This window comes from Pogona vitticeps, chromosome 1 (genome assembly GCF_051106095.1).
Source record: "Pogona vitticeps strain Pit_001003342236 chromosome 1, PviZW2.1, whole genome shotgun sequence".
Taxonomy (NCBI): Eukaryota; Metazoa; Chordata; class Lepidosauria; order Squamata; family Agamidae; genus Pogona; species Pogona vitticeps.
Genome location: NC_135783.1, coordinates 320,479,225 through 320,551,313, shown reverse-complemented (window position 1 = coordinate 320,551,313; position 72,089 = coordinate 320,479,225). Strand labels below are relative to the sequence as shown.

Here is a 72,089-nt window from a genome sequence, read left to right as displayed (position 1 = left end):
TGATTCCCTCAGGTCTTCAATTTCTATTGAAGTTTTGTTTTGTTTTGTTTTGTTTTGCACCTGTTTCTTCACCCTATACATAATTACATATACTTTTACCATCGACTTCTTATCTACCTTCCCCCCCCCAAAGAAACTAAATTGTTTAGAAAAAATAGTTTTGTTTGCTCTTTTCCTAGTCCTACCATCTCCTGCCTAAGTTGGGGTGTGACAACTGAAGAGCCTGCCAAAACGTGCAGAGATACTTGAAAGAAAAGCTTTGCAGTAGAATCATTCTTTCAGACAACCCCTAGCCTTGACTCTCAGGATCGACCACCTGGAGGTTTAAGATGGCTGGGGGGGGGGGGAGAAACGATAGAAGGCAGCTGCCACAAGAATTAACCAGTAAGAGCCCCAAATGTTTATTTATAGGTTACAAAGAAAACCCCCAGAATATGAAGGAGGAAGACAAGGCTTGTGTGGAAGGCAGCCCGGGACCAACCAATCGCCAGAGGAAGTTCTATCCTTTCACTCGGCACTCTCCCTTCCCTCCCCACTCCCCTCCAGTGGTTCAGCGGGCGATTACTCCGAAGCACCCAGCCGTACCAAAATCAATAAACAATTTCAACGCAGCCCAGGGAACTTTGCCACACTTAATAAAAGTCTCCAGTCACAGTTATGGCTTCATTTCACCTTAACGTCTTCTTTAACTGTCCCTTCTTTTCAAGATCAATTAGAGACATGTGCAAAGAGAATCAAACAAAAACAAAGCACAAGGTCAAATCAGCTGTGGCGATGCGCTCCCTCCTCTCACAACAGTACACATCCAAGCAAGAAATCCAGCACACACACCAGCACTGGCACGTGGGACTTCATATGGGAAGTACCTGGCACAAATGGGGGGGGGGGGAGAGAGAGAGAAGAGAAACAGCAAATAGGGACCAGGCGGCAGGGAATGAATTCTGCCCCTCTGCTGTGTAAAAGAAGAAATGTTGTCGGGTATGGACATGGGACCACCTCCACCAGTCCCAATTCCTTTTTTGCAATTCCTTTGGAAAGGAACAGCCCAACCTATTTGACTCTTTTACTTCTTGGCAACCCTATAGGGTTCGAAATTCTAAAATTAAAAAACAAGGTGCATGTAGAAAAAGCTTTTACATATACATTCGATCATATGCCTCATTCATGGAATTTTACTGGACATCCAGACCAGCAGTGTGAGAAGTTATTTTTGACCATGAGTTCAAAAATCTATCATTCAACACATACCTTTTCTGAGCCATGGCCCACACTTTTCCACTTATAACTGTGCAATGTTTTCCTCTTGCCTTTCTTCCATCTTTTTCTTTGCCCAAAGAAAACTTCCAGCCAGAGGGTTACTTTGTTTACCATGAAAAGCTGTTGCACAACTGCCCTGTTTCCATCCTTAACAAATTTTCTCTGGTAAGAAGAAAGCTAAAAGAACAAAGGGGAAAATATGGGAGGGCTGAAAAGATGTTAGCTAGATCTCCCATAAACATCTATTCATCATCAGGCAGTGTGAGAGCACAGTAAAAACCTCAGGGATAACTAAGGAGCTGGAATAGCTGCAGAGAGTCTCTTCACTATCATGTTAGGAGCTGCCTCTCTGGAGGCATCCTCAGTCAGAAAGTTTTCCAAGCACAAACGGAAAGGAACCTCCACACCTCAGAGAGGTTTAAGCAGTCTTGTTCTCTAAGGCATTAAACTATCCTCATCCCCAATGCAGCTCCAACCATCCCTTCCCATTGGCTGTATGCCTAGCGCTGCCAGAGCTACAGGCCAACAATATCTAGAGGGCTACATTTCCCATCCCTTTCTGTGTTGCAGTTTAGCACCCACAGCTCAGTACTGGATGGTCTGTGAAGACCACACCAATCCAATGTCCTCTCTAAAGGTGAGGGCAGCCTCCCGTCCAAGCATTAACCATGCCTAACCTTGCTTAGCTTCTGAAATCAGTTTGAGGACAGAATAGTATGCATACTATACTGGTAGGATTCTCTCCACATAATTAAACCCTTTCATTTTATTAACTCATACTTTTAGGATGTACACTGTAGCCTTTTCTTGTTTAATCCCAAAACTGCTCCACTTTTCTTCTGAACCTGGTTTCTTGGAGTTTGTGAGAAACTGTAGGCACCCTTCAGTCTTGAGAGACTATGGTAACATGCTCTGAATAGAGGTCTTGGAATAGCGTCTAGTGTGGCTGAGAAGGCCAATTCAAGAGTGACAATCCCTTCCACACTGAAGACAAATACAATCTGTCCTCTGTCCAGCTCCCTGATTTTGCTGGTTTCAGGTCTGCCTCTTTGCCATGGCCTGCTGAACAAGGGTCTCTTCAAACTGGAGAGGCCATGCTCCACCGCCTGCCTTCCAGGCTGAATGCGCAGATGTCAAAGTTTCCCATCTGTTGAGGTCCATTCCTAAGGCCTTCAGATCCCACTTGCAGATATCCTTGTATTGCAGCTGTAGTCTCCCTCTGGGACGCTTTCCCTGCACTAATTCTCCATACAGGAGATCTTTTGGAATCTGACTGTCAGCCATTCTGCCCAACATGCCCAAGCCAAAGTAAATGTCGCTGTTTCAGTAATGTATACATGCTATGTATATATACAGTTCAGTAATGTGAGAAAGTATTTTATTGCAAATTGTGGGAAAGTGCAGTTAACATTTTTTCACTCACTTGCTTAAGCTACTTAGAATAATAATCATTTGCTGTCGAGTCAATTCTGACTTATGGTGGCCCTTTCCAAGGTTTCCTAGGTGGAGAATACACAGAAGCAGTTTACCATTGCCTTCTCGAGGGGGCATCCTGGGACTGTGCAGCTTGCCCAAGGCCACACAGACTGGCTCTTCTTGCAGGAGGCACAGTGGGGAATCAAACTTCCAAACTCTGACTCCACAACCAGATACCTAAACCAGTGAGCTATATTGATAAGCTTTTTTGGGTGATTTACAGTATAAACTTAAGACTCTTAAGTAGTAGTAAAGTACCAATATGAAATCTAAATCCAATGACATAAACCTCAAATCACATCCACTTTGGCTCTGAAAATGACTGGGCTAAATCCAGCAAGTGAGCTTCCTAATAAAACTGAGATATAAACATTTGTCTCCCCAGTCCAATCAATGAATCACACTAGCATAGTCAGGACCACAGCTGACACAATCAGTTATCTAAATTAAGAAGACTGAGATTTAAGTACACTCCATGGACATTTTAGGCAAGTTTTGAAAAGTTACTTGTCTGGATGCAGAGTCCCAGGATCTCCCAGTCAGAATAGCCACAACCTGGCTGGGCAATCTCAGCAACAGTACGAGCTTTGGTTTTTAGCTTGTCCTGTTTCCTTTACATAGAGATGCACCAGTTACAGCTTGGCTGAGGCAGAAAGCTTCAACACCAGAAATGAACACAGTAACTGTTCAGGAAAGTACTTTGGGAATTTCAACTCAGTTCATATATACATCATGCAAGCCAATGAACTTCAGTGCAGGTTATGCAAACCTGCACCAGTGAAGACCTCGTCATTCAAGGTCTCTCCAGGAACATTATGATCACCAATATATTCAAGAAGAAATCAGAAACTAATAGAGTGTTAAATATTTCCAATTGAAACGAGCTTGCATGGTTGGGAGATTGTGTGCTTGAGCAGAGGACTTCGGAAAGAGCAATGATGTTCTTATTTGCAATATTTTACAAATTGTTGAAGACTTCAGGATGGGGCAGAGAGAGAGAGACTTTATTATTTCAATGTAAATGTTTTAAAGATTAACTCTGTCAAGAATTTACCAGGTTATAAGATGTAACCTGCTAAAAGTTGCTGGGGAATTTTCCTTACAGGAAAAACTGTATGGGAAAGATGGTCCAGAAGACACTTTATATTACATGACAAGTGACAACAAAAACAATGGCTTCCCATTGTACCTTATTTCTACTCGTGAAATATAAGTCAAAATTGTTTAGTGTAGTAAACAGCACTAGAGTAGGCCCATTAAATCAATAGTGATTTGTTGAGTCAACCCCTCCATATGTTCTATTGATTTAAATGAGCTTACTCTAACTGCAACTTTTGCTAAAATAAGTCACATAGAGTAGGCCCACAAAACTCCTATTGATTCAATGGGCCTACTCTAGTGCTATTTGCTATGCTATGCAACAAGATTTGGCCATATTCCTATGAAAAAGACAGTGTGGTATATTTTTTAAGGGAAAGGGAGAGGTTTTTTTTCCCACAGATAAACCATATTCTGCTATAAGGTTTTTTTGTTTTGTTTCAATGTTCATATTAAAGGTCTTGGTCTTCCCATTTCTAGACTCAAAAGGCATCCCTCCTTGAAAAGGGCATACATCTACAGAGAAGGTCCTACCATCAGGCCGAATCAAGCATCCATCTCAGGTGACAGAGAAGAGAGCCACGTGCTGCCACGCCATCTGCCCTGGGATCCTTTCTTGTTTGCAGTACAACTTCTGGAAGCTGTAGTGGAAACAAGAAAGGGTTCAAAGCTGACAGAATGGGAGGAGGATGCACCAGGCAGATGCTGTTCTACCCATTTACCCACCTATCAGTCCCTCACTCCCCCTTAAACTGCCAGTGTTATCTGCCTCCTCCCCATTCTTGCAGCAGAAGGCTTGTTCTTATTCAGTCAATGGAAGGATGAAATCACTGTTTGGCCAGCTGCCTTCCTTGTTCTCATCGCCTTCCACTACCTTTTCCTGCTGTGCCCTCTGCAACTTTTGGCAAGAGCAACTAACATTAAGTTTATTCTATGATGACAGACTTTCTTCTTTTTTTCTCCAACCAGAGGTTGGAGGTCATTGTAGCTATTCCAACTTTAGAAGCAACAGCTCAACACAATGACACAGTTTTGCATCCAAGATGGGCACAAACCTCAGTATGGAGGTTTGTGATGACTCATACCCACGGCACTACAGGTGTCACACATTCCCATCTCCCACCTCACCTGTCAGAGAGTGCTCCTCTCCCTCTCCTCTTTGGCTGTTCAATCAGCCCCAGCAGGAGCACAGGGTTCCCTGTCCCACCTCCTTGTCTGAGTGGGCAATCAGCCAAGAAGGTGGGGCAGGGAAGCCCATGCTCCTGCCGGAGACTGGTTGAACTGCTGAAGAGGAGGAGAGTGTGTGCCAGCTGGTGAGTGGGGGATCCAGCTGGACAGGCGGGGGAAAGGGAACATGCGGCACCCTGTGGAGCCGTGCGTGCAATCCTGCATGAACCTCTGAACTGAAATTCATGCACATCTCTAGAACCACTCTCCAGAGTTCTTAAACCAGCAAGTTCTCCTTCCTATATTTTCGTTACCTGGAATGATCAGCAGTTTCAGTCGGTACTTTTCATTCCTTAATTGACTAAAGAATTCTAATTTTCTGCATTCTATGTGTTTTAGACATTCACTTCAAAACTTTGTGTTGGTCCACCTTCTCAGTCCAAGAAATTCATAGCATTCTGTGATGAATCCACATTTCACTTGTTTGTACCATGTTTCCCCGAAAATAAGAGAGGGTATTGTATTAATTTTTGCTCCAAAAATCCTTTAGAGCTTATTTTCAGGGGATGTTTTATATATATTTTTCATGTACAACAATCTACATTTATTCAAATACAGTCATATCATCTTCTTCTGGTTGCCGCACAATGGTGGAAGGCAGAGTTTCACGTAACTGGGGTTTATTTCTTGGGGTAGGGCTTATATTACGAGCATCCTGAAAAATCATACTAGGGCTTATTTTCAGGTTAGGTCTTATTTTCGGGAAAACAGGGTACCTTTTTCATAGTACAGTGGTGCCTCGCATTACGAAAACGTTGTAATGCAAAAAGAAAAAAAACCATTGAAACTCATTAAAACCCGTTTAATGCGTTCCAATGGGCTAAAAACTCACCATCCAGCGAAGATCCTCCATAGGGTGGCCATTTTCGGTGGCTGTCTTGCGAGGAATCTGTCCCGGAAAACAGCGGGGAGCCATTTTATTTACCCAGCGGCCATTTTGAAACCGCCGATCAGCTGTAGGAAAATCATTGTTTTGCGAAGAATCATCACAAAGCGAAAAAAGCCTATTCAGACCATCGTTTTGCGATCACAAAAACGTCGTCATAATGCGGTTTCTTTGTAATGTGGGGCAATCGTAAAGTGGGGCACAACTGTAGTCTGTATTAATGTGCATATTTGCACACCCTACAGTGAACATGAGAATACATGGCATTAAACATGTACACTGTCTTTCAACAAAGGCAGAAAAACAGGCCAAGCTGGGGGTATTTCTGCAATTCCAAGACAACTACATGGTGGATCAAGGAGTCACTCTTCACCCCAAGGGCAAAGCAACACTACAACGTGTCCTTTGTAGTTCATTTTCAAATCATGGGTTTCAAAAGATGGGCAGGTATTTGAATTGACAAAAGGGGAAATAGAAAACAATGCAGTAGATGGGGGTTTTGGTGCCAGAGGAGAAGGTGACTACAGCGGAAACCCCCCAATAAAGCTCAAGATCTCCCCTGGACACTCCAGTCACTGAGGCACTAGGGAAGGGTCAGACTGAGGCCACTGCATGGTGTTTAGATCTTCCTGCAGCTGCTCCACCAGCCATTTCATAGAGCTACATGTCAAGGTAGCCTTTCTGCTTTCTAGAATATTATTTTCATATGTTCCCTCCCACAAACTAAACTCTACTGAGATATTCTTATTCTATTACGATTGATAATCTGATGTCCAAGAAACTAGGTGATTGGAAAGGAGTAAAGAAGAAACATCAGAGAACGTGTAACACACCTAAGCAAATGGCTGAATCTGGTCAACTTCACCTAGTAATAACATGCAAGGCATTGACACAAGAATATTCAGATAAAAATCTATTAAAACATCTTCTGTTTCATTTTCTATGCACACTCATTACATCTCTGTAACACAATTATTAGAGTGGCATTCAATGCAACTGCTCCCAATTCTATTATCCTGGTGATGTTCACATCTCTTGTTATTGTCCTCCACATCATTCCCATTCAACCAATGAAAGCATCAGAGTTCTCTTTAGCAGAGCACCTGGACAGGACACATGGGGCTCTTCAGTTGGTCTTTGCAATTGTTACTGCATTTAATTTTAAGTTCCTACAGGATGAAGACGCATTAGAGAATTTTTATTGAAGAGAGAGGATGAATAGAATGCTGCCCATCCATGATTAACTTCTTTCCTTCTATATTCTTTAATGTCAACTAAACTAAAGATTGTCTCAGTCAATGGAAATAGCCAAGATTCTTCTGTCAAATATCTTGAGTATTGTGTCCAGTTCTGGACACCACACTTCTAGAAGGATGCTAACAAACTGGAACAAGTTCAAAGAAGGGCGAGAAGGATGATGAGGGGGCTGGAAACCAAGTTTTATGAGGAAAGACTTAAAAAATTGGCATATTTAGCCTTAGGAAAAGAAGACTGAGGGGTGATATGATAGCACTTCTTAAATATTTGAAAGGCTGTCATACAAAGGAGGGGCAAAATCTGCTCTCAACCATCCCAGGGTGCAGGACACACAACAATGGGCTCAAGTTAAAGGAAGCCAGATTTTGGTTGAGTATCAGGAAAAACTTCCTAACTGTTAGAGCAGTATGACTGTGGAACCTTGGGAGTTGGTGAGTGCTGCAACACTGGAGGCATTCAAGAAAACCTTGGATAATCCCTGGCAGATATGCTTTGATTGCATTCCTGTCTTGAGCAAGAATTTCCTGTGGGAAAGAGAGCAAGGTGGGTTGGGAGGAAGAAATAAGTAAACACACACTACCCATTAAACATTTCAGTCTCAAGGACATGTGGAGAAATCAGAACAAAATGCCTTAGAGCAGAAGTTGGAAAGTGGTGATAAAAACATGTTAGTGAAGGCAGAGAATGATGGATGTATAAATATCTACATATTTGATGGAGAAACACTGGAGAATGGTACCTCTGGAAAATTGAATTAATTGAGCAAAGACAGAATAATAGAGACAAAATACAGTACATATTGTTTGTTTGTTTGTTTGTTTATTCATTCATTCATTCATTTGATTTTATATCCTAGTTTTCCACTTTAAAAAATGTGTTCCAGTAGGCTAACACTACATATATAATAACAAATTATAATTAAAACATTAACATTCAAATAAAACCTTTCCAGTAAAATCTATCAACAGGAAAGGAAATGATAGCAGGTTAAAATGATTTTGTAGCAAATCAGCCTTCATGCTTGGAACCTGTTTGAATAAAAATGTCTTTGTTTTCTGGAAGGGCCCTAAAGCTGGAGCTAACTAGGTTTCTCTTGGCAGGGAATTCCACAGTTTGAGAGTATCTACTAAGAAGGGCCTTTTGTTGTTCCTGATAAATGTGCTGTGGATATTGGTAGGACAGAGAAAAGGGCTCCTTCCATGGATCTGAAAACCAAAGAACATTCATAAAGAAGAATTTTATAATTTCATTTAAGGTGGTTCACAAAATGAATTTTAAAAAGAAAGATAATTGTGTGCTGTCAAGTCAACTCTGACTTGTGGCAGCCCTTTTTAGGGTTTCCTAGGTAGAGAATACTCTGAAGTGGTCTACCATTCCTTTCTTCTGGGGGGCGCCCTGGGACTGTGCAGCTTGCCCAGGGCCACTCAGGCTGGCTCTTCTCCCTGGTGACACAGTGGGGGATTGAACTTCCAACCTCTTACTCCTCAGGCAAGTACCTAACTCACTGAGCTATCCAGCCAGGTGCTATAATATAAATATGAAATTAAAATATATTAAACTACTTGCTTAATATAAAATCTTCCCCCAACAAAGACATTGTATGGCCTGTTAAATCCATCTTTTATGCAGAATATACCAGGAACTTCCCTGAAGACAAAGGTCCTTCCCTCCCTTCCCTCCTTGCCTCCCAAGGGCGCAAATCTAGCCTCCTGAGGAAAGTTCCACAGATCCAGAGCAGTCGCGGAGAAGGCCTTTCTATGTTCACCCCAGATGAGCCTGTGAGGATAGTGGGACTGAGAGAAGGTCTTCTCTTGAACCTTCAAGGAAGCTGGCCTCAGCCAGCAGAGGACTTTCAAAGATTATCACGAGCACATTTGAACCATATCCAGAAATGAAACTAGGGAGGTCATTGCTATGCACGCCATATAACCCGCCAGTTCAGTAGCCTGGCCACAACCTTCTGGATTAATGGAAGTTTCCAAATCCTACAATAAATTTGTTTGAAATGTGGTGCGGGAGGAGAGGTTTGTGGATACCCCGGACTGCCAGAAAGATGAACAAAGGGATCCTAGATCATATTAAGCCTGAACTCTTTCTGGAGGCAAAAATATTGAAACTGAGGCTGTCATATTGGTTGGTGTGGGTTTTTTGGGTTCTTTGGCCATGTTCTGAAGGTTGTTCTTCCTAATGTTTCGCCAGTCTCTGTGGCCAGCATCTTCCGAGGACAGGAGTCGCACTGTCCTGTCATACTTTGGGCACATCATGGGAAGGCAAGATCCTCTGGGAAAGACCATAATGCTGGGAAAGGTGGAAGGCAGCAGGAAAAGAGGAGGATCAAATATGAAACAAACTGACTTTCTAAAGGAACCATAGGCTTGAGTTTACAAAAGCTGAGCAGGCCAGTTCAGGAGAAGTCATTTTGGAGATCATTCATCCATAGGGATGTCATGAGTCAGAGGTGACTTAGTGGCACATAACACCAATAGAACAGCTGAGAGATTTTTTTTTTAGTTGATCATTCAAAAACACTTCACAGCAAATATTTCCACAAATAAAATGGCAGTTCAGTTCAAACCAATGCTGTACAGGAAGACAACTGCTTTGTCAGGTAACAGTTAAGAAGCACATACAGAATTCCACTCCCATCAGCAGCTTCCTTATAAGTGGAGCAGCAACCTTGACCAGTCACTTCAGAGCCCAGTTATATCCATAATGATACTGTCTCCACCTTTCCCTTCCCCTTCAGCATGAAAGATGAGTGGCTGCATGGAACAAGTCTCTGAGCTGTGATGGGAATCCGTCTCGCTTGGCTGCAAAAAATATATATATCCTGGTCCTTCTGTGATGAATCCTTTCATTATTCATCTGCAATTGCCCTGCTGTTCCTATTGCTTCCTGCTTTCTCTGCCATTCTCTTTTTTATATATATAAATAAAAATGAAGAAAAGGTTAATGACAAATGCTGACAATGACTGCCTTTAAAGAACCCAACCAGAAGGCAGGGAGAAGAGAGAGCAAGGAAGGGACGGATGGGAAACACAGGCAGGAAGGATAAGAAGAGGAAAAGGCAGGTTGGTGAAAGACAACGGTTGATCTCTCTCTCGTGGGCTACAGGAAAAAGGAGAGGAACAGGATGTCTGTCATGAAAGCAAGAGTTCGCTCTCTAATCAGTTGTGGATTTCTTTTCAAAGCCTGATGCAAGTGAACAAGTTGCCTGCTCCTGCCTGGCCTTTAAATGCAAGTGAGGAGTGATTACTCTCATTCACACAAGCAGGGGGCGCCTTTCTCGGTAGACGAGGAGCATACCTGCTATTGAACAGTGGTGAAAATACACCTGTCATATCAGCTACTGTATTTGATTCCAAGGAAAGAAAACAGAGATAGCTGTATGAAACTGACCAAATTCTTCGTGCTCTTTCCCAGCACTCACAAGGGATGATAGAATTACGAGTGGATGACTGGTTTATTTCTGTTCCCCCATTTTTCTATGCTAAAGTTTACTTCATCCCAAACTCTGAAAAAAAATTGTTTTAGAGTTCCTATTAACACTTTTGCACACTCTTAAATGCATTTTCCACAACATGGATTTTTGTGTTACCGCTCTGCCTAACAGCAATTTCTACAACAATCTTCCTAAAAGAACACATTTCTGAGTGTAATTTTTGCTACTAATATACATGTCTATTGTACTTTGCATGTATCATGAGAAGAAAAACTCATCGGAAGAGAAATCAGTGCTAGTAAAAGTAGAAGGCAGGAGGAATAGAGGAAGGCCAATAGTGAGAAAGATTTGCTCAGTAAAGGAACCCACAGCAGAGTTTGCAAAGCCAATAGCAGGGCTGCTAATTACAGGTCCCTTTAGAGGTCATTGCAAATCACAGACCACCTAGTAAGCCTTGTGGAGTATACTTGCCATCCAGAGCTTGAGAGATTGTTGTCCCAAATTGTACATGGTTAACTTTAGAAGTTAAGAATAATATGTATTCTAACTATTTACCTGTTTTACCTTCCATTTCCTTAGAAATGCATACCTCAATGATTAGACTTGCAAATTAAGCCTATGTTTACTTTTCGGTGATCAGTCACAAAAACAAAACACAATAAATGCTATATATATAGGTAAGCAAAGAAAATATCCCACACTATGGCAGACACTTGTCACCAGGTGAGGTAGCATCTCTTCTAAAATCAGGCTAAATGTATTGTCTATTTTGACCCCAGAATCTTCATGAATGGCTTATTCATGTTCCCTGTCCTCTGAGCACAAGATCACACACTTCTTATTTATGTCAGAATTGGGACCCTAGGCAGCTTACAGATCAATTTAAAATGGTAACATTAAAATACAAAATTAAATTTTAATGGCAAACATTAAAATAAAAGTAAATTCAGTTGTATGATTAAAGTACAGCTAAGATTAAGTTTCTTTAAAATCAATTAAAATAGTAGTACAGCACATTTGCAGGGAAGCCAGAGGCTCTTAACTGTCAAATCCCTGCTTAAATCAAAAAGCTCTTCGTCTGCCACTAAAAGAAGAGCAAGGAGGGAGCAAAGCTGGCCTGTTTTGGGAAGGGGTCCCAGAGCATGGCCATGGGCAGTGAGAAAGCCTTTTCTTAAGTCTCCACCAAAAAAGTTTCTCAAGTTGGTAGGACGATAGGAAGGGCCCCTCCTGCAGATCTAAAACCCTGAGCTGCTTTGTATGAGAGGATACAGTCAATCAGATAACCTAGACCTGAGCCATGTGGACTGTTTTGGACCAGCTGAAGTTTCCAAACACTCTTTCAAAGGCAACCCCAGGAAGAGCAAATTGCAGCAGTCCAGACAGGGTATAACCAAAGCTGGACAACTGCAACACAGACATTTCCAGGAACAGACACAATTGGTACACCAGCTTTAACTCTGCAAATGCACTCCTGGCCCCTACAGAGACCAGACCATCCAGGCTCAGGGATAAATCCAGAAACACATCTAAACTGCAAACCTGATTTTTTTTTTTTAAAGAGGGGATTGTAACCCCATACAGCACTGGTTGAAACTTACTTCACTGACCTGCCTTTAGATTGACCAGGAGCACATTTATCTGGTCTGGATTAGGTCTCAATTTATTCACCCTCATCCAGTCCATTACTGTCTCCAGATTCTAGTTTAGCATTGGAACAGCTTCCTCAGATTTAAATGGAATGGAGAGCTAGAGTGACCAAAAGAAAGATATAGTTGCATGGTCAAACCTGTCATTCTTAGTGATGTGGGTACTTATAATGCTACGTCCAGTGTATGTGGGCAAGCCAGAGCTTGCTCTCAAGTAGTGCTTATCATACACAAATTCAAAGATATGCGGCCAAATTGTGAAATTTATTCTGCTTTTGTTTAAAAAATATGGTTAAAGGGCCTTTGTCAAGACACATACCAAAAAGTCTCTTCATCTTCAGGAAGACAAATGTTCCAGGAACTCTGCCTCAGGATCCCAAACATCTTGGCAGAGCTAATTGCTCTCACTGGCTCGATCCCCGAGTCCCAGAACTTTCAATGAAAGAGAAAAAAAATTGTTTTCCGGATAGCTTTTGACCAATCCGTCTGTGGAACACATTTTATAAGTTGGAGCATCCCTCTGCAGGGGGAAAAGCTCTGCCCCCCGACACTAGGCCCCAATCTGTTCCACTAGATGAAGAAACATGACAAGCTTTTTTACTCAAAGGGCTCTCCAGTAAGTTACATTGATTATTCCAAGTTAATGCTTCTCCCCATCCACAAAATAGAAAAGACGAAAGGGAATAGAAAGAGGCAGTATCCACTGCCAGAGGAGGATATCCATTTATTTTTATTTGTACTTCTCCACTCAGGGTTAGCTCTCCTCACAGCTGCAAATAAAATGGCCATCAACTGGTTTGTGCTAACCTTCAACTAGAAGCAATCTATTCTTTCCTTTCAAAATAATTTAATCACTTAACAGCTCTAACCACACTTGATGTAGAATAGCTACAAACTCCAAGCATATTCAGCAGATACAATTGGCTCCTCATGGCACAGTGGTTAAATTGCTGTATTGCAGCCAAAACTGTGCTCACAACCGGGGGTTCAGCTCGGCCTTCTATCCTTTTGAGGTTGGTAAAATGAGTACGCAGCTTGGGGGGAGGGGGCAATGTGTAGCCTGCATAATCAACTTGTAAACTACCCAAAAAGTGCTTGAAGCACTATGGGGCGGTACAGTGGACCCTCAACCTACGGAATTAATCCGTATTGGAACAGTGTCTGTAGGTCGAAAAGTCCGTAGGTTGAAAATGCATTTTCCATGGGAATGCACTGAAAACCCTGTAATCCGTAACCTGCCCAAGGAAACCCCCCCCCAATTAAGATAAATAAAAAATTAAACCTTACCTTTCCAAAGCCTTATGGGGGGTCCCCCGCACTGCCATCGCTGCTCCAAGGGCTTCGGCGCCGCTGCCCGAAGGCCTCTCGGAGGTCACCCACCCCTGCCGACGTAGGCTTTCTCAGGGTGGACGGGGCCTACCAGGGGAGGGCTTCCTGCGGCAGGCCCAGTCTGCTGCTTGGAAAAGCCTGGTAGACCGGGCCTACCAGGGGAGGGCTTCCCCCAGGCTTTCCCGGAATGTAGACCGGGCCTATGGAGGAAGCTCTCCCCTGGTAGGCCCACTCCACCCTGGGAAAGCCCGTGTCAGTGGCGGGGGGACCCTCCGGAGGCCTTCCCCACCACCATGGGAGGCCTCTCGGAGGTCCCCCAATGCCGCTGATCCTGCTCCAGAGGCACTATCAGTGGCGGGGGGACCTCTGAGAGGCCTCAGATGGGGGCAGGGAAAGCCTCCGGAAGTCCCCAGCCGCCGCTGCTGGGAGCCGAGCCACCCTGGGTGATCCTGGCCATGCTCAGACTCCTGGACTGCCACCACCACCCAGCTCCCAGCAGTGGCAGTGGTGGCAGGGGAAGCCCAGGAGTCCAAGCATGGCCGGGATGACACGGTGAGGCTCGGCTCCCAGCAGCGGCAGCAGCGGGGGATCTCCAGAGGCCTTCCAGGGCTTCTCTGTTGCCATGGGAGGCCTCTCAGAGGTCCCACCACCACCGATCGTGCTTCGGAGATGCCTCCCATGGCGGTGGAGAAGCCATGGAAGGCATCCGGAGGCAGATTGACGGAGGCAGATTGACGGCCTACGGACTGGAATGGGGAGGCGGGGAAAGTGCCAAATTTGAATTTGGCACTTTCCGTGCTTCCTCCTTCTGGTCCGTAGGTTGATTCTCCGGCCGCAAGTCAATTGGAAAACTTGCAACTGGAGAAGTACGTACATCGAAAAGTATGCAAGTGGAGCCATTCGTAAATCGAGAATCCACTGTATATAAGCAGCACTTTTTTATTATTTTTTGCTGGTGGCTAAAATGTCCCATCTGCACCAGCCACTTCGGAGCCATCTGCTGTCTGATTTCTCACAATGCCTCAATGAGGTCAGAAAACAGAGACTAGGCTTACTGAAGCCAGCCATAGGATGATTACCCAAGGATTTTGATGCTGGTCCCAGTTTTTTAATAAACCAGCAAATTAAGCAACCACCCATTTTTGAGACATGTATATATCTGTATATATCTGTATATATTTTTATATATCTGGCTATTACAGGGTGAAAAGCAGCCCTTTGCGGTTTTTTCGGGGTGGGATTTGTTTCTGTTTTTGTTTGTTAGTTTTTTGTTAAAGCACATTTTCATATTAAAAATGAGGTGGAATGGAATTTTAGAAGTTCTGCAAAATCCAGGGTTAGTCAAATGTAGATCCAGGGGAGGCATACCCAATCCTGACTTACCCTGGACTGATATGACACCAGAATCAAGATTTAATACATGCTTGGCAAAGATGAGGGACTGAAACTTAGCTAACTCCAGTACACACAGACCTTCTTGTGGATTCTCTCTAGAAACTCTAAGATTGATAGTTGGTGTACAGTCATTCAGGGACAGAGAGCAAAAACACTGCTGAATTAAACCAATGACTATAGAATAACTGAGCTAAATGTACAGGTATAATAATTTGTAGGTATAACTAGAAGTATATTTTTTCATAAATCCATCATACACAGCTGTTGTGTAGCTCCCTTTACCTCCAATAAATAGGGCTTCTGCTACACCCTGTTCAGCTGAATTTAGGATGCATAATAGTGCCTGTAGTGCTCCATTTCACAGTAGGAATATAAAATACACAAAGAGCAATCCTTGTGCTGTTTCCAGAACACATCACTGTATCTTTCACCTCTGAAACTCCCCTTCTTGTTTCCAGGACTTGCTTGCCGTACAAAACAGAGGGAATGTTAAAGCCATTTCAAATTCCTTGAGTAATTAGCAGTTCTTCACCCTGTACTCGTGAAATTAATGACATTCAGTTCCCATTTTGTCTTTAACAAGCATTTACTTGCATATTAAATTTTTATCATATCAATGCATGACAGCTTTGTTCAATGAGGTACCAGTGGCCACACAGATGTTCTCCGTTTGCATTCCGGACATCTAGAAGGTACAAGGTTGTGGAAGGATGAACTTCTCAAGTTCGAAGACATGTGAATTCACTTTCAAAGGGGGATTATGATGAACCAGTCCTGAATTCCAATGGCAGATTGTGTTCATGAGGCAGAACCTATACAAAACTTCCATCTAACACCTAAGCCAGTAACATCCGGACTCAGCAGTTTAATGTGTATGTACACCAGTGTACTTGCAGTTTTACAGTACATTATGACAGGTCACTCATGGCACTGTTCTGATGTAATGAGTTGAGTCTCTAGGAAATTCTCTCTCTCTTCCACCTTAATCCCAAATACTGTGGCTTGTTTGACAAGTTTTCCATGAGCTTCAAACAGAGAAACTATGGCTTGGTTTTACATCCTAATTTGCAAGATCAATCAAACCAATTTCTCAGCTGGGTCCTCATAAGGTAACAGTGCCTCAACAAACCAAGAAACAGTGAGGACAGAAATGACAAAGTGGATGTCAGCATGCAGGCAATTCAGTTTGTTGGATCAGAGTGAGTACCATCTGAACAAGGACATTTTATCACACTAATTCTTGCTTAACCTTTGTACACTATACTGAAGAATTCTGGTCTGATTTTGTGTAAGCATAGCAACATTTTACAAAATCTGTAAGTTCTGCTTTAAAAAAGCTAAAAACTTTCAAGAATACCCCAGCTTCATTTCCATATGTGCTGGACTGACCAAAACCACAGGATTGCTGAAGAACAAAAAGTACTATGAGCAGTAACATCAATCATTTATAAGCATCCAGACATTGAGAGCTGGTATAATCACTGCCTAAATGGACAAAAACGTGAGCCAGTCATTCTGTCAACCATACAACTTAGTAACTGCAATCAGATCACATGCATTCAGAGCCCAAGCATACATAGGTTTGGGGTACAGAATGCTAATATACGTAACTGCTTCATATCCAAATTGAGAGATTTGTGTTGTGAAAGGCTGTGAAATGCTGTACTCAAAATCGTTAGGCTATACATAAACTATGCTAACTCCTCTACTGAGCCCTATAGTGTCAAACAGCTGGACCAGAAGTGTCACTTGGCCAACTGAATATTTCACCCTGCTCAGATTTAGCACTACTGTCACAGGGGAAAGCTGCCATCTGGATGCATGAGTATGTGCAGCAAATAAAACAAATTCACATCATGGTTAGCAGGAAACCTTTATTTAACATACAAATGAAGCTATTATTTTCTAAAATAAGATTCCAGAATCACAACATATCATCTGTCACTTGTCCTCAAAGGAGCCTGTAAAGGTCTCAAGACTCCAAGATCTGCAGAGTCAGATTTACCTGCAAATGACTTGCATACAGAGATCAGAAGCCTTGCAGAGATTATACTGAGGAAAAATCCCTCTGGAAGAGAAGCACCAGCTGTGTTACTAGACTTGCTAAAGGATTCCTAGTCACTGAAACACAGGAAATGTCCCTGCTTCTCACAGCTGTCATTTAACAAGCTTCCAGAGGCATTAGTTCTATCAGCAGCTCCCTGGATTTCAGAGAATGATCTTAGATTAAGCTCTCATACAGGGTTCCAGTTCTCACTACCATGGCAAAACTATCTCTGGGTAGTTACAATTCCTTATCTGATGAATTCTCCTTACAAACAAATCTGTTCACACAGAGAATTAGGATTCTAGTGTGACTCTCTCCCCTACATGGCAGCTAGTTTTCCATATGCAGGGATATTTCTTTTGTTATGAATAGGCACAGTATCGTGAGAGCTGCCAACTTGCACCTGGGAAGTGGAAACAGATCAATATAGGTTTACCATCCTTGTGAGAAGTATATCTCTGCGCAAGGATGTAAACCAACCTTATTATCTATGAAAGCAAAATGGCTACCTGAATTCATGTATTATCTTCAACTTGAGATATATACAGATTACTGCAAACACTGGTGGATGAAATACTGCAACAAAACACGAAATATCACAAAGCTCAACTGTAGTGCCTACAAATTGTGACTTCCTATGAAAAAGGGCATTTTGTCACCATGAAACAAGATTTGTCTAAGAAATGACAGTCAAAATATGGAATTCTGCCATACAAAGAACATTATAAAAAATCAAATAGAAAATAACCTAGTCATCAATTTTTCAAAACAATGACTCAAGAAAATGTTACCCTCCATTCTCCTAATTTTTAATACAAAGAAATTATCTTTCAGAATGTATCTTTGTAAATTTAAATACATATTAGGAAGAAGTTCCTGATGGTATAAGCTGTCAGACAATAGGATGAACTGTGGGCACTGCACTTTTCTTTCACTGGAGGCTTCCAGAGGCTAGGTGACTAACTTACTGGGTTGCTCTAGCTGTGGATTCCCTGCACTAGCAGAAGCCTGAACTAAGTTACCATTGCTACCTTTCCATTTCTCTGTTTCTAGAAACCAAATCCTGTAAACTGGTTGGCTCTCCCAGACAGGTTGCTTTCATTTAGAAAAGATCTTGCAACTCTATATATGAAGAGGCCTGGGACTAAGGTAAGAAGTATATCTTGGCTGAGAACATCTACACAGACTTAGTCAGGGTATTTGGCACATGTTGTGCATCTTTTATGTTCTGGACAGACAAAATTGTCAGCATAGGCCATGACTCATTGACACAATATCGAGAGAATGCTGTAACAGTGTGGACAGCATCCACGGCAACCTTCCCAGTATTGCTAGAGGACAAAGAGCATCTCCTTTCCACATTTTCTGCACTTCCACTTTAAGTTCTGAAGTGCCATAACCAGGAATGGCTGGGTAATTACAACTGGGAGTAGTCACTGTGCATCTGGTTCCTCAATAAGCAATGGCAGGCTGTCTGCCAGGAGGTGGGGGATGCCAGGGACCACTTCTGATGCTATTCCTCCATACGTGGAGCTGTTTAAAACCATATGATGATGGTTGCCTTATATGGCAAGCCATTTGTAGACAATGTAAGTTCTCCACATGGATTTTCCAGATATCATTGGCAAATAGGTTACTAATTATGGCAGCAAAAACAAGCTATCAAATGGATGCCAATGTATAAGACTGTTTAGCATAAGCATTTGGGGTCATCCTGTGCATGTCAGTTGTTAACATGCCACTCTGAGACAACAGTAAGATGCCACAATAAAAACCAACCTGATGTTCAGGATTATTCTCAGATCTCTTTCTACATAGCAATTACACTGGGCAAAGTGTGGTCCTATCTGGCACAAAGATAGATACCCTGACTAACTGCCACCGAAGCCCCCCACAGTGTCAGAGGGAAAGTGTTGAAAAGCAAGAAAGCAAAACTAACAACCTAAGAAAACTCCTGCTGATCCAAACCAAAGAGTAATTACCTTATTCTTCATGGTGCCTCAACCAAATGCCTCTGGGAAACCTAAAAGTAAGACATGAAATCAATACCCCTCGCTTGCAACTGCTCCCCTGCAACTTGTACTGAACAGTATCCTTCCTGCCTCTCAACCTGAAGATTACACATAGCTTTTATGGTCAGTAACCACTGGCAGATGTTCCCACCCCAGATCATTTGTCTAATCCCCTTCTAAAGCAGTCTAAATTGGTAGCCACCACCAAATGAACTACTGGATAGCTCAGTGGTTTAGGCATTTCGGGTTCGATTCTCCACTGTGCCTCTTGACAGAAGCTGGACTCGATGATCCATAGGGTATCTTCCCGCTCAGCAGTTCTAAGATTATTATTATAAATATGTTGACAGCTAATTCCATAAATTACACACTGTATTAAGTAGTAATGTGTTTTTTCTGCTCTAATATTTCCGCCAATCTGTTTCACTGAGTGGAACCAAGAATTACACAAAAGGAAAATATTTTCCCAGCCACTTTTCCCATTGTTGTTATGTGCTATCATCCCTTCTCGCATATGACCTTTCAAAGGTCCCACATTGACAGCCGTGCTTAGGCCTTGAAAAGTGTAAGCAATTTTGTGCAGCAGCTTCCTTTATTGAGTCAATCCATTTCAAGTTAGATATTCCTCTTTTTCTACTATACTTTCTCCATACTGTGCATAATTTCATAATAGACTTTGAATAATTATGATCATGATGCTCTTGGCAAGTTGATTCCAACTTACAGTAATTTTCCAAGGGTAAAAATACTTTTAGGTATAAAATACTCAGAAGTGGTTTACGAGTTCCTCCTTCTGGTGGCACACTAAAACAATGCAGCTTTCCCATCAGCCACACACACCCCAAGTGATCTTGGCTGGCTGCTCTCCTGGGAAGCACAGTGTGAATTTGAACCATGTGCCTCTACATAGCAGTGCTTCAAACCCCCCGAGCTATATAAAGCTCAGTAGCAAATCGTGAGTGTGTTCAAATCTAATCAAGCAAAGGGGTATTTTAACAGATTATCCACCTTTCACAAATGTAGCTTACACAGCTCACAAACAAGCACTGCTGTGTATCCCCATTCATAGCATCTATTCATATCCACTGAAGTGGCCAGATACATCCCTTACATAGGGTCACCAACTATCAGATGTAACTAGCTACTTATAATTAGATCTGAACCAGAAAACTGAAGGACTTAGCATCTACCATCATCCTGCATCTAACTCCTAAAAATTGTTTTTTTTAAAAAACTTTAATACAATATAATCAATTACACTTGGATGATTTCAGGATGTTTTGGATCATACTTGTTACAAAAATTAGAATACAACAAGTATTGAAATACATAAAGGTAAATCCTCGAGACCATGATTTTGAGGACTAGGGAGCACGACACTGAAATGCAGCCACAAAGTAATTCAGAGAATACAAAGTTTATACTAATTTGGAATTTCTTCTACATATATATCCTGGGTCCCGTGGGTTTCACTGTTAGCGATCACAGATATATTGAAGCCTGACAACTGTTGCAGGTTCTATTTAGATCCTAAACACATGTCTACTCAGTAGCATTACCTATGCTGCCTATGACCTCCATCACTCTGTATAAGAGTCTTTGCAAAAAGAAAAAGAAGTAAAAATATTAGAGAAGCCGGAATTAAAAATATTGCCACATATAAAGGTACAAACAAACATCTGTGCCTGCTTCTAGATTATGTGAAGCTACTAGATACTAGTTTTCATAACACGTTATGGCCATCATATGGTGAATTAGTTATTTCAGGTTAAAACATTAACTTAAACATTGAGGAAACATTGCAAACAAAGCATGGGACCAGTGAAATTGCAACTCATATCGCCCCTTTCTAATGAATGCTCCAACAACTACCAAATCTGTATGATGGAAATATGTTTAAAAAAATAAGTAGAAACTGTCTGATAAGATTTTCAGGATACGGGCTAATGCAAGGGGCATTTGGTGGGCAACAAATGGGAGGTTCTCATTAATTTTGATGGGGATTTGCACAGGAGACAATCAAGATGCAAAAGTGAATATACTGGCTCTCTTCCTGGTTTCTTAAATCTTAATATTCAAATAATCAGAGGCAAAAGACTACATATCGCTCCAAAATACCCCTCAGAGCCATTTTTTAAAAATCCATTTTCGTTTTCAAGAAATGAGAGAAGAGTGCTCTCTAGGGACATGATTCTTTTCTTATGACAAGGTCTGCCTACCCACACCTTGCTTTACTAGAATATCCATTTGTTTCCTTTTATTATTATTATTTTAAATACAATGAACCCACAATTAGTACTGTTTCATGTGGAGGACCTACTGAAGCTCCTGAAGAGGTCCAGGGGTAGAAAAATGGCCCCTAGAGCTTGCACACACCTGAAATAAACCCTTATCTTGGGTGTCTTTTGTACAGAATTAAGAAAAATTGTCATTCCTAACCAATTTCAGAATAAGTGTACTTACAAAGATCTGTGTCTATGGCTGGGATACAGAGTTGGCATCAATGATTCTGATACAGGCAAGGCATCATTAATGTGAATAGAGAAGCATACATACTTGCTCTATATTTTCTGATAAACTCATGTTATCACACATGACAAACTCCATCAGCCCGACCAGTGCTGGTCTTTAGGATTATTGACCATTAAAACATGTTTGTATACAGTTAATACATTTGTTATGCCCAGATCACATCCTCCATTTTATGAGTTAAGGCAAAAGAGATCAACACATTATAAAACCAGACAAAATATACTATGTGCATCTGATCAACACCAGCTTGCATCCAGAGCCAGGATACCTTATGCATTGAAAAGCTGTGGTGCCATTCACTCTGGCCCTGTACCTGGTGCGTGCACAACTGATGAAATCCAATGAAAGATATAATTCTGGACACAATCTCAGATTCGTGTTGCAAAAAGGAAACCTCAAGGGAAACGTCAAACATGAATTTAAAAAAAAAGCATGAAAAGGCATGTATTTAAAATAGTGCTGAAACTGAAATGCAAAATAGTTGCCTAGATTCCTGACTTTTCTTGCTGGTAACAAGCAATTTCGACTAGAAAACAGATAGCAAAGTTGCAAGGACAAAGCACTACACCACATTCATACTTTCCTTCTCTCATGTTCCTTACCTACACACACCCAATTAGAAAGTGCAAGGAAAAAGCCATTCCCCACACATACTGCCAAGGAGATACATTTTTGTAAATATATTAAAGCAGGGGTCAGGAAACTTTACCTTTTACCCCCCCCCCAAAAAAAGTTTATATATGCCGACATTACCCCACCCCCTCCCAGCACTGCCCCTCCGCTCTCGTCGTCTGGAGGTAATGAGGATGGCCGAGCTGCCACGACCGTCCTCATTACCCCAGGATTTTCATTTTTACCCCATTTGGGGAAATTTACCCCTGTTCCCTGACCACTGTATTAAAGGAAGGATCCCAGCCTGAAAGCAAGAGAATAAGTTTAGCACTCACAGGTATTATGATTTCCACAGAATACCTCCCAGTACACCCACATGGTCCCAGCACTACCAAGTGCTTTTTCCCCTATTAATAATATGCACAGAAGGTGTATGGTAGGAATTGCACATTCAAGGCCACAGGCAGGTCATGAAGAGTGCAAGGTTAGCAACCTGCTGAAAGGGCAGGGAGAGCCCGGAAAAGCAAGTTAAATCTAGCGAAAGCAACATGGTGGAGTGCTGTGCAAGCACACTGGAGAGCTCTTGTCTGGCTTCTAATGGAGGGATGGGGGGAGGAGTTTCTACACCATTGTTGCAGCAGGGAGGGTCTGTAAGAGCTCCACCCACTGCTCACAGCGGTCATCACCTGGCTGCTGGGGAACTTTCCAACAGTGAAGAGGGCAGAAGAGGGCAGACCTGTAGTATTGTTGGTGCATCTACATCTCCCTTTCTCTCCCTAACAACCAGTCTGGTTGCTTGCATCACTGCTACTTTGTACAATGCAGCCCAGAGGTCCACCATGGGCTGCTGCAGCATAAAGGGAAGGGAAGCGGTGCCCCAGGCCCAGGTACAAAGCTGGCCTTATCAATGGGGACACATAAAAGAATGAGGTGATCCAGAAGGATCAGGCAAGTGGAGGCGAAGGATAGTAGTGTCCACACACTCCCACAATGGGCTGTGAGCCTGCACATGTGCAAGGTTCTTTTTCTTGCACACACACAGTAGGTATGCATGACAGCTATTTTTGTTGTGACACTTATGACACTTAACATTTCAAGGTGAGCCCACAGAATGACCCGTAGAATGAATAGCTGCTCCTGTATAAAGACTTCTTTGAAAACACATACTTTAAAGGGCTGTAACAGGAGCAACAAATGGACTTCAGATAATGCCTTACAGCAGCTGCCAAAACAGACCAAGTACAGCTAGCAGTCTATTTCATTGTCATTCGCATAAAGAGTACCATGACAGCCCAATCTGTGAATTTATGGTTCCACTGGCTTGTGTGGTAGGAGACACCCAAAAGCAAGGCAGACAGGAGAAGAGCTCTAACTTAAAACAGGAAGATACACCAGTGACTCAGGAAGAGGAAGACACTCTTAGAAAGATAATATACAAAGAACAGTCTGGAAGGGATATAATAATTGTGTGCCATCAAGTCAATTCTGACATATGGCAACCTTTTTCAGGGTTTTCTAGGGAAAGAATACTCAGAAGTGGTTTATCATTCCATTTTGCCTATCTGTCCAAAATGTTGTCCATCAAGGAGCCTTTAGAAATGTTCTCAATATAAAAGTTAAATCATCTAGTACATACGAAGTGACCTCCACCCCAATGAACTTCCACTTCAATCAGGGAGCCTAGTTGACTCATTTTCAGTTCTTATGCTTGTCAGAGGCACAGTCTCAGCCTCTCCAATGCAAAGCCATGAGAATTCCTCCTGTTGAATACAGAACTCTGCTAAAGCTTGTATGTCGAAAGGATGAAGAGCTTTACAATAAAGACAGGCATCTATAGTAATCAATAACACTTTGCACGCACACACACTCAGCAACTGCTGGGTATGAAAATCAGAGTGCACAATAGATATTTCCACAGCAAAACACTGGAAGTATGGAAAACTCAGTGCAGATTACACATTTTTACATGGATTTACAGACATGACTTGCAGGACGTGTGAAGTGAACAGAGCATTCTGAAATGTTACATTTTAAACACTGGAAACACCATGTTTTTTGATGAAGCTTCTGATGCTCTCAGCAGTCCAACATACAAAAAGCCCCGTCAAAGAGTTGCCTGCATCCAGTGCCATCAAGGACCTTCTTTTTTAAAGAGCTGCCTGGGTGATAGTGAAGCTTTGTATCTCCGACACATGGAATCTGCACATCCAGTCAGTTCTGGTGCCTCTGAGAGTGTGCCACAGGTAGGCCAGGGTCTGATGTATTCCTGTGGATGGATAAAGCTGCTGGAATACCACAAAAAGGGAAGAGAAATACAATGAACAGACATATTAAAGGAAGATACCAAACTACAATTTTACATATCAAGTTTTATGTGCCAAGCAGCATCACACATCTTCTTTTGTCATTATTGCATACTCCACTCACTTGTTTTTAGCCCAGCTTATGGGGGTCTCAAAGGCTAGGACAGCAAGAATCCTTCAAAGCATTGTATCATGATTTCTGTCTGATTTCTGAAATGCTGTCCAGAAAGCCAACAGATGTCCTGCCTTCTAACCAGTGTGCTGCTAGGAAGGAAAAGAGCTCTTTTCAGATTGTCACAACAGAAGTACACAAACATCATTAAGAAATCTCCCTTTTACCCTGACTGGAAAGGGGTGGGGGTGGGGAGCTACAACTAGGTGAATGCACAATGTAGGTAATTCCAGAGTTTCTAAAAATCACTCCTAATTTCACCACGAAAGATGTCTAACATATAAACCTAGTCTCTCTGTTATTTTAGGTTGAAAAAGGCACCTGAACATATTAATTAGCCATCAGATTATTCTGTGCTAGCCAATTTCTAGTTCCTGCTTTGTTTGCCAATGTATATGGGATAGTGAACACCGATTACTCAGCATCAAAAAAGAATTTGAGCATAGTGCTAGGGTAACTAATATCCTACAGACATGGAGAAATCTGCATCAGCTTCCTTTTCCCCCCACACATTACTCTTCTCCAAAAACCCATCTTTCAAAAGATTCATACCCTGCCTCCACATATGTGCAGTGCGTGAAAAGAAAAGTCTCAGTTATGAAGGAGCAAGTCAATTTTAGATACAAAGGTGCAATCCAGTCTCATCCCCATAGACAACCTGTAGGCACTGCTAAGGAAATTTCCTGTTACTTAGGCCAGTGGTTCTTAACCTTTTTGAAAGAAACGCCCCCTTGAGCCATTGAGGAAGTTATCATCACCCCCCTCTTATTTCTTATTATATCTTATTTATTTATTTATTTATTTATTTATTTGTTTGTTTGTTTGTTTGTTTGTTTGTTTGTTTGTTTGTTTGTTTGTTTGTTTGTTTGTTTGTTTGTTTAAGACACTTAAATCCAATGACCCCTGAAAACAAAATTCAATTCCAAGAAAATGAAATGCCCCCAAAAAGTAACATTTAATGATTTAGTTGCAAGCGAATTTTAAGACTCAAAAAGAAATATAAAAAGGGCATAAAATGCAGGAACTAAAAATTTCAAGACGAAAACTCTGAAACTAAATTAAGATTGGAAGAAAATATATATTCATGCACATTGTAAAAAGGCTGCAGCCATCTTCACAGGTTTGGCTTGCTCCAGCGCCCCCCTACCGCCCCCCTTTTGCTCCAGCGCCCCCACACCGCCCCTTTTCGTTCTACCGCCCCCCTGAAAAATGAAATCGCCCCCTGGGGGGCATTATCGCCCAGGTTAAGAACCACCGACTTAGGCAGTTTGAATACTCAACTTATTGGCTACCAATATCATAAGAAAGAATCAGTAATACATTTTGTTTAGCCAATTTAGTCAGTGGTTGAAAGAAACTGAGCAGGTCCAGAACATGTGTCTCTCAGACCACGTAGTTGGATCAATAGTGAATGCTGCTCCAGCTCCAACAAGGCTCAAATGCTGTTTCAGGGCCTTCAAATTTTAGGGAAACCACAGGAGTATAGGCCACAGTTAAACTGAAAGGAAACCTAAAACTGGTTTTCAGGAAGACCTCCCGGGTGGGGTGGGGGTTTCCTGGTCTAGTCTGAAACTAGATTCTTTCTGTCTGCTTATTTGCCAAATAAATGTCCTGGGTTATGACTGCTGCCCACCAAGAGAGAACTTGCAAGCTCTGTCAATACAAGGTTATGTGTGAATGTTCTAACCAATTCATATGTATGATAGCTCTCACTCAAGCACTTTAGAAGCTCATGTCAGTACAACATATGGGAAACTCCGTTTGTGTGAAGCCATGTCTCCAGGTGATAAAGTGCTCTATAGACACTACTTCAAATAAGCAGCACCTCCATGCAAGCCAAGTCATAGTCCAACCGATTCCTCTAGCCCAGAGGGGGCAAACCTTTGGTATTCTGGGGATGTGCTGGAGGTTCTCAGAAGTTCCGGCCACCATTGCTAGGTGACAGATTATGGGAGCTAAATTCCAAAGCATCTACAGGTCCATTCCCACCATGGGTAGGACATGGCCCACATATGAGTAGTACATCATAGACTACTAGTATGGAACCACAGAATACTAGCTCCAGAACAACCCAAAGCAAGGAGCCATGAACTCGCCAGTGTTCTGTTCAGGTTTCCCAAAAAAAGAGAGATCCCAGAAGGCTGCTTTCATCCCCACCACTGAGCGGGTGCATGAATCTTCAGGAGCCTGACTACTACCATTGAAATTCAGTCAAAATTCAACAAAACTTAGGTGGGGAGAGGGAGGGGGTCTACGACAGCGGAAGATTTGTTGCTGCATGTTTAAGAAAGAAGCTAAATTCATCACAATGACAGGGGAGAGTGTTGGCAGAGATTTGAGCTATTTATTCTTTTAGGAAAATCCTATAAAGAATGACATGCGGAAGCCTCTATCTGCAGTCTTGTTCATCACGTTGGTGAGGAGTCCGATAACAGATGTATGCAGGAGCGTGATTTAGTGCCGGGAGCTGGCCCCTGATGTGTATTAATACAGTGGCAAAGCGGAACGAGCCTCTCTTCATCACTCATCTCTATAAAAGAGGTGGAATCCGAGATGGCCCGATGTTAGGCAGAGCAAGCCCATTTGTTCTGCTGACTGATGGAGCCAGCTCAGGCTGTGTCCTTCACCTCTGTGGGGCACTTGGGTTGCATAAAAGGAGTTCACTGAAGCAGGACCTGGTCAACAAGTGAGATGAGAGCAATTGGGCTCAGTCAGAGATCTACGCAGGAGGAACAGCTTTGCCCGGTAGGGGCATCCTTGCCTGTACAAACTCTCTAATCTCAAGCCTGGGCTTGAATTTTGATTCACACCAATCTTTCATTGGAGACACAAAAATTTGTCACATGGAGTTACATCTCTAGTGAAAGAAAATTGGGGCCCACAAGCTAGTATGGGAGGAAATATCCAAGTCAGTGATGATTGAAAGCATCCCAGGGGGTGGGGGTGGGGAGACCGAGGATGTGCCTGTCCCATGAATCACACAAAAAAGTATGAGGCATGTTGCTTTCTTGGAATACTAGCACTGACACTCTCCTTTCCTGCCCTCCCTCTTTCTGCTTCTCTCTCTCTTTTTTTAAAGGACTGGGCTATTTCTATCTCCCTAACTCCCCATACAAGTTCAGGATCCAGAACACACTTTCAGGATTTTGCACTCTATAAAGATCTTAATCTTTTGTAACAACTTGTATTCTGTTTTTGTTATCTGGTGAGATTCTTTGCAGTGCTCTAACATTAAGCCTAAGCCACTTTAGTGGGTTTTAATTATCTCTTCACACCCTTTTGAAAAAAATTAGATGCAAAAGGAAAAGCATTTTATTGATCATTCAGCTAAATGTGAGGGAGAAAGTCTGCCTCGTTCAAATTCAAAGAATGCTTGAAAATATTAATGCTAATAAGAGTTTGTATATCCTGTTTCAATAATCAATCTAAATGGACACTGCAGCCAAGAAATCAGAAGAAGATTGAGATGTGGAAGAACAATATGAAAGAATTAGAAAAGATCAAGTGTAAGGATCTTGACACTGGAAACCAAGACCACCCACACTCTTGTATTCCTGCATCTTGTATGGAAGTTGGGTAGAGAAAAAATTGATTTGTTTGAAATGTGGTGCTGGAGAAGAGCTTTGCGGAGAAACTGGCCTGGCAGAAAAATGAACAAGTGGGTTCTAGATCAAATCAAGCCTGAACTATCTCTGGAAGCAAAAATGTTGAAACTGAGGGCACATCATTTGAAGGCAGGATTCTCTGGAAAAGATAACCGTGCTGGGAAAGGTGTAAGGCAGCAGGAAAAGAGGAAGACCAAATATGAAATGGGCTTACTCCCTAAAGGAAACAAGAGATTTGAGTCTGCAGGAGCTGGGCAGGGCTGTTAAGGAGAGGACATTTTGGAGATCACTCATTCACATAGGGTCGACATTAGTTGGAAGCAATTTGATGGCACATAACAAGAACAAAACTTGGTGCATATAGCTAACAAAGAAGTGAAACAGATGATTTGGTGTGTGGGGGGAACCACTAAGAAAGCACTCTCTCTAATCTCCATGTAATGTACCAATCTTAATGGAGGGATACTGATGGACATCCCCAGAGATCCTAATAATAAGAGAGGTATATCTGGGAAGAGGCACTCCTTAACTATCTATGTTGCAAGCAGTTCAGGCCTTTAAAAGTCATTATCAAACACTGAACTCAGACCAAAAGTGTAATTGCAGCCAACGCAATTGTTAAAGAACTTGTATCTTACAAGTTTCAAACACTTGCTAATGAAAGCTGTCCCCAGGCATTGTTGGCCATTCATTTGAGCTAGGACTTCAGTGAAAAGCGATATACCTGCACCTGCTACCTCAAGGAACTAAATACAAATCCTTTCTCAATATATAAGCATATGGGAATACAGTGGTGCCTTGCTTAATGAGCGCCCCGTTTAATGATGAATCCGCATAGCGATGAGGTTTTTGCGATCGCAAAAGCGATCACATTGCGATGGCCAAAAATCACTTTGCGATGATCGGTAAGCATTTCGCTTACCGATTTTTGCATAGTGATGTTTTAGAAAACAGCTGATCGGCAGTTCCAAAATGGCCGCCGAAAAAATCGCCACCTGCAGTGTTTTCGCGCCCTTTCCTCACTTACCAGGCAGCGAAAATGGCGGCCAGATGGAGGATTTCCACATAGCGGTGAGTTTTTTCCCCATAGGAATGCATTAAATGTGTTTTAATGCATTCCTATGGGGTTTTTCCCCGCATAGCGATGAATCCGGATAGCGACGATTTTTTCGGCACGGATTATTGTCGCTATGCAGGGCACCACTGGATACTGTAACTCAAAGCAGGTTGTCAAACTCAAAATTCCCATCCAGATTGCAGTCATGCAACAGAAAACCTCCAACTGCTGATTATTTGGCAACTTGGTTACTGGCCAATGTTGTTCAACCCATTTTTTAAAGAGTGAAAACCACACATAAACCTGATTTATTTCTTCTTTTCTAAAACTGTTTTTTTAACTTGACAAAGAATGGATATGGGTACATACTCCTCCTTTAATACTATTTTCTAATTGCTTTGAACTTTGCTTGGCCCCAGGAATGGGACAGTGGTTAAAGCCATCACCAGCATACTTTGATTACAATAATTCCAGAAGGTCATTTAGATCTGGCTCACAGTTAAAAGACACAATTTCTGAGGATCTGAGATCTTTACCAATAGCTATACCAAGTCTGATAAATTACACGAACAATTCTATATAGTACTGGAGTTATTAGAGTAGACTTCTACAAATTCTCTCCATCTGCTTCCAAATGTTTTGTATTTGCGAAGGCTTTCACGGCCGGGATCTAATGGTTGTTGTGGGTTTTTCGAGCTCTTTGGCAATGTCTTCAGAGGACAGTACTCTGTGCTCTGGGTGCTGTCCTCTGAAGATGCCGGCCACAGAGACTGGCGAAACGTTAGGAAGAACAACCTTCAGAACACAGCCAAAGAGCCCGAAAAACCCACAACAATCGTTTTGTTTTATGATAACCAGCATTCTTTATATTTAAAGCCTTGAACGGAAGAACCCAACAGAACAATTACTTAATCCAAACCATTCAATGGGTTGCCTGGGAAAATGTCTTTGGCCTCTGCCTGAACACAGTTCAGTGTGGTATGAAACCTATTTCTTTACATTGGAATGCGGAAGACAAATCTCACTGTGCTGAGCTTTGGAGCAGGTAGGAGTGACACGCACAGTTTTGGCCTGCTTCAAGCTCTACACAAGATATTTGCATTGGTTTAGTCCTTTGGTTTACAGAGAGTACTATGCTGAGCAGAAAAATCAGTGGTGACTTTGGCCTGACTTAGTAGACAGAGGTATAAATTGGAGGACCTTTATGTTAATAGAATGAGAAAAGCACAGTGGTGCCTCAACTTACGAACGACCCGACTATGACTATTTTGAGTTACGACCAGCTCTGGCCACAAAAATTTGCTTCAACTTGCGGTTGGAACTTCCAGTTATTATTTTAAAAAGGGAGGGGAAAAGGGCGGGAAATTCAAATTGCTAACTGTTGGTAGGCGAAGAGGCTGCTTCTTTGTTAGCTCTTTCGCCCCAAAGGTTAGAGTGACTGCAAGCGGAGGAGGCTTCAGACTGCCTGGTAAGGTGCTGCTTTTTGCTTTTTTAAAACTGTTCTGGGTGGGTTTGGGCTGAGAGTGTGTGTTATGTTTCTGTGCTGTGTTGTTTTGTTTTCTTGTGATTTTTTTGTAGCCCCAGCATGGGCTTGCTCCATTGTTTATTTTAGGTGGGTTTTTCTTAAGCCCCAGTACCTTCAGAGCTTGCTCCATTTATTTTTCGCTTTTATTTTTTTAAAGCCCCAGCACCTTTGGGGCTTGTTCTGTTTATTTTTGGGTGCTTTTTTATTTTTTGCAGCCCTAGTGCACTCTTATGGGGCTTGCAGTGTTTTATTTTAATTTTATTGGGGGAGGGGTGTATTTTTTTTTCTAGCCAGAACGGACTAATCGCATTTCAATTGGAAATGGTGCTTCGACTTACGGCCATTTTGAGTTACGTCCATTTCCTGGAACAGATTATGGTCGTAAGTCAAGGCACCACTGTAATTGATTTATGGAGACAGAGAGGAAGCCTAAAAGACATAAAAAAGCATGCTGCTTCTATACCACCCCATAGCTCTTCAAGCACTTTCTGGTGGTTTAGAAGTTGATTATGAAGGTTACACATTCCCCCTCCCCCCGCAAGCTGGGTACTCATTTTACCAACCTCGGGAAAAAAGAAGGCTGAATCAACCTTGAGGCGGCTACCTGGGATTGAACCCCTGGTTGTGAGCACAGTTTTGGCTGCAATACAGCAGTTTAACCACTGCGCCACGAGGAACCAATCCTATCTGCTGAATATGCTTGGAGTTTGTAGCTATTCTATAACAAGTGTGGTTAGAGCTGTTAAGTGATTAAATTATTTTGAAAGGAAAGAATAGATTGCTTCTAGCTGAAGGCTAGCACAAACCGGTTGATGGCCATTTTGTCTGCCGCTGTGAGGAGAGCTAACCCTGAGTGGAGAAGTACCAAAAAAAATTTTTTTACCAACCTCGGAAGGATAGAAGGCTGAGTTAACCTTGAGCCGGCTACCTGGGACTGAACCCCCGGTCATGAGCACCATTTTGACTGCAGTACAGCAGTTTAACCACTCCCCCACGAGGCTCCTGAAAATGTGCTAGGGATTTTCCCTTCCTCAGTTTATTCGGATTGAATTTCCACCACAGGGTGCCAAAAAACAGAAGGAATGCATACGATTTTAAAGGTTCAGATGATTTTTGCAATGTGCACCAAGAACTACAGCAAGTAGCCCCTACCTATGTTCTAGTGCCACTAACACTGCCAGGTTTCTTAGCGCATGACAGAACATCATAAAATCTTCCTGTGACATTCTGCCATGGTAAAATGGTCAATACATTTTCCTACTAATTCATAGCAAGGAAAGGTCGAATCTCTCCTTCCCTTTTATCTTTGCTCAAGAACAGTGTGCATATCAAGCAAGCACACTAACATGCCTGAACAGGCAGGTTGCTTGTGCCATGCAGCTCTGTCCCTCAACACCTGTCATTCCCCAACTCCACCACATCTGTTGTATGTTGCCTAAGGGTAAGGGCGGGATTGTCAAATGCACAATTCAAGGCTTCCACCATCTGAAATGATTTTGTACACTCAAGTAAAGCTATTAGTACCTGCCAGGAATGACTTGGCTATCTGGATATGCATTTTGAACAAAATCCAAGCTTGCCCTAAAGCACAGCTTGACAACTGAACGGAGCGATATAAGCAGGAAACACACTAAACAGCACACAAGCTGGATGTCAAGGGACAGAAAAGAGAAAATACATAGACTAGAACAGAACAAAAACGTTAAAGCTGGCACTGGTGCTGCCACACCAAGGAGATAGTTATTTGGGACCTTTTAATTTATGTGCTGTCTTCATTATCGATTAAAAGCTATATCTCAGTTCTTCCAAAACACTTCCTACCCAACGGCAGCAATTTCATATTTCTTTGTTAAAATAAATGCCTTTCTTCTAGAGCGGCGGATTCTTCAGATACCATAACCTTTAAATATTAAACATTTTTAAAATTAAATATGCCTAGCACAACTGTAGTTTTTTAACTTGATTTTTAGGGGATAGTGGTGTATGCTAGCTTGGAACTATGTCATGCTTAGTTCAAAGAGTCTAGACTCCTGAGTGTGCACCGAACTATTTGCAGCTGTGGGGAGCCCCCCTGTTAGAAGGCTTGGCCTGTCTTGGATAAAGGATATGAATCAAATTAGATCATGATTATTTTCCAGAAAGACTACTCCTATGGTGATAAAAATAACATTTAAGTAAGCAACCTACAAATTTATCAGCTTGCATGCATCTATTTCTGCTAGTTGACAATGTTCTGTTATCTTAGTGATGATTACATTGTATTATTATTACTATCATTATCATCATCACTGGAATAAACATTGCATAACAGAGGCATCTCAAAAAAGCTACATTCTTAACTTTCCAATATACTCTGTCTGTGCTTGTGAACGCACGGACACATTTACAGTGGTGCCTCGCATAGCGATTGCTTCGCTTTATGACGAAATCGCTTTGCGACGCATTTTTTGCTATTGCAAAAGCAATCGCTTTGCGATGTTTCCTATGGGAGAATTTCGCTTTGCGTTTCGGGCACCAATCATCGCAAAGCGATGATTTTTTAACAGCTGATCGGCGGTTTCAAAATGGCTGCCGGGTAAACAAAATGGCTGCCCGCTGTTTTTTAGGACGGATTCCTCGCTTACCAGGCAGCGAAAATGGTCGCACTATGGAGGATCTTCGCAGAATGGTGAGTTTTAAGCCCATAGGAACTCATCGAAGGGGTTTCAATGCGTTTCTATGGGCTGTTTAATATCACATAGTGACATTTTCGTTCTGCAGCGATTTTTGCAGAACGAATTAACGTTGCTATGCGAGGCACCACTGTATATCAAGAATTACTCGTTACATTTCCTTAAGTCACTATGTTGCCAGTATTCCCAAACTGCACCTTTGGTTTATGAAACTCAAGCAAACAAAAGAAGAAATGTTTAGCAAACCTTTAACAAACACAAATCAGACATTCTTTCCCTTACTGACTGTCTATCTGTTTGGGAGGGGCTTTTAAATAGATTGTTGTGTCTTGTTGCTTTTAAATGTGTTTCCGGTATTGATTTTAATTCACCATTTTTAATATAATATTTGTTTAATTCTTTTTTAAAATATTTGTATATTTGTTGTTTTTAATTCTTAAATATTGTCTTTTTATTGATGTTAGCTAACTAGGGTTCTTTTTAAGGAGAAAGGTGGGGCAAAATATTTTAAACAAACAAACAAACAAACAACTGTATTGGCAGACTCCTCTCATGTCCTGGAAAGTAGTATTCTCCCGCTATGGGATGAAAATACTAGGTGAACAAGCCTACCTTCAAAACACAAGATACTTTCCCTCAGTGAGCAAGATGTTCTTTGCCTGAAGAGCCTCTCTCACACTGAGGAAATCTATACTGTACTGCCTCAAGACCTCGGAGACTGATGCATCGAAGAAGTCATATCCAGGTACAGTGGGGTCTCGACTTACAAACGGCTCGACATACGAACGTTTCGACTTACGAACCGCTCTCATAGGAATATATGGACTCGACTTACGAACTTAGATTCGAGTTACGAACTCTTTTTTCCCCCTTTTTTTAAAGCTAAATCATCTTAGGTTAAAAGAAAAAAAAAGAAAATATATATCCCCCTCTAGTGGCAGAAGGCGGAATAGCAGCTTCCCATTGGTTCCTATGGACGAAACGAGCAGATACGGATTAAATGGTTTTCAATGCATTCCTATGGGAAATGCAGATTCGACTTAAGAACTTTTCGACCTGAGAACTGCCTTCCAATACGGATTAAGTTCGTAAGTCGAGACCCCACTGTATTCCTTTCTTTTAAAAAAACAGAAAGTTTTCTAAGGGGGCCCATGCTGGTGGCCTGAATGTACAATCCTATGGTTAAAAACAGAAGACACTCTCCCCTCCCCTTGCCGAGATATGGTGTTAAGATAAATTCAGTTCCGTGTGGACAAGAATAAATTATATGCAGTAAGCCATGTCTGCACTTATGCTTGTTCTCCCTACCACAGAAGACACAAAGAAGACTTAACAAAAAACTATCCCTGGCCCTCAGAAACCACGCTGCCTGCAGACACTGCTGGCTTTCAAACCCACTGCCACTGCTAAAAAAGGCAGCATTTTGATTTTCCTCACCTCATATTAAATCTGGGCATGGGCCATTACAAGTGAGTAATTCATATCACTCTACTTTAGAGATTCACTTTTAGATACCTTAGAGGGAAACAGTGAAAATAAAAGGTCTCAATTTTAAAATTCTGATTTCCTTGTACATCACAAGCATTCATCCTTCCAGAACAGCAGCACCCAAATTATTAACCATTTATTGGCTGAAAACTTGCTCTTTAACATAGGAAAGTCAGACTAGAGCAGGGTCACAGAATCAGTGGGGATTTGGTGATTTCAACTCCTCTGTAAGTTCCACTGATTCAAATGGGCCTACTCCAATTGTGACTTACTATACTAAAGTTGCAAATAGATTAGGCCTGTTTGAATTAAGGAACAAAGGAGCTAACTCACCCAATCCCTACAGATTCAATAGGCCTACTCTAGTGCAACTTACTACATTAACAACAGGTTTGAGCTATAATGTGACTTAGTCAACATACCTGAAGTTGGACTGGAAAGGGAGGCTGTTGCCATAACTGGCTTCCTCTTCCTCTTAATGTCCCTTGAGCACGGAGGTCCCAGATGTATACTAGTCTGCCTAAAAATGGAATAAAACTGTATTGGTTAGAGGGGAAAAGCATTTACAAGTAACTACCACCCTAATAGTTTCTTTCTTTAAAAACAAAAACAAAACACCAGCCAAGCAATGTTTAATTATTTTCACCAAGCCTAATTAACAGTTTATTCTTTCTCATGTGAATTCTGCCACAAGGCAGTGATGCTGGGCCATTTAGATACTGTACAAAATGACCAGCAAAAAAATTGTAAGAATAGAATAAATTACAGACTATCTGCATAGAACATAAATGACTTGGAGACCATTTTTACAGCTCGTGGACTATTTTAGGAAGGTATTCTGTAAAAACTCATGTATGCTTCCCATAATGTGTATGCACAGACACTATGTTCTGATTCCAGTAAAATTGAAAAACTAGTTATCTTTAGCTATAGGTTATAATGGTTAATCACAGTTAATGTACATAAGTGGGATTAAGGGAAGACTTCAACCCAAGAAGAGAGGAGGTGGATGAAGTCTTATGGTTTAACTATGATCAACCAAGGATCAAACAGTTGACAGCATGTCCATTCATCTCAGTAAGATAAGACATGTATCTCCTGCTGTTCTGTAAAACTAAAGCAAGTTGACCAACACAGAGAAATCATCATAGCACAATGTTGCTTCAGACATCAGATCCACTAATGATTCAGGCCATACTCTGGCATCAGGTAAATGCATGACTCAGATCACTGAAGAACCCCTTACTCATTGATGAATTTGTGACCTTCTCTTCAAATACACGAATGTCGCTTTATGTCTTTGTACATACAATCACTCAATTGAACAGAAATCAAGTGGTTTCACAACCTGCTTTCTTCGTCTCTAAACGGAAAGGAGATTTGCAATGCAAATAGAAAAAAAGGCATGACTACAGGTTTTGGATCAAGTTCATAAATGGTATATACACAGCAAGAATAACAGATGTTCACGCTGGATTCTGAAAAAGGGGCACCAGAAATTGTATTGGAAATATACCGACTACTGAAGCATAACAAAGAATTTCAGAAGAAAATTAGCTTGTGCTTTGTAGATTACGGTGCAACCTTGATTGTGTAGATTATGAAATGCTATCATTCTAAAAGCAATGGGAATGCCACAACATTTGATTTTTCTGATTTACAATCTATTATCTGGACAAGGGCATGCAGTTAGAAACAGAATGGTTTCAAATTGGGAAAGACGCCATATAAAGGTACAGTGGTGCCTCGCATTACGATGTTAATTCGCTCCAGCGAAATTGCTGTAGAACGAAAACATCATAAAGCGACATTAAAAAGCCCATAGAAGCGCATTAAACCCTGATTAATGCGTTCCTATGGGCTTAAAACTCACCGTCCAGCGAAGATCCTCCATAGCGCGGCCATTTTTGCTGCCTGTGCAGTGAGGAATCCGTCCCAGAAAAGAGCGGGGAGCCATTTTTTTTAATCCGGCGGCCATTTTGAAATCGCCGATCAGCTGTAGGAAAATCGTCGTTTTGCAAGAATCGGTTCCCGAAGCAGGGAACCAATCATCGCAAAACTCCCCCATAGGAAACATTGTTTTGCAATCGCTTTTGCGATTGCAAAAACTTCGTCGTAATGCAATTTCGTCGTAAAACGGAGCGCTTGTCTTGCGAGGCACCACTGTATATTTTATCTCCCTATTTGCTCAATCTGCATGCATACCATATCATATGGAAAAACAGATTAAATCCAGATACCAAAAGAGTGAAAATTGGTGGAATATACATCCATCATTTAAGATATTCAGACAACAACATATTACTGGCAGAATAACCTGAAATGTTTACCAAAGATTGTGAAGAAAGAAAGTATAAAAGCAGGAGTGTAGCTGATTCTTTAAAACAATCTTTAAAAGACAAAAATAATGACTATAGAAGAGTTACATAATTTTCCCAGTCACAATTAAGAAATCAAAATTGGCAAAGTTTTTTAAACCTTGATTCAATCATAAATCCAAATATTGAGATTTTTTTCATCTTATATGACACTACAACATGAAAGACTTAACATCTTTTATATTTAGTTTAAACTTTTTATATTTATATAACATATATATACGGAACTCATTTATATATACTGTATACTGTTTTCCCCGAAAATAAGATCTAACCTGAAAATAAGCACTTGTATGATTTTTCAGGGTGCTCGTAATATAAGCCCTACCCCAAAAATAAGCCCTAGTTACATGAAACTCCACCTTCCACCATTGTGCAGCAACCAAAAGAAGATGACATGACTGTATCTGAATAAATGTAGAGTATATTGTTGTACATGAAAAAACTATATATATAATATCCCCTGAAAATAAGCCCTAATGCATTTTTGGAGCAAAAAATTATCATAAGACCTTGTCTTATTTTCGGGGAAACATGGTACATATACATACAGTGGACCCTCTACTTAAGGAATTAATCCGTATTGGAATGGTGGCTGCAAGTCGAAAAGTCTGTAAATCGAATCTCCATTGACCTACAATGCATTGAAAACCGATTAATCCCATAACCAGCGGTTTTTATTCTATTTTTGTTCCATTTTGGGGTTTTTCTGGTCTGTAAGTCGATTCTCCGGCTGCAAGTCAAATCTAAATTTTGCAGCCAGAGGAGTCTGTAACTCGAAAAGTCTGTAAGTCGAGCCGTCTGTAAGTCGAGGGTCCACTGTATATATACATATATACATACACATATATACATATATATGTGTGTGTTTTGTGTGTGTGTGTGTGCAACTTTCAATCAGTGATCAGCATCAGCATCTAACTATCATTCTCATTTTCGGGTGCCTCACATCCCATACTGCATGAAGAAGTTTATCCCTGAGAATTAACACTGGGATATTTATTCCCCATGAAATATCCCAGAAGTTAATGCATTACTGTACTGGACAGGAGGACCACAATGCCCGAACTAAAACTGGAGGAAACAGATAACATTCAAACCAAGAAATAGCAGTCACAGATACTGCCTGTTACGGCACTCCCTCAGTTTGTTCACCCTATACCTTCCCTGTGAATCAGCCTGCAGAAACCCAAGTTCCGTGGTACACATATCTATCTGGTCACTCTCTAAGTCATGACTTGCACAATACAGTGCTGCCATTGAATCTTGACTGATCTAAGCCAATTTTTACATACTTGTCTACTAAACATTAGGACTCATGCACTGGCTTTGACAGTATATCATAGGGGCTGGGAGGGGAATAAAGGCTCCTTCCATATACTCTCCAAGTATACGTGATGCAAAACAAGATATAACACAAGAAAAATTCTCTACATTGAACAGACATTCTTCTTCAAATGACCTTCAGACTAACTGCTGTATTAAGCATTCATAATAAGAAGAGATCTGTTAAGAAACGGGGGGGGGGGGGCTTGTGATGCAGTGGTGTAACTGCAATACTGCAGTAAAGACTCTGCTCACAATCTGAGTTTGATCCTCCAGGTTGACTCAATCTTCTATCCTTCTGAGTATCCAGCTTGCTGGGAGGGGGGCAATGTGCAGTCCGCATAATTAATAATTATCTACTGCCCAGAGAATGCCTTAACCTCTATGGGATGGTATATGAGCAGCATACACTTTGAAACATAGCCCTTTTTATTACAGTATCAAAATTAGAAATTTCGCAAGCAATTGAATTTTCAAAGGACATGAGCTATCAGTCACACATTGCATAAAACCCCCCACACTGTTAATGCTCTTTCCTTGCCCCCAATTCTTAAAGCAAGTGCCTGAAGATTGCATTAATGCAAAGCTCTATTGTAGGGAAAAGCACTCATTAATCTGTTAACTTCCAAAAAATTGTTAGTGCATTTTCAGGTAGAAGGAAATGTTAATACATCTCCTTCTAAGAGTATTGGTACCAGGGCAGTATTCAACTCAGCTGCTGGTGTTTCACTTTGAGTCCCCCATAAATTCAGATTGCATAAAAGATGCATTTTCTAAGCCTTGAGGTATCACCTAGGGCTATTTCTGATGCCTTCAAAGGTCAAAATTAATAGCAAGAACAGAGATCCTCCTTCTCTTTGAAAAAACACCAGCCAGCTGGGCACCTAAGTCTGATCTGCACATCACAGGTAGAAATCACTACAAGTTGCTCATCCTATCAGCTGTACTAAACACAGGATCTTTGCATGCAAATTTTAACCCATTACCTACCAAAGAGAATCCCCTGGATATCAAAAGATGCCCATTTCAATATATGTATATCAAAGACACATGTTCCCAGACTGGCCTATTCAGAGCTTAGTTCGGGGGAGCTAGACCTGTCACCTGCTTTCCTGATACTCCTTACTGTATTCACTATCAGCCATGCTTCTTAAGAGAACACCTCATGGAACTTAGATTTATCTCAGAGGTAAATCTTACGAGAGGGCTTTAATTCTATTTCCTACTGTATTCAAATGCCCAGAATCACGAATGTGTGTGTAATCTAACTGCAGCCATCCATGTCATTAATTCCACCCTTCCAGCACAAAAATTGGATTATCCTTAATGAACCAGTAGGGGGAAATAGGTGAATACCATTATTTCAATGGACACTCCAACTAGTGTCCTTCTGTAGACTTAATTGACCATCACATGCTAGAAAGATATTTCTACAGTTCCCAGGCTGGCAAAATCTCCCCTACCTTACCAAACATTGTCTTCAACGTATAAACTACTTATATATGGATACTGGCTGATGCTATACTATGTTGTAGTTCCCTCTGATTACAGTGTGAAACATTCGCCCTTATCTTCAGCTATTTTGGATTCAATAGATCTCTTGCTGAACTTCAACTCTTTCCACAAAGACAAAGCAAGGAAAGGAACCTGGCAGAGTCACAACTCTGTTTGAGAAACAGCATATTGTCACCACAAATAATCAAACATTATGTGTTGCCCAGTAGAGGGGAATAAGAATGTTCCAAGCACCCATAAGAAATGCCGAGGGGAGAACTGTTCTACAGTACTTCCAGGTAATCTACGAGACAGTGGAAAGGTGTAAAACAATCTTGTTGCTTGCTATGTGGCTGTAGCTTACAACGCTGAGGTAAAAATTATAGAGAGTTCTCAATGCCAACTTCTTAATACTTTCCTCTACAGTCAAAACAGAAGCTATGACAGACATGGCATGATTAGTAAATGCTTTGTGCTCTTAAAGAGCAGCAATTACAGGCATGTGAAAAGAAGGGAAGCAGTCCCTAGGATGCTCTTCCTCACATGCCTCCCGAGAGGCAGCAGGCCATTAAAATTCCATGATGAAGAATCAAAAACAGCCTGGGAACAGCCAGGAGGCAATACAGCAAATTAATACACCAACCATCCCTGGGGAGGACAGCAAAAAAGCCCCCCAAAAACACTTTTCCCTTTGCAAAATAAAATTATACTACCAATGATAACAGAGTCACCGCACACACACACACATACAGTTTTCTAATGATCGGTGGAATTCCCAGTGCTGCTTCTGACGCTTTGAGAGAAGACTTGACACATCACAGACAGAAAGCAAGCAAGAAAGCGAGTCTTGGTATACTGCAATTTATACAGTCTTTCAACTGCATCTTCCAAGGAACCCTCCACACAGAGCTTTCTCCTTGACACTGACGAGCCCCTCCTTGCACATTTGTGGCTCCACACTCAACAATCTGGCTAGCGGCTCTGTTTAAATGAAGCAGTGGGTTACAAGACAGTCACTATGCTACCAAAATGAATTGTACCAGAAACCACTAGGGAGGCAAAGAAAACAGAGACTAAGATAGGCACAGGCTCCGGGAGGGGGGACATGGAATTTGCCTGATAACAATGCTTTCATTGCATAACACAGGCAATGCTTATAAGAACTGGCGGTGTGAGAAGTAGGGAAACAAACTGCACAGCATAGTGCTGGATAGCCAAACTATGCCCCGAGATACTGTGCTTCTGAAGGTTGTTTTATTCTATTGTACCCTAAATTATGATATATTCTGAAAATTCCACACTCAATTAGTTTGGATTTGTTAGCAGGCTCCATTTGTGAACATGTATGCTTCAACTGGGGACAGAGTAGAGATTTTGACATTTCTACCCCTAAACAGATTTACCAAAAGATAAAATAAAATAAAATGAGAAAAACAAAATTACAGGAACAGACACACACATACACAATGTATTGACACAAAGACTTGTCATTCATTCATTCATTCATTCATTCATTCATTCATTCATTCATTCATATCTTGCCTTTCCACTACAAGATAATGCTCAGAGTAGACTGAAAAATACCACAATGCTTTCAAAACATCTCAGAAGCGTTATGCACTACCCACAGGAAGGCACATGTCTATTTGCAAGGTTAGCTGGAGTCCTATACAAGTCATAGGTGGGAACCTTGTATCCTGTCTCTAGTTTTGACATTCTCCTGATCTTGCATATTCCTTACTAAGGTTCCAGATTAAATACCAAAAGAACCTTCATAAAAATCTCAAGTTCTGTTTTGAAACAGAGACTTCTGATCCTACGGCAACTATTCATGAAAATATTATTCAGGAACTTTTACACTTTCTAATTGTAACAAATGGGCGCCTTTCCAACCTGGGCTGTCAAAATTCACTGTAGCTTTTTCATCACCATCAAGGGAAACTTAGCATATTCCTTGTACTCCCATCCATTTATCCCGTGAGATTCAGAATCTTCAACGATAGAGTTTGGAAGTGAAGCACTTAGTTTGCCACAGTCCTATATATGTCAACAGTTTTTCCACCAAGTTACACAAAAGGACATACACACCGTATCACACTTTTGACTCAGTAGTATACTAAGTGTGCAATGAAGACTGATTAATGTCATCAAGTCTTGTGTAACATTCAGAAAGGGAAGCTTTAGGAGACAGAAATACAAATCATGAAGAAGTTGAGAAGAGACATTTGAATGATGTGTGTTTATTTCAAAACCTGTAATTATTGCATAATTCAAGTTAACTGTATCTGGTAAAAGTGAAAAGAATGTTAACAGCCTCACAGGTGTTTATGAAGCAAAAAGAGAAAAAAGCCAAATCCTAACCTTCTGTAGATGAAGAACAAAGCTTTCTTTGCAATTGTAAGTTCTCATTGGAGCCCTTTCTGGGCTGGCATGCAACTTACACATTTAGAAATAAATTTTATAAAGAATTCAGGACAAACTAAGCTAATCAAACCTGAGTGCTCACTGGAAGGACAGATCCTGAAGCAGAGGCTCCAGGACTTTGGCCATCTCATGAGAAGAGAAGACTCCATGGAAAAGACTCGGATGTTGGGAAAGAGGCAAGAGGAGAAGGGGACGACAGAGGACGAGATGGTTGGACAGTGGCATCGAAGCTACCAACATGAATTTGACATTACTTCGGGAAGCAGTGGAAGACTGGAGGGCCTGGCATGCTCTGGTCCATGGGGTCATGAAGAATCAGACACGACAACGACTAAACAACAACAAAGCTAACTTACTCTGTCCAATAGCTGAAAGCTAGAGATTATGAAAGAAGTTTTCTACAGAGATGAGATAACATGCTGCTACTCAAAGTTTTAAAAAAATGAACTATCACAACCACCAAATTTTTACCCTTCCCTGCTAATTTTCCCAATGGAACAAGACTATATGAAAACAAGTAGATTAAGTACTTTAAGGGAAAAATGTCTTCTTACAATCTGGAAGAAATGTGTTGGTTAGTATCTTCTTCAATGCTGATTTTTATACCCTTTTTTTCTCTTAAGATGTCATTTTAAAGGGTAATTTAATTGTTGGTTTATTCTGTTGTTGTTGTTTTGTTGTTTTTTGGGGGGTTTTTTGGTTTTGGAGTTGTTAATCTTATAATTTATTATATATATATTTTTTTACTTTACGGTTATTAGCTGCCCGGGGGAAAGGCAGATAGAAATGTTTTAATCAAAACTAAACATGAAGCCGTTTCTTCCAGACACACAGGCCCCCAAAGCCAGCAGCCAAATCTCTGCCAACATACTATTCTGATTCACAGTAGTTGCAGGTGCTCCCAGAGAATCTCCCTGCAGCTGGAAAAGTGATGGGTTACTCCAACAGTTGAAAAGTCATCTGAGAAACTCTTTGGAACATCTGTGAATCTTGAAGAAACAATAGAGTATGCCACAACTAGAATGTGGAAACAACAAACTACCCACCTCTTAAAATACATGGAACTCCAAGAAAATCTAGCCTCTGGTCACCTGGAGAACTGGGTTACCTGGAAGTCATGTAATAGGCTATGGACTAGAGTTGGCAGAACCAAGATGAGAAAAAGAGATTTTTGTACTGACAAAGTTCTTCATAAGTGCAGAGAAAAATAAGCAATGTCATGCCTACGTCAGTGCGCTCTATGCTGCTCAACATGAAGTAGTTCCCCCAAATGCTCTTGATATTGCCCATTATTTGGCAAAAATCATCAGAAGTATTTATTAATTGTACTGTGATGCATCTGACATGAACAAAGCAAGCAAAAAGACCTAAAGAACTTTTTTAAAAAATAGCCACAACAATTGCCTTGTGTTTTGGATGAAAAGTGATTAAGGAGTCAAGCTCTGGGACTTCCCCTTATTTGATATCCCTATGTGACGATGTTAATTGGAAGAGGATCTGCTAAAGACCATATTAATTTCTGACATTGGTATTGTCAACATTCAGGCTGTCCTTTGCTCTGTACGGCTTGGGTTCTTTTTTCCTGCTGGCAACATAGGCATGATACTGAAAGACAATAATTAACTATTTCCTGGTATTTTGAATTGTAGATACAGAAGGAATATTTCACATTCATAATTGAAAGAGTTGTTTTTGAAGGAGTGAAGAGTAATACACTAAAGAAATGCTGCTTCTAAACAGATTTCTGCTGCACACTAAAAGTCTTCCTTTTTCAGAAGGGCTTTTGGACTTGAATGATTTTTGTACCCTACTTTTTTTAAGGTGTCATTTTAAAGGGTAATTTAATTGTCGGTTTTATAATGTTATTTTTTGTTTTGGAGTTGTTTATCTTATAATTTATTTTATATTATTTTTTTACTTTACAGTTATTAGCTGCCTGGGGGAAAGGCAGGTAGAAATGTTTTAAACAAAACTAAACATGAAGCCTTTTCTTCCTGACAGACATGCCCCCAAAGCCAGCAGATAATGCTATAATCATTCCCTATAATGAAAAGAGAATGTAACAGTTACCTGGCTGTGCAGTGTGCTGGGGAGCACCTTCGGTGGGAGGCATCAGCAAGAACATCCAAAGAATACAGAGGAGATAATGGATTTAACTAGAAATGCAAAAGAAAAACTTGGTTAACAGTGGATCAAGCAACATTCTCTGCACAAAGATGGTTGTGCAGGATCCCTGGAAACTTCTGTAGTATATATAGCAGTAAATCAGTATCAGATCCCACATCACACTGCTCGCACCTCTGAAGAACACAAACCATGTGGACTAGAAATACACCTAACTCCACACATCCCATGAGCTGAGAAACAATTTCTTTTATTTTTTCCAGGTAAGTAACAAAACCTCTACACTCTAGAGATTATGTCTGTTCTGATTAGTATAAAGCTACCTATGTATCGTGATTATAGCTCATCTCTACTACAGAATCTCACTATCAACTTCATCACCTTGGGAACGATTTGCCTAGGTGTCACTGACATCAAATGAAGAAAAAAACACAGAAACAAAGTATTCCTAAAAAGATGTGTGTAACCAAAGTGATCAGTTTCATCAGTACATTAAGCAATTTCCCAAATCCAGTTATCATAACAACCCATATATAGAAAATGAATTACTTGTACAAATAAATTTTATCACAACTGGATTGATTTTTTTTTTGAAGGTAATGGAACAGCACTTGGAGTCCTTAGAAAAAAAATAAGCGCTATTAAAATATTAAGTAGGCCATGTGATACAGTCCTCCTGAGACAGGACCACATGGTGTGGATTAAATGGCTGAATGCTCCTGCACATTAAAATCTTTCTCTGTGTGCAAAGCTAACATCTCAGTGAGCCTGAACAGTTCTCCATGATCTGTGAGTTTAGCATGTACACATGAAGATGCATGGAAAAACATCTCAACATTACATTTTTCACACACCTATGATGGCCCAATTCCAGGATAACTGTACCATGTACCCTGCTGAATAAATGAATTAGTTCAGTTCTCAGATTCTTTTTTCCTTTATAAAATCTGGCAACAAAAAGCATAAACTATAGTAATGGGAAAAAACACTATGTTTTACCCTGCTTCCAAATTCTAACTTCTTAAGCAGTAATGTTGACAGAATTCAGGTTGATGGACTAACTCTGTACCATAATAAACACCACAGATATTTAGCAGCCTAAATTTTGAAAGATAATTTTTCAGTCATGAAATGATCCTGTTTATAAATCCCAAGGAACTTGGAATATTAAGAACTAGTATGGAACTGTTCAGAACTAGTTCAGAAAGATTCAACATTATGGTTACAGTCTCTGTGTAATGAGATTCACTTTCAACTGGATTACAGAGTTGTCAGCAAAAGTTGTCACCATAGTTCCAGACTACTGAATGCCCTCCCAAGGGAGATTTATCTGGCACCAATGTTGATGACGTTTCAGCACCAGGTGAAAACCTTCCTGTTCCAGAAGGGTTTTTAATTGAAATAATATCAACTGGGCAATTTTTAGAGGATTGTATTTTAATTGTATTTTAAGTGTTTTTATCTTTTTATTGAAATCAAATTGTTGTAAGCTGCCCAGAGACCTTTGGGTAGTGTGGGCAGCATATAAATAAAATAAAATAAAATAAAATAAAATAAAATAAAATAAAATAAATAAATAAATAAATAAATACACACAATCCTTCATTTGTACGTGGTGTTTCAAACCCAGGAGGAGGGTACCATATGACCTGCTGCTAAAAAGCAGCAGCAGCATAAACTGTAGTGCAAGATGTCAAGTTTCACTGTTCACTGACACTTGTAGATCCTAACTTCATAAATAGAGTGACTCTTATCATTTACTTCTAACACAATTTGCTATAATTTTCTATTCAATTTGAATAGGTAAAGGTAAAGGTTCTCCTTGACATTTAGTCCAGTCGTGTCTGACTCTAGGGTGTGGTGCTCATCCCCCGTCTCCAAGCCATAGAGCTAGTGCTTGTCCGTAGACAGTTTCTGCAGCCACGTGGCCAGCACGACTAGACACGGAACGCCATTACCTACCCACCATGGTGGTACCTATTTATTGACTCACATCTACATGCTTTCAAACTGCTAGGTTGGCAGGAGCTGGGACAAGCAACGGGAGCTCACTCAGTTGTGTGGATTCGATCTTACAACTGCTGGTCTTCTGCCCTTGCAGCACAGAGGCTTCTGCGCTTTAACCCGCTGTACAACAACATCCATTTCAACTGGATTACAGGGTTGTTACTAAAAGTTGTTTGAATAGGTGGGGAATAAAAGAATGCACACTTCTATGGACTTTATTAGTTGCTCCTCCTCAGTATATAAAGAAGCAAACATGTTAACGTTCTGGAAGACTCACAGTAGCATCCATGTTTCTGAATTACTCTACCTAAGGCATGATGAAATACAAATCGACACAGTGGGGGGGCAAGATGTTACCATCAATCTAATGATAGTACCCAAGTGTACTAAATATAAGTTTAAGACGAGAGGAATTAATCTGAGTGTCAGTATAAAGTTTTGGAGTTTAAAAGGTCAACTATTTCCCCATTGGACCAAATGCTTCATTTCATTTTTTCAGTTGTTGTTGAACTAAATCTCTCTGCACACTCCAGAGTTAGTTCGATAATCTTTTACACTGCTGTGCTTCAGCAAAAGGTACAATGTTAATGGCACTCCCTTCTTCATAGCAGGAATCAGGTCCACAGCAAAGCAAAATCTAAACAGCCCAGGAATATCAGTTCTCTAGTCTGGCTTTTCCTTTGTTCTTCTTTCTCTCTTACAAATATAGTCAAGATGATAACAGCATGGCTGAACACCAGAGTCAAAGCAGCTACAAGTACATGTAGTAAAGTTTCTTTAGAAAAGCAAGGAAAGACGGAAGAGGCTCTGGAAATTGTTTTGGTTTTCAATATTACTCAAAAAGAAAGCTGAATTCATAAAACCAGGCAAATAAGTATTTAAATAATCAGAAAAAGGCACAGAAATTGCAGGAGAAGGCCAAAGGCCTAGGAATCTGTTTAGCATGAGAAAACACTGTGTCCTGCTACAGTACAGCAAAGATCAAAGAACAGGTCTGCCTTGCCTACTGCATACAAGCAGCAATGTAAAAGTAAACCAATAATCTGTTCTTGCTCAAGAAATATAAATCAAGTGAGAATATATAAAGAAAGCAATGTAAAGCCAGCTTACCTGGTTGCGATCTCTCATTCCCACTGATGGCAACCAGAAACTAGAAATAAATGGCAAAATTGATTAAATTAGAGGAAGCATGAGAGAACTGGAAGAAAAAAGGAAGTAGGGAAAACAGGTGCAAAGACAAGAAAAGAGGATTAGACACAAGCATTCTGATGACAGGTTTAAGATAAAAGAACTAGTCTAAGTATCAATGGATGTGTTTGTGTGTTATGTGTGGTCAAGTCAAGAACTGACTTATAATGACCCTAACAGGACTTTGAAGGTAAGGGAAGCCACGTGACCTTTAAAAGTTACAGTGAAGCAGTGCTATCATATTTAAAAAAGTAAATTTGACCACAACTACCAACTCTAGAGTAGCCCTCTGAGATGAAGGTTTACGTGCCAGAAGAGAAATATTTCAGAAATATGTTTACAAGGAAATCAAATTAGTTACAACTATGACTGCCATCGCTCGCCACCATAGCCCAGCAACTCTGGTATTTTCAATTCTGAAGTATCTTTTATTGGGATACACTGGCTGTCAGCAATTTTGTAAATGTGTACCATGAAAGAACAATGAAGAAGATGCCAGTAAACAACACTGCAACAGCTATTTTTCAGGACAATGGAAGAGGCAAGGAAATGGAGAAAAGGAAACATATTACCCCCTTTTAAAGGTGCTAGTGCTCTGGAAAATGGGAAGGATTCCCTTCTGGAAGGCCCATAAGTTAAGAAGTTTCACTACAAGCCTCCCACTTCCCAGACACTCAAACTTCATTAGTAGCACATGCTTACTCTTTTTGGCAAGAATCACCAATGATGTGGCTAATCCTCTCAGTGCCCATAGCATTAATGATGGTCTCCTGAAACACAAAGGAGAAAGACTGAATCTGAAGCTACAAATGATAGTGGATGATCAATTTATTTAAATAAGACGCAGCTTCAACTGAATACAAATGAAAGGTTGGGCAGAATTCAAATTTTAAGAGGAAAAGTGCACACAAGTGAGGAACGATCACCTCCCCCAACTTACCCCTTGTAGCAAAGGAGGCCAGCAAATCCACAAGTAGAAACTGGACATTTTCTGCTCTCGCCTCTGTATTGTGGAGCAAGTTACCACTGGCAATTCACCAAGTAGCACCCTTTCTTATCTTCAGAAAGATGCTTAAAATTGAACTCTTCAAGACAGCTTTTAATAGTCTTACATCTGAAACCCCACATGCACTTGTCATAGCATTCACCATATTTTTCTAGGTTTAGGTGATTAGGATGCTAGTCTGGGGTTTAAAATTTAATTTAATTATCTTCATTTCAGCAGAGGACACTATGCCACTTGTTGCTTATTACTATGTTTGCTCATTTGTTGCTTATCATTATATTATATTATATTATATTATATTATATTATATTATATTATATTATATTATATTATATTATATTATATTATATTATATTATATTATAATAAGAATGGTACATATCTTTCAGACCAAAGGCCAAATTCAAAGGTGGGACCAAAAATAAAAGTATCCTTTGGATTAAAGCACTTATGTCTATAAAGTTTAAGAGACGATTGCAACTCGTCAGAATGGGAAAACAAACACGTACAAAAGGTAATAAACTACAAAATGCCAGTTTTATGGGGAAGACAGGGTGCCCATCTTGGAGGGGAAAACAAACCTCAAGAGGGCCAATGTGGGGACCCAGAAAGGCCAGATTTGACTCCAGGGCCTAAGATTCTCCATCACTGCTGTGTAGTTTGAACTCATTTCACATTCACTCTAGAGTCTAGTAGTGGACTAAGTCTGGCTGGTAGAGCGTTCAAAAAGAAATCAGAATTTAGACATACGAGCCTTCCACCAATGCATGCTATCTAAGCTTCTGGTACTCCAAAAATAAGGCAGCACAGAGGTATGTGACACTTGCAAGTCCATGTCCACAGAGTACAGGATTATTTTCATTAACTTCTGGACTTCTGGAATTGTGGAATGCGGCTTCTGTAAGATGTTATGGTAACTCCCACGTTGACTTGAAAAGAACAACAGAATGTATACTGCCTCTTCCTATACAATCTCTCTCTTTAATTTTTCTGATTTATATGGTGGAATTATCCAGAAAGGCCAAAATATTACTTAGCTATCTACCCTACCTGCTTGTTTATTTTTATTTATTTATTTCATTTCTATCCCGCCTATCTGGTCAGATTCGACCACTCTAGGCGGCTTACAATCAGCAACAGTAAATATTAAAAACATTACAAATAAACGAAGATAAAGATCATAAGAGTATAGAAGGAAAGAATCGTCAGGAATTAACTGTTGGGATTAACTGTTGGGAAGGCCTGCTTATACATGAGTGTTTTTAGTTGTTTCTTAAAAGTGCCCAGCGAGGGGGCCACACGAATCTCAGGAGGTAAGTTGTTCCATAGGCGAGGAGCCACCGCTGAGAAGGCCCGATTTCTGGTCTTTTCCTTCCGGGCCTCTCTCGGCGTTAGGCTCCTCAGCCTCACCTCCTGGCTCGCGCGAGTGACACGGGTAGATCTTGGTGGGAGAAGGCGTTCCGCTAGATATTGAGGTCCTAAACCGTTTAGGGCTTTATAAGTAAGCATCAATACTTTGAAGTCGATGCGGAATTGGATGGGCAGCCAATGCAATGTGGCCAGAGTGGGTGAGATATGTTGGTATCTTCTCACTCCACTGAGTAGTCTGGCCGCAGCATTCTGCACCACCTGAAGTTTCCGCAGCAGCCTCAAAGGTAGCCCCTTGTTAAAGCCAGCAGTCTCAGCATGGTCAACAGAACATGAAAGTCAAAACAGATTTCCTTTAAATACTACTTGGAGTTAACTAAGAACAGGAAAACTTATTCCTAGACAAAATCCAAAACATTTATCTCAACAATTGAAAACGTGGACTGCAATCAATCCTATATATCTGGGAGTAAATTCTATTGAATTCAACAGGGCTTACCTCTGAGTAAGCGTGTACAGAACTGCAATGTTATAAAGTAAAGAAGGTTACAGGCCCTCTTGCAACATGTTGAATCAGTTTCTGTCTTTGCTAGAAAGCAAATTACTGTTCATACAACCTCTGTTTATTCTTTATATTTAATATGGTGCTGTCCTTGAGCCAAGTATAGTCATGCTGTCAGTATCTAGCAGCCTTTTTTTCTTAACTTCAGAGAAGGCTGTATACCTGAACAGGAGAGTGGGAGCAAGGGCAGTCAACGTTCTCCCTTTGTTTTCAGCTAAAAGCAAACCTATAAACAACCTACTTAATGTTTTGGTATGGCTTATCGAAGTTACCAACATGAATTTGACCCAACTCTGGGAGGCAGTGGAAGACAGGAGAGCCCCACGTGCTCTGGTCCATAGAGTCATGAAGAGTCAGACACGGCTTAACGACTAAAAACAATGGCTTATTCACATTCTTACTGAAAATAATAGCAAATTACTTGATCGATGCCACATTTACGGTTGAACTACACAACAACGACATGCAGCCTCTTATTAAACTATGTCAACATTCCTCATCTATTGTACTGTATTTTTCCATGTGTACAACTCCCCAATATAGACAACCCCCTAATTTAGCCCCTTGCTGGAGGTGAGGAGCAGTCAATGGGCAGCTGCGAGGGGCAGCCCAGCGCTGCTGCTCCTCCGCCTCCTGCTGCTGCCGTCTCAGCCACTCAATCGCCTCCTCCAGTGCAACTGCCAGGGCTCACCTCCAGCTCAAGTTGCCGTCTTGTCCCCTGCCCAAAGGGAGCCTGTGAGTGGTACTGGAGGAGGCAATTGGGACGGCAGCAGCAGTCAATGGGCAGCAACAAGAGGTGGCCGAGCGCAGCTGTTCCTTTGCCTCTGTCTCCACCTCCTACTGCTGCTGCTGCCTCCGCCACCAGATCGCCACCTTCAGTGCCACTCACGGGCTCCCTCCAGGCAGGGGACAAGGCGGCGACATGAGCTGTAGGTGAGCCCTTGCAGTCGCACTGGAGGAGGCGATCAGACGGCGGTGGCAATCAATAGGCAGCCACGAGAAGCAGTCTAGCACGGCTGCTCCTTTGCCTCCGCCTCCTTCCATGTACAAACCAACCCTCAATTTTTCCTCTAATCATTTTAGGAAAAAGTGTAGTTTTAGTCAAAGAAAAATGTAGTAATTTAACAGCAGTTCTAACCCTTCCTCGTCCTGCTACAATTCCAGTGACCCCCAGCTCACTACTGTATAACAATTAGCCTTGAAAAAGAGATCCTACACCAGTTTGGTCTATATAAAATTCATTAGAAGGAGGAATATAAGGATATTTTTTTAAATGATCTTTTATTTAATGACATTTCACCAGCTGTCTAGATTAACGAGAAACCCTGGACTATCCGTGCTAAAAGGAAAGGTCCCATGTGGAAAACTGCAAACTCAATCTTTATTTTTTTACGTCCACCCCACTGAAGGTCCAAGCATAAGAAATCTAATGACTCACTCATATCAGTCCTTTTATCTGCAAAATAACCCCAAACAATTAATCATCTCGAGCATCTTGCAGCTATTTCTGGTATAATTTTGTGTGACTTTGGGCAGGTTCTGCTAACTCATTAGCCACTCTTTCACTTGAATAGACCAGAGAAGGCTAGGATACCTGAGACAGAAAGACATGGCACATTCCTAGGGAAAAAAAAACCCCAGTGTTTCAAAATTAAGCTCAATGTATTACAGTATGTATTGCTACATATATGTGTGGGGCTCTGCACCAATTGCAACACAGAACAGATTTCCACAATACTGACAACAGAATTTGATCACAGGAACATCGGTGGGCTTCTGCCAAGGAATCCAGAACACTCTCCGAGACAAGGTTTGTAGGAAAGCAGCAGGGGTGAGAGATGGGCTATTTGTTACACCAGATAAATTATTAACTTAAAATGCCATAATGTTTAAATTTACCGTTTATTACTGTGTAAATTACAAGCTGTACTTTGGGTAATTAGCAGCTCGCTGGCGGGGAGCTTTGAACGAAACTCATTATTTATTATTACAATTTAGAAGAGGGAGGTGAGGGGAAACAGTGACCTCCATTGCAAATGACATAGATCCCTTTAAGGTGATGAAGATGAATTAAACAAGTAAATATTATTCTTCTCATTTTGGTTCATTAGAGGCACTTCCAAAATGTGTGCAGCCCTGGGCCCTTAGCAATGGCTTCGCAGTTCATGCCCAAGACACTACTGACCTTAAATTAAGCGATATTTCAAGTTTTTAAATCAGCAAGAGAAGGAGAACTAAGGGGCGTAAAGGATCTAACAAAGACAGAGAAGACAAGAAAAAATGCCATTCTCCATGCACCACATTGCTTAAATGGTTGTGAAGATTCCCAAAATTGTAGAGTTGGAGGAGACACCAGAGAGAGCCAAACGTTTGCCAAACGTCTGATTCTATGAATGACTGTTCAAATGTACCAACAACTTTTTTGTAGGAGAAATTTGTTGCCCTAATGCAACCCTTGCAGAAACTGTCAGGGACACGCAAGCTTGCAACAGAGGCTCCAAGAGTGCTATGTAGAGCTGCTCACTTCTACTCAAATAAGATTTGCTTTTTTTTAATGAGGTTCATGTGAGCAAAATACGTCTCACAAACTTTCCTGCAGTCTATCCTTTCCCTCATATTTCCTTATTAAGGCTTAGAAAGCAGAGCGGATAAAAATTGATTTTTTTTATTTCAAAAAATTGAATTGATTTAAATCACAATTTAGATAAAGAAAATTATTTTTAAAAATTCAAATCATCAAAAAAATCTGAGTTTTAAAACATTAAATCCACCTTGCTGGAAAACCAAGATTTCAGAACTCCAACTTCACTGAATAAAAATACACCAAAAGAGACAAGAAAACCTAAAACTCATGCGCTGAAGTCGACAACCATATCTTTCAGCATTTCAATGCAATGCAGCAATAACTCCTTCACTACATCAGTGGTATCCCAAGTTTTACAGGGGCTTATTCCATCCTCCAACAAAAGTCCGAATAGTCAAAGCTATGGTTTTTCCTGTAGTGATGTATGGAAGTGAGAGCTGGACCATAAAGAAAGCTGACCACCAAAGAATTGATGCTTTTGAACTGTGGTGCTGGAGGAGGCTCTTGAGAGTCCCCTGGACTGCAAAGAGAACAAACCTATCCATTCTAAAGGAAATCAAACCAGAGTGCTCACTGGAAGGACAGATCCTGAAGCTGAGGCTCCAGTACTTTGGCCATTTCATGAGAAGACTCCTTGGAAAAGACCTTGATGTTGGGAAAGTGTGACGGTAAGAGGAGAAGGGGACAACAGAGGATGAAATGCCTGGACAGTGTCATCGAAGCAACCAAGATGAATTTGACACAACTCTGGGAGGCAGTGGAAGATAGGAGGGCCTGGCGTGCTCTGGTCCATGGGGTCACAAAGAGTCGGACACGACTAAACGACTAGATGACGATTCCATCCTCCATACTAAGTAATGGTAATGCTTTCCTCAATCTTGGGATGCCCTTTCTTTTACCAAAAGCATTGGGCTTCAGCACCCTCTTATACTCGGCTAACCTCTTTTGTCTGTTGTTATATTGTTATGCTGTCAAGCTGCATCTGACTTATAGTAATGCTGACAGAGTTTTCAAGTATGAGAGTGGTTTCATCAGCATCACCTCCCAGTGAGTTCCCATGGCCAAGTGGAAATTTCAGTCCAGGTCCCAGCTATTAATTTCATCCACTACAGTACACTGACTCCCCCCACCATCTTATTGTACTTTTCAATAAAATGTTTTGTCTGATGACACCCACCACCAGCAAATTAGCTTTACCATGACTAGTTGCATATACATAGCTGAAGAGTTTTTACAGGAGCTAACAGTCAAACCATAGTTAAATGAATGATCTACAGCAAGTGTGCTTCTTGCAGTTACAGACCAAATCACAACCCTTTAAAAAGAAATACCTTGCTAACCAGTCTCCTACGGCCCTTCCTGAGGCAGCGAGGAGCAACACTGGGAAGGCGGTTCAAGCGGGCATGAAATCCTGAAGAAGAAAAAAGGAGAACATTGAAGACAGAAGAATGAGAGAGACCATAAAACACAGCATGGTAGAATATATAAGAAGAATCTATACTGCATTCCAACAACCAAGTTTATTTATTTTACTTATATTTTGTGGAGCTCGGGCATCTTGCTGAACTCTCCAGTAGCCTTTCAGAGAGAGAAATGAAATACAGCGGTGCCTCGCATAGCGAGGTTAATCCGTTCCGGATTAACCCTCGCTATGCGAAATCGTCGCTAAACGGGTAGGGAAAATGTATTGAAACGCATTAAACTTAGTTTAATGCGCTCCAATACCTTTCTTACTTACCCGTTCAGTGAGGATTCCAATTGCCGGCAGCCATTTTCGCGCCTTCGCTAAGTGAGCGCACGGCGTGAAAACGGCTGCCGGCAGCCATTTTCGGGCTTCCGGCTGCCATTTTGGAGCCGCCGAACAGCTGTTCGGCGGCTCCAAAATGGCCGCCGCAATACCCGATCTTCGCAATGCGGGTTTTCCCCATTGCGACGATCGGGTATGTTTCCGTATAGCGATCCCGAAAAAGGGATCGCTATACGGAAACATCGCTATACGGTGCACTCGTTAAGCGAGGCACCACTGTACTGTAACTTTATCTAACTTATATAAACAATGGCTGAAGACTGTGGGCAGCACAAGGCCAGAAGACATTGTGTTACAGCATTTTCTTCTAACAAGAAGTGTTGTAACCTTTAACAGTTTTTAATGTACCATATTTTCCCATATATAAGACAATACTTTTGTCTAAAATCTTTAAATTAAAAATTGAGACCCATCTTATATAGGGAAGTAAGGAGGGGGTAGGGATCAAAGCACTTTGATTCCTGCTTCCCCCCTCCACTTTTTGTGAAGAAAGTGGAGGGGGAAAGCACTTTCCTTGCAAGGCAATGAAGGGGAAAAACAGGAATTTGCAAAGCGGAAGTGCTTTCCCCCTCCACTTTCTTGCAAAGGAACTGGAGGTGGAAAGCACTTTCTTCTCAAGAAAGTGGAGGGGAAAAGCAGGAATCAAAATGCTTTGATACCTGCCATCCCCTCCCCCTTTTTTTTTGCAAAGAAATAAATTTTGGGTTAGAAAAGTGGGGAGTGCCTTATACACAGAAAAATATGGTGCATATGTCATGTGAATAGTAGCTTTACATTAAGAAAACTGAGAGCTAACTTTCTCTTGCAAACTCATCAATATAAATTCATCAAAATCCCACACAATCATCAAGGTTTTGAACTACAAAAACAAGTTCCAAAATATCCATAAGGACCCTAACCTCTTGTAGCAGGCCGGGAAGGCAGAAGAAATGTTGGGTCTGAGATTTTCTCAAGGCCAGAATCCATGCGTTCCATGTCAGACTGATGGTCTGTTCCCCACTTGGGCAGGAGGTTAGGGACTGTGAATCCTGAAACACATTCTCCCTCGTAGAACCAATCACTCTGCTCATCATCACCTAAGAGAAAAGGGGGGTGGGTGGGAGTTCAAATACCTAAATATATCCTATTGCTACAGCCCCTGAGCACACATTGAAATCTGTTACCATGTAAACACTGTCACATTATGCCTTAGTGATAGCACTGAAATAAACTGTGTTTATTTAGGAGCTTTGTAGCACAGTGGCTAAACTGCAGTACTGCAGTTTGCCACCTCCCCCAGATTGATGTGAGTAGCTTTATGGTGGCAGGGAATAAACTGGACATCTCTTATCTCACTGCTGCTGCTAATGTTTCTGCTATCCGTGAAATTCAACCACAATTGCAGCACCTCTCTGTGATGCAGAAATGTGCCAAAGACATAGAGTCCATCAGCCTGCAGGGGAAAATGTTTCCTTCCTGTCACTAAGAAAAAGAAAGCTTTTTTTTTTAGTTTTGGTATTTGTTAGGGAGGAGAAATTTCAGCAGTAATTTTGATGGCAGTAGCTAATGATAGTAGTAGGGGCCAGAATAAATAATCAGTAGGTCTTCATGCAGCCTGTAGGTTGCATGTTTCCCAACCTGTCTTATTCAATCAGATTAATTATACTGCTATGACTAAACTCCCAGTTTAAGCCAGCCTTTTATCAATGGATGAATGCAACTACATCAAACACCAAATGTAGCTAGGCATCATCCACAGAAAAAGGATGCAGGTCAATGAGAATTTATACAGTGTCCAATTCATGTCTGTCAACAACAGCCACCCCTGAATCAAATCCAGTTCAAGATGCTCCAGCCAGGAAAAAAAATCAGGGATAATTTATTTCTTCCAATTCCACCTCCCTCTGCGGTCCACAGCATTACTTTCTGTGCTGTTCTAAAGGATTCCCCAACCATCTGGAACAGATTTTTAGGAAGAAAAAGGGCATGCAGTAAGAGAGGAAAATTGGGGGGAAATGACAAATCAAAATGTTCCATGAAATTAAAAGCCTTTCAAGGATAGAAGTCTTTCTCACTGCAAGAGGCAAGTTCCAGAATCACCACTCTTCAATGAGAACTTCACAGATTTCTTCATATATGTTACATAAAGGTCTTGACCTTTTAAACAATTCAGGCGTATGAAAATGTGGAACTGACAAATTTGCCTGTTTACGCAGAAGACACTGAGTGTTTTATTTCTTAGAATTCTGGGCGTGAATTTTGTGTATCTAGCCATATCTGTTGTACTAAGCTAGAGCTGCCACCTCTTTTTTCTGATTGGTTATTTATCCTGAACAGTGAGTGGCACAGCAGGAAGATACACCATGACCTTCTCCATACTAGGAACAGAGAGATCTAGAAAATGTGGCCAGTGGTTGACAAGGATAAGCCTAGGATTAAAACAATGTGTGTGTGTGTGTGTGTGTGTCTGTGTGTGTGTCTGTGTCTGTCTGTCTGTGTGTGTGTCTGTGTCTGTACTGTGTGTGTGTGTGTGTGTGTGTGTGTGTGTGTGTGTGTGTGTGTGTGTGTGTGTGTGTGTGTGTGTGTGTGTGTGTGTGTATAGAGAGAGGGGGGGGGGAACTGGCACATTTCTCTATCCCTAAATCCAAGCAATTAAATATAATGGTACAAAAAAATTGATTGTCAAAGCTAAGGACCCTGACTGTTTTAAACAGGTTACAAAAGATTAGATAATTTATCTATATAAAACATCACATATCTAGGAATTAAAACTGTTTTGACAGTAAAAGAGAAAGGATTCATTCCTTAAATCTGAAAAATAATCTGAGCTCACTGACTTTTCTTTTGAATTTTATATATTTAATATATATAGGTTACTTGATTTTTTAAAAAAATACATGGTGCATTTTGCATCTGTGCATTTTTCCCCAATAATGTTCAAAAACTATTTCCCTCTTTTTCACCACAGAAACATAAACTTAAAAAAAATCAGAGGATCAGATGCTACGATTACCTTGGCGACCTTCATCATTGGTGAAAAGACCAGTGTCACTGCTGCTGCACACACTGCTGGTTTCACTGAAAAGAGAATACAGTGAATTAATCCACCTGTATTTATAACTATTTCCCGAAACTCATCATTGTAACCAAGGACCCATCATTCCCTAGAACTTGCTGATTCAGCAAACCATAAGAGTGTTACTTTATTCACTTTTATGCTCAAGATACCAGCAGGCACTAAAAGGAGCAATACTTAGATGATTCAACAAGTTAAACGAATAACACATATGAAAAAGCAGGATGGGCAGAAAGTAGGTCCAACTCTTTAAATGATTTGCGTCAGACTGGCAAGGTTTTCAAAGTCTCAAGTCAATGACAATTTTTGCAAATGGAGCCTCGATCTATGAACAGAAAAAGGCAGGGGAAAAGGACGGGAAATTCAGATTTCCTGCCCTTTTGCCCTGCCTTTTTGCCTTCAGAAGTTGAGGCTCCGTTCGCAAGTTGATGCCAATTTTTGCGAACGGAGCAATCGGCGCCTACGGAGGTCTTACAGAGCTTCCACCAATGTTGGGGGGAAAGCCCTTTGAGATCTCTGGAGGCAAAAAGGCGGGGGAAAGGGCAGGAAATTCTAATTTCCAGCCCCTTTCCCCTGCCTTTTTGCCTTTTTTCTTCCCTTGGAACGCACTGATCGGTTTTCCATGCATTCCTATGGGAGATGGTGCTTCAACTTAAGAACGTTTCGACTTAAGAACGCAGTCCCAATACGGATTAAGTTCTTAAGATGAGGTACCACTGTAATGACACTTGCAACCAGTTAATATGGAGAAAAGTTGACTCAACCTTTGTGTTGTGTGTTACACTGAGCATGGAGAAAAGAATGAAGTGTAAAGACTTGTCTGTGGATTTGAGAGAAAAAATTGTGGAAAAACATCAACAATCTCAAGGCTACAAATCCATCTCCTGAGATCTTAATGTTCCTGTGTCTACTGTGTGCAATATCATCAAGAGGTTTACATCCCATGGCACTATAGCTAACTTCCCTTGACGTAGACAGAAGAGCAAAATTACTGAAAAATTACAACGAAGGGTTGTTTGAACGGTGGATAAAGAACCCAGATTAACTTCCCAACAAGGTCAAGCCGATCTGCAGAAACAGGGTACCGCAGTGTAAGCTCGCACTATCCGTCGCCATCTGAATGAAGAGGGATACTATGTAGGAGACCCAGGAGCCCACCACTGCTGACACAAAGGCATAAAAAAGCAAGACTGGAGTATGCCAAAACATATGCGACAAAACCACAATCCTTCTGGGAGAACGTAATGTGGACAGATAAGACAAAAGTAGAGCTTTTTGATAAAGGATATCGTGGCACTTTGAAATGAGGCATTCAAAGAAAAAAACACAGTCCCTACAGTCAAATGTGGTGGAGGTTCAAAGATGTTTTGAGGTTGCTTTGCTACTTCTGGCACTGGATGCCTGGACTGTGTGAACGGTATTATGAAATCTGATGATTATCAAAGAATTTTGGGACACAAAGTAGTGGCCAGTGTCAGAAAGCTGCATCTCCACCAGAGGTCATGGGTCCTCCAGCAGGACAATGAACCAAAACACACTTCAAAAAGCACTCAGAAATGGTAACAAACAAAACGTTGGAGAGTTCTGAAATGGCTAGCAATGAGTCCAAATTTGAATCCCACAGAACACCTGTGGAGAGATCTCAAAACAGCAGTTGGGAGAAGGCATCCTTCAAATCTGAAGGCCCTGGAGCAGTTTGCAAAAGAAGAGTGGCCCAAAATTCCAATAGAGAGGTGTAAGAAACTCATTCATAGTTACAGGAAGCTATTGATCTGTTATTTTTTCCAAAGAGGGTGCTATTAAGTTAAGGGTGCCAATAATTTTGGCTAGTGCATTTTTGGGTTTCTGTGTGGGATTGTATCAGATTTGACTTTTCTTCTCTCTTTTTTTGTGTTGTTCCAACGTAAACCAAAGAAATGAACATGTGAGTACCAAAACATTTGCAACTGCAACAATTTTCTGAGAGAAGGGTTGCATTTTCTGACAGAATTGCAAGGGTGCCAATATTTTTGGCCATGACTGTATATAAAATGCACTTAGGAACAGAATCGCTTTCCCTCATACTGCTTATTTATACTGTATATTTATTTTTTCTAACATATGTTGCCGTTTCTGTAAAAAATCAGAGAGGTTAGTCATCACAAATGATAAATAAAAGTGATATAACAAAAGTAAAAAAAAATAAAAGGCAGCGTTTATGAAAGAATAAAAATCTCAGAATCCATATAAGCAGCTACAATAACATTTACATCGCACAAGGGGGTGGGGTGGGGGTTTGACCTGGCAAATATATATTCTTTGACCAATGTCAGAAAAAAACATCAGAGAATGGTCCATGAAAGCTATGCTAGGAAGGGCATGTCAAAAACAGCACGTGGCTGCTTTAAAGCATTCTGTTGTCTACTTAATATGTGGGGGAGGAGAGGAGCATGTCCTGTAATTAACCCCACTGATTTTGGTCAGTTTTATATGAAATATGAAAATATTTATTTATTTTATTTATTATTTTTATTTATTTATTTTATTTCTATCCCGCCTATCTGATCATATTAGACCACTCTAGGCGGCTTACAGTAAAAACAACAATGTAATTTTAAAACTTTACAGCAGAAACTTAAATAAAAAAATAATAATAATAATAAAGAACAGAATAAGAAAAAAGATCGTCAAGGGTTTTCTGTTGGGAAGGCCCGCCTATACATCAATGTTTTTAGTTGTTTCTTAAAAATGCCCAGCGAGGGAGCCGCGCGAATCTCAGGGGGCAAGTTGTTCCAAAGGCGAGGAGCCACCGCCGAGAAGGCCCGGATTCTGGTCTTTTCCTTTCGGAAATATAAAATATATTTTATATATGAAATATAAAACTGCCTCTGTTACAACCAGTGCCAGCTTTTGGGGATGAACACAATATTTGAGCACTTCATGAGAAGGCATGATTCCATGAAAAAGACAATAATGCTGGGAAAGGCTGAAGGTAAAAGAAGAGGAAGACCAAATACAAGATGAATTGACTCCCTAAAGGAGGCTTGAGTTTATGAGTTGAGAACAGGACATTTTAGAGATTGCTCACTGACAGGTTCAGTGTAAGTTGGAGGTGACATGACAGTGTATAACAGCAGCAAATGATAGGTCTTCTTAAATTAGCAGCTCACAGCTATTTACTTTCTAAAAAGTCGACCACAGCAATTCCAAGTGTTGCAAAACACAAGGCATGGAAAATATAGCTATTTGGCATTGTACAGCTGTGGAAGAATGAACAAACAAGGGATATGTCCATAGAAAAACAACTGTACAGAATGTAAATATAGTCCCTACCAGTATAATCAGCAATTTGTTAAAGGAGAATTAAAGTATGAAGAAAATGAACACAGCTGATTGGCTGTTTGCAGGGAGAAATGAGTGATGACTTGAGACATAATTCACAAGAGGCAACATTACAGAATATCTCAACCTTGCAGTCATTTCATCCTTCTTACTAATGAAACTGTATTTTAACCAAAAGCCTAATATTAGATTAGTTAATTAGAATGAAGGGACACCACTGACATAATCTGATAGGCAATTTTCTAAACTAACCTTTCCTTTGGTGAACTATGGAAAGAAGAATGAAACATTATAAAGCATGTTGCTTAATGTGAGAATGTATTTATACTCATCATCTTGCCCACTTATCAATAATTTTACTGTCTCTTAATTACACAGGAATGCCAGTCAATTTCAGTTTCTGTGCAGTATTCCAGATCTCCTCTGAATACTCCATAGCCATTCACAATACTTCATGTAAATACTTGCTAGCATCCCAATCATTCTAATAATGTTTCCGTGCTAACTACTCCGCTCTGTTTCATCTTCATACTGTTATCTTGCAAAACACTTTTAAAAAGTAAAAACAATTAGAAGCCACAGTTTCTTCTTAACATCAAATGATACAGCATGCCACAATAAGATGTGACAAGCTCAGCATGAGACTGCTGATCACAAATTCTGGCCATTTGTAATTAATAAACATAGCCTAAATTTTGTGAACCAAGTCCACACACACACAATCTAGACATTTTACCAAAGAAAACTGGGTGACTTTATTTGCAAACCTGCCCACTTAATCATGAAAGTCATCAGACTGCTTCAGTTAGTCAATCTCACATACTGGCAAAGAAAAGAAAAAAATAGGCAAAGCCTTGCACTTCAAAGACAGTATTATTTTAGTGTCTCCAATTGTCTACTGCATTAAAAGACTGAAATTTGGCAAAGCTTTACATATGGAATTATCTTTTACTGCTGTTTTGGAGTCATTAGCCTAGCAATTCAGCTGGAAAGGAATACGCATTTATTAAATGGGTGTTTGCAGAGGTGGAGGCATTTCTAGTCCACGGTTTCTAACCTTGGGTCCCCAGGTGTCCTTGGACTACAACTTTCAGAAATACTGAAAGCACAGCCAGTGGTGAAGGCTTCTGGGAGTTTTAGTCCAAGAACATCTGGGGGCTCAAGGCTGGAGATCAGCGTCCTAGACTAAATCTTGGGAGAGTACAAATAATGGCCATTAGCTAAACTAGCCCACTAGGAACAAAAAAATCCCAGCGTTAAAAAACAACAAAGGTAAAAACAGTCACTTCAAGAATTTCTTATGCCACTGTCTAAGAGAATAGGAAAATTATGTAGTTCTCTATCTTTTATCAATTCCACAGATTTTGTCTGCTTGGCATAATTTAGTAAGCCTATAATATGAAATACATGTGGATCTCAAAAGAGCATGAACTGAAGACATCCCAAGCTCTACAAAGTGTGAGGATCTCCAGGATGTTTTATGTAGTTTCCGTACAGAAGATGCCGGAAATTCCATTATAAACAAATTATTGCAACTCTCTCTGTCTCAACTTCAAACTGCCATTTTCCAAAATAAGAAAATAAAGGGATCTCTTCTCTGCTACATCTTCAAGAAATATAAACATGCAACACAATAGGAAACATAATGTTTATATCAACACAATATCACTAGCTGATGTAAACATACATAAACATAAAAGCAACATCAGAGAGCGCATCACATTACCAGATCTATCACAGTCCAGTATAATCCTCTTGCTACAGCCTCCTGTTTGCACCGGCTGTCAGAAGCCAGTGTCATGATGGCTATCTTATATTTTCCTTTGCAGTTTTATTTAGAGTTTTCTTTTAGAAGTACCAAAGACTATCCTATTATCCCAAGACATAGTAGTGGAACAAATCTATATGAGTAAGTTCCACAGACCACCATTCTACAAAACCATAGGAAGTTTTCTCTTTCCAATTCCAGCTCAGAAGCTTAAGGAAAGGAACCCTATTTCCTATACACTGCACATACAAGAAAGCATGCTAGCCTTTAATATAGGCCATGCAGCCCAGTAAGCACTGATTAATGACCTCCAGTTACAATAGAGGCTACTTACCTTAACCACAAAATAATGAATGCTATTGATCCAACAAGCTACCACTATAGAATGTTATTGATCACCCTATCTTTGGCTAAAATGGCCCTCATTTAGCAACTGCACTGTTACAAACACCTGGAGCAAAGCATGCCTATAATTAAATAGTTTGGAAGAGTTAAAGTGAGAGGTGATGGACAGATCTCAGATCTCCCCCATTTAGTTCTGCTCCTGAGCTATTGTTTGTGTCAGGAGCAGTATTGATTTTCTATAAAAATAAGAAAACAAGAGGCACAGAGGAGGTGCAGAAGGTCAGGCTGGGCTGAAGAAGGAGGGGGAAGCTGAACACTCTGTCTCTGTCACTTGCCTTCTAGGAGGGTGTTTTTTTTCCTCCCTGGAATGCAACATGGAGTCTATCAACTGAGTGAAGCTCTCTAATGGCACTTCAGACTATCACCAAATATACCCAACAACAAAGGAAAGAGAAGTGACCTACAAGGATGGAAATAAGTGGGTAGTTTGATTGCCTAGCATTCAACAAGCTATGGCACGCATCCACTAACAGAGAAATTCAACATGGTACTCTAGCTATAATGAAGCTCTGTAATCTCATTAGCTGCACTCAAAGAAAACGGATCAACAAGTACTTCAAGCAAACAAAATTACATTAACCAAGTAGTAAATAGACAATTTTACTTGCTCCTGGGAACAAAAGAATTCAGAGACAGTATAGTACTGTACAGTGCAGTGGTTCCCAACCTTGGGTAATCTAGGTGTTCTTGGACTGCAACTCCCAGAAACTCCAGCCAGCACAGCTAGTGGTAAAGACTTCTGGGAATTGAAGCCCAAGAACACCTGAGTTACCTAAGGATGTGAACCACTGAGTTACTCTCTCTCCTTTTGACTTGATTCTGTTTCTCTGCACATCTCATTCAAGTCCAAGAATACCTGGGATACACAAGTTTGGGAAGCATCGGTATAGGGGACAGAGTGTCAAACTAGGACCTAGGAGCCAGTTCAAACCCTTGTTCAGCCATAAAAAATTACAGGGAGATGGCAATGGTAAACTACTCCTTGAACATCTCATATACCTTAAAAATCCTAAGGTCACCATAAGTAGGAAACAAACTGAAAGCACATGATATCAATGAACACCAGCTGGCTATAATTCTATTGCTGTCACCTCCAAAACAGGCAGACTTACACAGTCCACCAGAAGCAGAGAGATTTTAGACAGCATAATGCTTAGGCTAAGATGCTGAAGCACACTTGGGAGATAACATACTGCTGGAGAAGAGCTTTATGGATACCATGAAATGCCAAAATAACTAATAAGTGGGTGCTAAATAAAATCAAGCCTGAATACTATCTAGAAATCAAACTGTGGCTATCATACTTTAGGTATATTGTGAAGACACAAGACTCAATGGAAAAGAAATAAATGCTACAAAAAGTTGAAAGCAGCAGGAAAAGAGAAAGACAAACTATGACACAGACTGACTGAATTTAAAAAAAACTATCCATAGCCTTAGGTTTTCTAGACCTGAGCACTGCTATTAATAGTGGAATGCATAGGCTCACCATAAGTTGGAAACAATTTGATAGCACATAGCATGTGTCATTACAAATGCAAAACATTCAAGGTTTTATTTGCAAAGCTTTCAACTGCTGTACTGCAGCCAAAATTGTGTTCATGACCTGTCGTTCGATCCCAGGTAGCTAGCTCAAGGTGGACTCAGCCTTCTGTCCTCCCGAGGTTGGTAAAATGAGTACCCAGCTCGCGGGAGCGGGGGGGGGGGGAATGTGTAGCCTGCATAGTTAACTTGTAAACCACTCAGAGTGCGCTTTAAGCACTATGGGGTGGTATATAAGCAGTACACTTTAAAATTACTGCATTTCTACATTATTTTAGGCAACCACCCATTCTTAGAAGAATGCCCACTAACTCCTCATATATCGTCCAAAGAACCCTGTAGAATAAAACCTTACTACATCTCAGGGGTGGCAGCTGATCCAAATATGAATGACATATACAAATGGCCAGATCTACACATTCTGTGAGCAGAACTCTACTCACAGGAGCTCCTGGTGAAGAAATGAGGGCATCCCCCCCATTTTCTCCACTTTTATGCTCTGCAAATTTCGATAAAAGGGTTGAAACAGCATGGGAGGTGATGCAATGGGCACTGCTAAAAACCACTTCTTTTGTTCCTGTTGGACCATAGTCCTTTCTGTAAATGGAAGAGGCCTTTTCATCTGCAAATGGCAAGTCTGGATCCAATCCTAATAATTAACTTTTTTATAGATGCAAAGATTTGTCCCACGCTTGGAAACACTTGTCACTCTCTGCCCACTTCCTGTTAATATCCTGCTTAAACTGTAGTGTCCAGAACTGGACAGGGTGGCCTAAGAGAGTCCTGACCAAAATAACAGAGAATGAAATTATCCCCCCCCCCCAATGATCTGGACACTGTTCTTCTGTTGGTGCCACCTATTATTGCATTTGCTTTTTTCTCCTGCTACATCACACCACTGGCTCAAGTTTACCTTGTGGTCTAATCTTTTTTGCAATTTTTTGCATATCTTTTTTGAATATCTGTCAATCATCCATCACCCTACTTACAGTTGTAGATCTAATTTCTTCTGTCTCAATGTAGAACTTTACAGACCCACTCCAGTGGCTTATTAATGTAACTAAGGAACTTGCAATAAATAGTTACTGGAAAATCCATCAGAATACATACAGGCAAGACTTAAAACCACTTTTTATCAATGTAAATGTTTAAAAATCAGCAAAACACCTCTGAAGTAACATAGTCACAATCTTCCTTCTGCATGCCAATAAAGGTGAAGCTAAGCAAACTTCTTCAGGCATGGAATGCCACTGGGGCACAACTACCAAGACAGCATTAAACCTTATAGCCACAGCTTCAATAGCTGTAAAAAAGGGGAGGCATATTGCTGGACAAGTATAATCCTTTCCAAACGTAGTCCTAATGGAGCTTTGTTTATTTATTCCCAATACCCCTCAGAATCATCAGAGTACTTAGACCTTACAAGAGAGGTGGTTGGGTGGCAATAAGATATAGCTGACTCCGATTCAGATGCCCTGCCTTGTGTCCCACCAGATGCAAAGGAGGAGGTGAAATAAATGTAGAAAAAACTAAGAACTTGCACTTCTAAAGAAGTTTCCAGATAACCAGGTTCTGCTTCAATCTAAGGAATAATAAATTTGTTCACACCTCTCAGAGAAACAGAGAATCTTTACTAGCAAGGCCATGTTGGCAGGCAAGAGTGAAAAGTAAGCAACACCATGTCCTTTTCTTCATCTTTCTGCCACTGCCTTTTTTCTCTCTCTTTTCCCATCTAATCCAACAAGACACAAGGAAAGGCACATGTCACTCTTGGTAGAGATCTGAACATCTCTAGAGGGCTTTCTGAAATCAGACTAAGAACTTCATAAACCCACAGACTGCACCCCAATATCATAGAGGGTACATTTTTGATATAAATCAATTATGGTTTATACAAATATACTGTATAAATATCACTGAGCACACACTATTGCAAATGTGTGTATGGGACTACATGTAATATACATGAAGCATGCTCTATGATGTGGCTTCTCTACTATGCCTGCAATACTCATAATCCTCCTGTCACCATCAACATTCACTTAAATTCTACAATCAAACAGCACAATTTTCTTACCAATATTTCTTTATTTCAGCACCAGCAAAGCTGAAATACCTCTCAAACATCTAGAAAATGACTTGAAAATATGCCAACTAAAAAACTGCATGTTTTCACATAATAAACAGGACAATGTGATGAAGACTGTAGAATAATAACAACTGGGTTTGGCTGGTTCTTAACTGTTCCTAATAAACAATGTAAACCAAAGACAAATATATCTCATTCATAGTTTAAAAGATTGTCCATACATATGCTGCAAAACAAGCTTTCAACAAACTGTCACTCAAGGAAAACAGAGTTCCTTCTTTTGAGAAGAATGGAGCACATTATAATGGCAGAGGAGATAAAATGTTTGGGTTTGTTTTTTTTTTTGACTTATATACCGCCCCATAGCGCTACAAGCACTCTCCGGGCAGTTTAATGTTAAATAAACTACACAAAGGAATGAACAACAACTCAAAAAGAGCTGTAAAGGAAAACATTAATAGCATCTGAAACAAGACCTGACTTCTCACCATTCAGACATATTTTCATCAGAACCCTGTTTCTGTTCATCTGCTTCGCATTCCATCCTTTCATTCCTTCCCCCTTTGTTAAGGAATGTTCTGGTCTCGGCTGGCTCGTGCAGTCCTCGGCTAGCTGATGTCCAGGGAGCATTTTCCTTCCATCGGGAAAGACGCTGCTTCTTAGCAGACTTGAACCTGCAACCCTTTTCATAACTCCATTCTGACACTCTGAGTTTTTGCTGAAGACTAGCTGCCACCTCTGACGTTACACGCTTAACTTTTCGACGGCGCCTCAATGGGCGGCAAGGTGCATTCTCAGTGAATGAGTCTGACTCATGCCATGAATGTGGCTTACTCCTGAGAGCTGCACTAAGTGTTGGATGACATTTGGCGCCTGCCATGTCATCTGAGTCGCTGAAGTTGGCAGTTAGCACTTCTCGACAATCCTCCACAACTTCATCCAGGCTGGACTCAGAGGCCCCACTATAGCAGCAGGCGTGGTCTGCTTGGTGGGTGAGGTCTGAGCGCCGCTTGCGTCCTCGTCTCTTGCGTAGCTGTCGCCTCTGCTGCCTTGGGCTGAGAGTCATTTCTTCCCACAGCTCATCCAGTTTGTTCTGCTCAGATGTCTGCTCCAGGGCCGAGGCCAAATCATGCACCAGTTCATCCATGGGCAATGTCTGGCAAAATAAAAGTAAACAATTAGGATAAGCCATCATGCTAACACATCGAACCACACATCATGAATCATCAAGCCATACAATGGGTCTGAATTTTTTTAAGAATGTACCACTAATGAACGTTGCCATTAAAAAAAATAAAAATCTGTATTTTATCTTTACAACTAAGATACTATACCATTATTTGTATCACTTATAACTCATAGGAAGGAAAGGTTCTATTCAGTATTTTCAAATAAAATGAAACTTGCACGAAGGGCACCAAACCCCATTAAAATGTAATAACCAAAGGAGTGGATACCATTTTCCCAGGGAATCTTGTGGATGTAATCGACATATAGATGTGAAACCCCCACGGGGGCAGTTTTTTCTCCAGTTTATGGGAGTGCTTTAAGGACTGTTGTGAAAATGAGAAGAATGGAGAGACTATATATTGTCCTGCATTCCTTGGAGAAACTGATAACAATGTAAGAAATACTGTACTAATGTCTTATCCACCTGCTGCCCCACAACTTTAACCTTTCACCACCTATAATGAACAATCTATATGACTTGCCAAAAATTAAGTGAAAAGAAACTAGCAAAGTTGTAATCAGAGGCAGCCAAAGGTTAAAAATGGATGTTCAGTTTGCACCATTTTACAGCCAGTCTGTAACTTGCCAAATACTAAGCTTTCTTCCACAAAGTTCAGTCCACAGTACCTTAGAGAGAATTTGGTACAGAGAAGCAGGACATCCCTGTCACCATTCGCTTTCAAAATCCTAAAACAATTTTTATCACACCTGAATGGTTGGAGCCCTTTACTTAAAGAAAAGGATGTCACTTAGTGGTGGTACAGGAGATACCTGAGGATCAATCCCCAGCATCTTTACCTAGGACGGGAAAGGCTCCAGTGTGAAGCCCAGGGACACAGATACCAGTAAAAACTGAGCTGGACAGAGGTCAACAGCTGATTTAATCCCTGCCAACAATTTTTTCCCACAGAGCAGGCCTTCATCAGTATGACACTGGTAAGGGGGAATCAACAACAGAATGACCGCATAAAGGCATCAAGAGAGGCATGCAGAAACAAGATGCAGAATTATACAGAAAACTTTGGTCTCGTCCACTAACACCCTCCTTACTTTCCTCGCCGGGTCCTCCAGCCACCATCTGGCTTTTAAAAACGGCGGCGCCCCCCTCCCCCGAGCTATTTTTCCCCCTCTGGGTCCCTCGGACTGTCAAGGGCCTCCGACCTACCCAGCCAGCCCGTCCCTCTTCCTCCCCCCCACCCACCCTTTCCCTCTCCGCCCCGGCTACTGTCCGCGGGCTCACCCCAGCTCCGGCGCCGGCCTCCCGGGCCACATTCACCCCGACCGCGACCACCAACACCGCCGCCGCCTCCTTAGGCCTCCTACAGCTCGGCGCAGAGAGCCTTCCGAACAGCACTTCCGGCCTGTGAGGGGGGAAATGGGGGAGCATGTCCTCCCCTTCCGGTTGCATGACGTCACGCCCCGGCCCGTTCAGGTGGATCTGGCGGCGGGGGGGTTGGAAATCCCCATGGTTACCCTTTCTTGGAAGTCATGCGTGGACACCGGACCGCGTTGTCTTGGGCACCAGTTTCACGAGAAAACTGCGCCGCCCCCCTTTTCCGATGTATCGGCTACTTTCGGTCCTTCGGTTTAGTTTCAAGTCTCCGCTCGGTATAGCAGCTTCTGTAGAGGTTATGATGCCTGCAGTTCTTGCTTAGTAAAGCCCCTGCTTCCCCCTCCTGTGTAAAAATGAGCACAAGCCAAAACCTCGCTTGCTATGCATGCGCCTTTCAAAGTTAGCAAAGCATGTGTGCAAAAGAAAAGAAAAGAAAAGAAAGCTTTCAGCCACCCTTTTTTATTTAGGACCCTTTCATTATGACTTTCCCCCCCTCTGGCAGTACATTGGGTATGTAGAGCAGACTCCCAGTCAGGCACTGACAAGAGGGTGGTATTGTTTGGTCTGCTTGGTTTACCCCGGGGGGGGGGCTGCTGGAGCTGACAATCGACAGTAGCCGCCAAATACCTGTGGCTGGAGCAGCGCCCCTTGCCTGGCCTGCTCATGTTATAGTTTAATCTAGATCCATATGGAACAGAAGGAACAGGAAAGGGGGAGGGCAGTGGAGGGGGGAAACTATTGAAGTAATGCTGTGTAGAAGGAGGTGTGGTGGAGGGAGTAGAACATGCCTGTGTAGGAGAAGAGGGGTTAGATACCTCACATCTATCCCCTCTTCCAGTTCTGCCCCCTACCAAAGAGTACCAGATCAGTATGCCCTCGAGCCATATGGTGCTGTTAATGGACACCAGGTCAGTACAAAATAAGACCGTCCTCATCCATGATACAATCTTGGATGGGGGGGCGCTGACCTGGCGTGCATTACTGAGACCTGGGTGGGAGAGGAGAGTGGTGTCTCATTCTCCCAGATGTGTCCACCTGGGTACTCGGTCCAGCACCAGGGTCGCTTAGAGGGTCAGGCAGGAGGAGTTGCGATAGTCTATACTATCTATAGGACTTCCATATGGCAAATCTCCCTTATTTGGGCAAAATGTTGGAGCAGGTTGTGGCCGGGCAACTCCAGGCGCTGCTGGATGACACGGATTTTCTAGATCCATTTCAATTGGGTTTCAGGCCGGGTTTTGGCATGGAGACTGCCTTGGTTGCCCTGTATGATGACCTTTGCCAGGAGAGAGACAGGGGGAGTGTGACCCTGTTGATACTCCTGGACTCTTCAGTGGCATTTGACACCATCAACCATGGTGTCCCTCTGGATAGATTAGATAGGTTGGGAGTTGGTGGCACCATTTTAAGGTGGTTCCACTCCTTTCTGGCTGACTGTGTCCAGAAGGTGATGCTGGGGGACAATGGCTCGGTTCCATGGTGGTTAAACCATGGGATTCCTCAGGGCTCAATATTGTCCCCCAAGCTGTTTGACATCTACATGAAACTGTTGGGAGAGGTCATCAGGAGATCTGAGCTGAGAAGTCAGCAATATGCTGATGACACTCAGCTCTACCTCTCTTTTTCCACCAATCCAGGTGAGGCTGTCTCTAAACTGAACTCATGTCTGGACCTGATAATGGACTGGATGAGAGTTAATAAATTGAAGCTTAATCCAGACAACACAGAAGTGCTGTTAGTGTGTGGTTCATTGGACAGGTTAAAGGGCCATTTCCCTGCCCTGAATGGGGTTGCACTCCCCCTGAGGGACAGGATCTGCAGTCTGGGGGTGCTCCTTGACCCCGGTCTGGCGCTGGAGACCCAGATGGACTTGGTGGCCAGGGGTGCCTTGCTGCAACTGCAGAAATTGTTTCCAGCTGCAGCCCTACCTGGACAAACGGAGCCTTATGACAGTCACACATGCACTGGTAACAACCCGTTTAGACTACTGCAATGCGCTTTACTTGGGGCTGCCTTTAGACGATTCGGCAACTATAACTGG

The 72,089-nt window shown here is 41.3% G+C and overlaps 1 protein-coding gene across 8 annotated transcripts; it reads right to left on the bottom strand.

Moving 5' to 3' along the window:
• Positions 1-20,180: 20,180 nt before the first annotated feature.
• GPATCH2L (G-patch domain containing 2 like) lies at positions 20,181-70,104 on the bottom strand. 8 transcript variants are annotated; one of them, XR_012082616.2, is made up of 11 exons: positions 69,956-70,104; positions 67,974-68,641; positions 58,298-58,362; positions 56,205-56,381; positions 54,830-54,909; positions 48,682-48,749; positions 47,902-47,941; positions 44,731-44,816; positions 35,461-35,558; positions 24,644-24,783; positions 20,181-24,501 (listed from the first exon to the last, which is right to left on the bottom strand). XR_012082616.2 is itself a non-coding variant. In XM_072986457.2 (10 exons), the coding sequence occupies exons 1-10, from the start codon at positions 70,100-70,102 to the stop codon at positions 24,428-24,430; spliced, it is 1,503 nt and encodes a 500-aa protein (XP_072842558.1). In that variant the 5' UTR covers positions 70,103-70,104; the 3' UTR covers positions 20,884-24,427. The 8 variants fall into 8 exon arrangements, 3 of the variants coding, with proteins under 3 accessions (XP_072842558.1, XP_072842560.1, XP_072842559.1); XR_012082618.2 differs by having other exon boundaries at positions 24,644-24,780; XR_012082617.2 differs by having other exon boundaries at positions 24,174-24,498.
• Between the last annotated feature and the right edge of the window lie 1,985 nt (positions 70,105-72,089).

Coding starts and splice junctions, on each gene's coding strand:
- GPATCH2L (XM_072986457.2), bottom strand. CDS start 70,102: ATGCTCCCCCATTTCCCCCCTCACAGGCCGGAAGTGCTGTTCGGAAGG. Junction 68,642..69,955: donor AGGCCGGCGCCGGAGCTGGG/GTGAGCCCGCGG, acceptor TTATTTTGCCAG/ACATTGCCCATGGATGAACT. Junction 56,382..58,297: donor CAATGATGAAGGTCGCCAAG/GTAATCGTAGCA, acceptor CTTTTCTCTTAG/GTGATGATGAGCAGAGTGAT.